This window comes from Scleropages formosus, chromosome 14, assembly GCF_900964775.1.
Source record: "Scleropages formosus chromosome 14, fSclFor1.1, whole genome shotgun sequence".
Taxonomy (NCBI): Eukaryota; Metazoa; Chordata; class Actinopteri; order Osteoglossiformes; family Osteoglossidae; genus Scleropages; species Scleropages formosus.
Genome location: NC_041819.1, coordinates 7620325 through 7681272, shown reverse-complemented (window position 1 = coordinate 7681272; position 60948 = coordinate 7620325). Strand labels below are relative to the sequence as shown.

Sequence of the window (60948 nt, the reverse complement as noted above, 5' to 3'; positions counted from 1 at the left end):
TCCACGTTGTCCCCTTGAAATAACAGTGATGTTATCTGAGACACCTAGTTAATGTTACCTCACCAGCAGGAATATCCTAACAGACTAATGTTAAATGTGTTTTTCTTATTATTGATTAATGATAATAATGATAATAATTGATATTGCTGGCTCATTGCTTGCATGTACATTTATTTACTTTGCAGACATTTCAGAATCAGAATCAGAACGAGCTTTATTGCCAAGTATGTTCACACATACAGGGAATTTGTCTTGGTGACAGAAACTTCCACAGCACAGACAGAATGACAGTGACAAGACAGGTGAGAAGATAGAGTATGTGAACAAGGAATAAAAAATATATAAAAATACAAAGTACCCAATATACAAGAATAGTCACTAGATACAAATGCAAGGGAGTGTGAGTAAGAGATATGATGTGATAAATACTTATAAATATAAATATAAATAGCGTTGTGTATTGCACTGGTTTACTCCCTGGGAGGATTTAGCTGCTCATGAGGTAGATGGCCTGAGGAAAGAAACTTTTCTTGTGCCTGGCTGTCCTGGTGCTCGGTGTTCTGTAGTGCCGGCCAGATGGCAAAGGTTCGAAGAGGAAGTGGCCTGGATGCGAGGGGTCTAGAATGATTTTGCTAGCCTTTTTACTGACTCTGGAAGAGTGCAGTTCTCCGAGAGCTGGGGGGGATGTGCCGATGATTCTTCCAGCAGTCCGAACTATCCGCTGCAATCTTCTGATGTCTGACTTCGTAGCTGAGCCGAACCAGACAGTTATAGAGGTGCAGAGGACAGACTCAGTAACTGCGGAGTAGAATTGCATCAGTAGCTCCTGTGGCAGGTTGAACTTCCTCAGCTGGCGAAGGAAGTACAACCTCTGCTGGGCCTTCTTCACAATTGATCTACAAAGCAACATACAGCTTGAGTACCTAAAGGTTCACTCAACAAAGACATAATTATCTGATACAAACATGATTATGAAAGCACAGCATGTTTGATTCATACTGTCATTCAAGTAACTGCCTACCCAAGTGAGAGTCATACTACAAATAGATAATAATGGTCTCAATTTATGAAGCTGTCAAAAGGAATCTGGAGAAAAACAGGTCCAAATGAGGAGGCCTTTAAGATTTTTCTGGGAGGAATTTGGCAGTTCTGAGGGTGAGAGGGAATTTGTTAATCAGTGTCAAAACCAAAAAGGGATAAACTTTTGATTTTATCCCGTTCTGACTGGGGCAAGGACGCAGAACGAAGGACGAAGCCTGGCAGAAGCGACAGAAACTAAATGACAGAGAGTATTGTGTTACGAGAGCCAGCACTGAAACAAACAAGCATCCATCTACTGTCCAACTTTTCTGCCACCTCTTCCAACAACTGGGAAACATTTCCAGTGTTTTATACTCTCACAAACTCATTCACGGTTGATAAATGCTTGTCTTTGACACAGTCTGACATGGAAGCCTGAGACGGGATGCCGAACCATGAAAGCTTAGCCATACACAGTCCCCGACGCATACATTCGCACACACAGTTGAAACACGTCTTTGGACTCTGAGACCAGAAGCCCTGAGAAAACCTATGTGAGCTGGGAGAGAACATGCAAAGTCTACAGTCTGGAAGGGGATCAAAAATATATCCACCCACAAAGCTCAGGCACTGCGAGGCACCAGCAGGACCCACTGTGCCATCATGCTGTCCTTAGCTCTTCATGTTTGACTTAGTTAACAATTGGTTTACATGTTTACCACATTGGTGGTAATGCTTGTCCTCCATAGCGATGGACACAGTTGCAATCTTCTCGGCGATATTAACACCGGTTGTTCTGGAAAATGTCAACTGCAGTTGGTGTGCTGTCTGACTGCAGAGACGGAAATGGAAATTTCTACTAGCAGATGGCAAGAGCACTGCTGGAATTCACACTGAGATGTATCTGCACCGCTTTTGAGTGGTCTTAAAACACGCAAGTGAAAAAAGGGACAACACTTGACTAATGCACACATGCAAAGAGTAGCCGTGTATTTAATGATACTGTCAACTGAAATATCGTTACTCACGGTTTTCTGAATGACTACATTTGGATGCGGGAGGGGTGGTGGAGCAGTGGGTTTGACCTGTACCTGCTCTCTGGGGGGGTCTGGGATTCAAGTCCCGCTTGGGGTGCCTTGCAATGGACTGGTGTCCTGTCCTGGGTGTGTCCCCTCCCCCTCCAGCCTCACGCCTGTTGTTGCTGGGTTAGGCTCTGGTTTGCCGCAACCCTGCTTCGGACAAGCAGTTTCAGACAGCGTGGGTGTGTGTTGGAGAAACACAACACCAAAGCAGTGGTGACAGTTTAAAAGGAATTTATCTACTACAAACCTGGTAGGCTCTGTTAAGAAAGTAACTAGGAAGGGCATGGGAGAGAGAACCTGTCTCATATCTACTGGTTGTTAGGGTTAATACCAAGACTAGTATCCAGTTCTCAGAGCATAAAGTTAAAAAACAAATATTTACGTAGTAAACTAAAATTCAATTTCGGAATTCCAACCATGGACAGCAACAGCTTGTCCCGAGCAGGGTTGCGGCGAACCAGAGCCTAACCCGGCAATGCAGGGCGCAAGGCCGAAGGGGGAGGGGACACACCCAGGACAGGATGGCAGTCCGTTGCAAGGCACCCCAAGCGGGACTCAAACCCCAGACTCCGCCACACAGCGGGCACCGGCTGAGTCCGCTGAGCCCACCACACCACCCGCGCTTAATTTTGGAATTCAAGTGTGCAACTTTTCACTCAATGTGTAAAAATTGTACATCTCATTCACTCCTCCAGTGTGTCCCCTTCACGTTGCAAGAGAGCAGTTGTAAAATAAGGAAAGGATAACAGCCATTCACCGCTCTCATTGTCACATCACAAAGTCTCATCCTATTATATTATCCTACTATTGTCTGTAAGAGTCGAACATTTGGCAGTCTTTTAAATGCTGACATTATGTGGTTTTGAACAATGTAAAAATGTAAAATATAAATGTATGGTTATTATAAGGCTGGCCCCTATCTCACATGACAATCTATCAGTGACCGAGTACCATGAAGTACCAGAGCTTGTGCCGTGGGTCTCCCAGATGCAATCATTCACAGAAAGTGTTAGAATACTGTGTTTAAAAAATGTGCAAGCGTACAATCTCCCTCATTCACGTGAACTTTTTCTTAAAAAAAGCCGTAGCTTTGCTGCATCATCCTCTGCCACCAAAGCCTCGTGTCCTTGGTGGCACCTCTGCTGACTTCCCGTCCTAAGAGAATTCAGTTCTTAGTCGATACAAGCGTCAGCATCTCTTATGGCTGGAGACCTTGATTGATTCCTTTTCCCACCTATGCTGTGCAGGTTTTGACTTGGTGTTTTCCGTGACTGCACCACGATGACTTCTGTCTGTCCCCAGCAAATAAAACAGAACCGCCACATTTTACAAAGTTCCATTAAATGTTCATTCTTGCGATGCACGTTTTAAATACCCCATTTAAACATTTGTCAGCTGTTTCAAATAATCCTCATGAAAATTGTGGCTGCTTTAGATAAATGTAGCAGCAGATCTTTTCAGGCGTGCGGCACAATCTGCGGTACAATTTTTTCTCTTTCTTAAGCTGAACTAGTACATAGTCTCTGCAAGGTCTTCAGAAATTTCTGTATAAAATATTTTGTCCAAGAGCACAATAAATGGCTGGTTCTTTTGTAGAATTACATTTGTGAGGTCATAGCTTTGCTTCAATAGCTGTTCATCATCCAGCAGCCACCCATAAATGCCAGCACAGAGTATTATTAAACATTACACCAACGCAAGGGCATTCAGCACTTCAACGTTAGTAGCTGAAAGAAAACTGCATGTCACAATTTAGCACGACTGATTCCTGAAAGCATATGAATGGAACATTTTTTTTTTTTTTTCAAATGTTTCGACATGCAGTGATTGTACAGCTTATGAATTGGAGCAAAAAGTGTGTAATGAATGGTGCTAAATCACATTATCCCTTCCTCTTTCACTCACAAATCTTCTTACGTGAATACAAATTCCTTTCCCCAGCCAGGGTAAGCTCATTGGGTAAATGGCGCCAGAATTGCCCGGGGGGTTTTGAAACCAGGCAGTCCATCTGAGTGAATATACCATCAACAGGGCGCCCTGTGCATCTTCTCCCTTGTTCAGTGACAAGAGGCCCTCCAGGTATGGAGAACACACTGAGCTCTGTCATCAGCAGGCCTCTTATCCATCTCTCTTTTGATGAGGTCACCATTAATGTCTTCAGGTAATGGATGCCCAAGCACACATTTTTATTTATTACAGTGTGTATAAATAACATTTTTAATCACTTTATCAGATCAGACACACTACTGCCTACTGATACACGTGTTGAAAAATGGCACAGATTTATACTCATATTAAAGTGATTCGGCTGTTGGGTTTACCATGTCTCCATTGCTGCTACGAGTCCCCCAGATCCTGAGGTGGGAGGTAACAAATTATATTTACATCATATGGTGAACTACAGCAACACCTCCCCACTGTCAGTTGACCTCTTCAGTATATTTCATTGGCTGTTGACGACTGTTAATCACAGATTTCCCCTGAACCAGTCGAGTCACTTCTACTGTGAACCGGTAGCAACACCTTCCCGCCGTCAGCCGTTTCATCGGCCATCACTGTGCTCTGCAGCAGGGTGAGTGCGTCGCTCCCGTGGGGCGTGTTCCAGTCCGGAGGGTGTACCGGCTACACATCCACCATAACACAGACACACACACAGACACACACACACACACACACACACACACACACACACTTTCTGAACCGCTTGTCCCATATGGGGTCACGGGGAGCCAGAGCCTAACTCAGCAAAACAGGGCGTAAGGCTGGAGGGGGCGGGGACACACCCAGGACGGGATGCCAGTCTGTCACAAGGCACCCCAAGTGGGACTCGAACCCCAGACCTACATCCACTATAACCCTAACCCTAAAACATGTCCTTGCTATACATCCACCGTCACTCTAAAAAGTGTCTGCTTAAGGATGTCAGTCTCAACATACATGAATTGAACATTCAGTCTCAATATCAAGGAAACATTTTGCAGCAAATTGTTGTCCTTCCCATTTAGCCAGATACAATAAACTAGCTGGGTAAGTTGTTTTCAGTGTAATGCTTGCTTTTCATGTCCCAAATAAACCATTACTTATCTACATAATGGAGGCGTGGACTCGAACCCCAGATCCACCAGAGAGCAGGACCTGGCTAAACCCGCTGCACTACTGTGCCCCCCTTAGGGATAAATGTATAGATTTTTTCTTAAGATTCCTGTGTTATGGTATTTTGCATTTACTTATTTGGCAGACACTTTTCTCCAAAGCCACTTCCAATGAGCTCTATGCAGTGTTATCAGCCCACACACCTTATTCACTGTGGTGACTTACACTGCTAGATACACTACTTACACTGGGTCACTCATCCATACATCAGTGGAACACACCGACACTCTCTCTGTCACTTACACACTGGATGAACCTGAACGGCATGTCTTTGGACTGTGGGAGGAAACCAGAGCACCCAGAGGAAACCTACACAGACACGGGGAGAACATGCGGACTCCACACACACTGAGCGGGAATCGAACCCATGTCCTCTCGTACCACCCAGGTGCTGTGAGAAAGCAGCGCTACTCGCTGTGCCCCCATGCCACCCATGGCATGTATACTGATTACTCTTACAAACTCTTATGTGGGTCACATCTGATGTTCCCTCTGTAAATACAGTATGTGGATAAAATTCCTCCACTTGAAAAATTTACATTTGATTTGCATGACAGTTGAAATGAACTTTGGAATATTTGACCTTTAAGGACAAGGTAGTTAGATAGAGTGCAGTATAGCATAAAATATATACAGTTTGTTTAGCTTTCCAGCAATTGCAATTTGGCCTTAAATCCACCAAGACTGTGGTGATATTCAATATTCTGCAGTTTGAGCCTTGAAAGGTTTGTGACCAAAGCGGTGGTTTAAATTCAAAAGCTAAGAGCTCAGTAGCCACACTTTTTCAAAGCACCGGACAGCATTAAATGAAAATGTTTACATGGAACTGCTTCGTCCTTGAGTGACATACCCAACAACCTTCAGCACTGCGGTGCAGAACGCAGGACAGGGAGGGAAGTCTATAAAAAGTGTTCTGATGACCTCGAGAAAGGAATTCTCCACAAGAACGAAGTCATTATAGTTTTTCATAGGTGGAACCAAAAAGGGCCGAAAATCTCTCAACAGCTGAGGTTGTCATCACGTCTCATTAGTCTGAACAACACCTCTTTTAAAGCATGTGACAATGAAAATGAAATGTAAACCCTCAAGAACGCAAGTCCCAGTGGTGCTTAGGGATTTGACCCGCCCTCAAATGGCTGCTTACTGATGGATCTTGAGGTGCAGCTCCAGTTGCCCATTCGAATGCCCAGTGTGAGAAGATCTTGCTGTGTGGTGTCAGTGAAGCATTTAGTCTTTGACTTTCTTTTTGTGTAGATTCTCTAAAGGAAACTCAGAGTTCTTGAGATCGTAAGGCTGTACAACTGTGGGATATCAATACGAGGACGAAAGCAAAAGCAAAAAAGTATTTTGAACATGAAGTGACACATTCAGCATTTATACCCAAAACTTAATTTGTATTTTTTTTTTAATCGGTGCATTTCTTGTCTTTTAATTAATTGAAAATCACTACCCCTCTCCGCATCTGTGAATGGGAGAATGTCACGGTTTTGAGAGAAAACCAGCACAAAACTCCTTTCCACCTGACCTGCATTCCAGGTTTTACATTTATTCATTCAGCTGATGCTTTTCTCCGAAGCGACTTACAATGTTAATCTACTTACAATGATTTACCCATCTGCACAGCTGGGTAATTTTACTAGTGCAGTTTAGGGTAAGTACCTTGTTCAAGGGTATTACAGCTGAAGGTGAGATTCAAACCCACAACCTTTGGGTTCAAAAGCAGCATCCCTAACCATAGCACTACCAGTTCTGGATTTGCATAAGCAGGTTGTGGTGTTTGTGAGGATAGGGGTTCCTCATTCACTTTTCACAATGAACCCGGAACCTGGAACCGTGCCCTCAATCCATTTCCCCAGCTCATGTCATTGACAGTTGGCCTCTCATAGTGAGTGGGCAGCAGGCAGTAGGGAAGGACCCCACTTGGGTTCTCTCAAGAAGCGCCCCCCAGCCAGGAGGCCAGTGAAGGTGGACAAAAGCCCTAGGATGAATTTACATTATTCGCTTAGCAGACACTTTTCTCCAAAGCGACTTACAATGGACACTATGTAGTGTTATGAGCCCACACACCTTTTTCACCAAGGTGACTTACACTGCTAGATACACTACTTACACTGTCTCACTCATCCATACATCAGGATGTATATTTCAGTTTATTTCTATTTTATTTTTATTTTATTTTCTTCTATTTATTTCTATTTCAGTATATTTCTATAATGAGTCACCGCACCAAACCACATTTAACTTTTACACTGAAGCCCATTTAGCTGTGAGGTCTGATGCAACAGGCTGCTGCGGAAAAGCAATCGAAAAACTATGTTTTTTGCTTTAAATGCTGTTCCCCATTTCAGAATTAGAAAATGAAGGCAGATTTTGAAGCTATTTTGAGCATCCAGAAATTGTGTTCTCCACTGTTTTGTTTAAAGAAAAAGCCCCAAGAAGGTGTTGGACAACACATGACAATACTTGAACATACGGATACGGGGTTCTTCATACGGGGTTCTTCGCCTGCAAGAACGGGGACGGAGTCTTGTATAAACAGACCAAAAACACACTGGCAAAGGAGATCAGAGTGGCTAAGAGAAACTACTCTGAAAAGCTGAAGAAACAGTTTTCAGCCAACGATCCTGCATCAGTGTGGAAAGGCCTGAAAGACATCACAAATTACAAGACACCACCCCCCAGCACCGTGTCAACTCAACAACTGGCCGACAATTTGAATGAGTTTTATTGCAGGTTTGATAAACCCTGTCTCACACCCCACACCCATTCAGACCCTCTCTCCACGAATCAATTAACACCTCCAGTAACCCCCACCTTCCCCTCTCCTGCACCTTTGATCTGCGAAGAGGAGGTGCGTCGGGTCTTCGTCAAACAGAAGACAAGGAAAGCACCAGGCCCAGACGGCGTCTCACCGGCCTGCCTAAAAACCTGTGCTGACCAGCTGGCCCCTATCTTCACAAAGATCTTCAACAGATCACTGGAGATGTGCGAAGTTCCTTCCTGCTTCAAACGCTCCACCATCATCCCCATCCCAAAGAAACCCAAGATCACAGGACTTAATGACTACAGACCTGTCGCCTTAACATCTGTGGTCATGAAGTCACTTGAAAAACTGGTGTTGGACTACCTGAAAGACATCACTGGACCCTTGCTGGACCCCCTGCAGTTTGCTTACCGAGCAAACAGGTCTGTGGATGATGCAGTCAACATGGGACTGCACTACATTCTGCAACATCTGGACAAACCAGGGACTTATGCGAGAATCCTGTTCGTGGACTTCAGCTCAGCCTTCGACACCATCATCCCACACCTCCTCCTGTCCAAATTAACCCAACTCTCTGTGCCCACCTCCATCTGTCAGTGGATCACCAACTTTCTGACAGACAGGCAGCAGATAGTGAGGCTGGGAAGATTCTCATCCAATACTCGCACAACCAGTACTGGCGCCCCCCAGGGATGTGTGCTCTCCCCACTGCTCTTCTCCCTGTACACCAACGACTGCACCGCAAAAGACCCCTCTGTCAAACTCCTGAAGTTTGCAGACGACACCACACTCATCGGCCTCATCCGGGATGGCGACGAGTCTGCTTACAGACAGGAGGTCCAAGAGCTGGCTGTCTGGTGCAGTCATAACAACCTGGAGCTGAACACGCTCAAAACAGTGGAGATGATCGTAGACTTCAGGAGAAACACCTCAGCATTATCCCCACTCACCATCATGAACAGCACTGTGGCAACAGTGGAGTCATTCAGGTTCCTGGGCACCACCATCTCACAGGACCTGAAGTGGGAGTTCCACATAGACTCCATTGTGAAGAAGGCCCAGCAGAGGTTGTACTTCCTTCGTCAGCTGAGGAAGTTCAACCTGCCACAGGAGCTACTGCTGCAGTTCTACTCTGCAGTCATTGAGTCCGTCCTCTGCACCTCTATAACTGTCTGGTTCGGCTCAGCTACGAAGTCAGACATCAGAAGACTGCAGCGGATAGTTCGGACTGCTGGAAGAATCATCGGCACATCCCCCCCAGCTCTCCAAGAACTGCACTCGTCCAGAGTCAGTAAAAGGGCGAGCAAAATCATTCTAGACCCCTCACATCCAGGCCACTTCCTCTTCGAACCCTTGCCATCTGGCCAGCGCTACAGAGCACTGTGCACCAGGACAGCCAGGCATAAGAAAAGTTTCTTTCCTCAGGCCATCTACCTCATGAACACCTAAATCCCCCCAGGGAGTAAACCAGTGCAATACACAACGCTATTTATATTTATATTTATAAGTATTTATCACATCATATCTCTTACTCACACTCCCTTGCATTTGTATCTAGTGACTATTTTTGTATATTGGGTACTTAATATTTTTAAATATTTTTTATTCCTTCTTCACATACTCTATCTTCTCACCTGTCTTGTCACTGTCATTCTGTCTGTGCTGTGGAAGTTCCTGTCACCAAGACAAATTCCTTGTATGTGTGAACATACTTGGCAATAAAGCTCGTTCTGATTCTGATTCTGATTCTGATTCATACCTCATACCTTCTTTTGAATATTCTTTGTGTGCTGACATTATCAGGATTGTTCTCAAAAACGAAAAAACAAATATACAGACAAAGAGGATAGAATGAAATGTCAGCAAGAAGATAAAGAAGCACTCGTACCTTGCATCGGGAATATCTTGGCCAGAATTAACACAATGCATCAAATTCAGAGCCAATTATTGGACCCTGTTTTTAGCTTACACTCTAAAATGCCTCATAAAAAGTAAACAAGTGCTGGATCAATATAGGCCAGAAGCAGCTTTCTGGGTTTTAATCCATCATTACATGTTTTACAGTTAAGATGTAAATTGGAACTTGGAATATTAAGAAATGCACATAATGCGAAATGTCTCCACCTTGTGGAAAGTTGCTGAAACTACAATGTGTTCTGTGATAAATGTGTGTGTGAAGTACAGTTTTTTTTATTCCAGGGTGCAGGTTTTTATTCCAGTCTTCTCCCAGGCAATGCTTCGGATTGCTTAATTGCCCACTGTGAAAGGATGAAAACTCACTGTTCAAGAAGTACAGATTTAATGGTCCAATGGTCACAACGTGTTCTGAAAATCAACCACATTTAATGACCCCCACCAAAAAAATGTCCCTTTGTGTTAAAGTTAGAATATACAAACATTACACAACAAAAAGTCCAACTCAGTCCTAAATTTCAAGATTTAAAGATTTGAAGAGGCGAAACCATGGTGTCCCGTATCTATTGGAAACCTGATAAATAGGGTTGCTTAAAGAAGAAGCCTTGAACTAACAACAACAACAATAGAAAAATAAGTGAATATTAACAGGAAAGTAACATCAAAGCGGATTAATTAGAATTAGATGAAAAGGTATAAGGTATTTTTAATTTAATAGCAATTATATGACTCCACATGCAAATCTCCTTTCATTTCTGCTTTTATCTGAATATATTGTGAGACTTGGATGAAAACGTGCATGCCACTCGCTAATAACATAATTTAGCAAATTACATTTTAAATGCATTAATTTAGCAAGTGCTTGTTGATACAAAGAGCATTTCACAGCTTTGTGGAGCTGAGAAAAGATGCAGGTGTAATGTGGGTGTCAGTGATGGGCAACAGTGATGACTGTAAAAATGGTTGTAACCCATACAATGGCCTGCAATATGTCCCCAGAGTGCCAGGAACAGTAGCCCAAATTCACACATACACTCATTGCCCAGTTAATGTCGTATGTGGTCACCGGTGGCATTCTTTGGACCACGTTCACTAACGTGCACTTTAGCGACCGCGCTCACGAGTACATTTTCATGAAAACTCACGTTCCCGAAACTGCGAGACCAACCAGTAATGTTAGCCTCTGAGAATTTCTTTACGACCACATCAACCTCCGCCGTACCAAAACTCTTGGTCTTCGTCAGGCTGTTAAATACTGCGGTCCCACCTGCAGCCGATAATCCAGGAGGTGGGCGTGTTTGCGCTCCAGTGTGCCACGATTGTTTTGGATTTTTTAAAATTAATTTTGCAGCTCTGGGGCTTACTTTTAAGGTGCACTGTATATTGCCAAATCCCACCTAGTTAAGTAACAGTACCAGCTATAGGACCTCATATGACTGGGCACACACACACACACATTTTCGGAACCGCTTGTCCCATACGGGGTCACGGGGAACCGGAGCCTACCCAGTAACACAGGGCGTAAGGCTGGAGGGGGAGGGGACACACCCAGGACGGGATGCCAGTCCATCGCAAGGCACCCCAAGTGGGGCTTGGACCCCAGACCCACTGGGGAGCAGGACTGTGGTCCAACCCACTGCACCACCGCACGTATGACTGGGCATTTAATCAAATTGTGCAGTTAGTGGACCAGTGTGGTAGAGCACCCTTTCTCAGAAATGTAACTATTTCTGAACTGGGGGGTGTGGTGGCGCAGTGGGTTGGCCTGGGTCCTGCTCTCCACTGGGTCTGGGGTTCGAGTCCCACTGGGGGTGCCTTGTGATGGACTGGCGTCCTGTCCTGGGTGTGTCTCCTACGCCCTGAGTTGCCAGGTTAGGCTCTGGTTCCCCGCGACCCCGTATGGGACAAGTGGTTCAGAAAGCGTGTGTGTATTTCTGAACCAAAATTCCTCAACATCAAAGCTCAGAGCACCTAATATCAAACTCAACCATTGCTTGTCTTAGTCTTTAATCATTCTTCTTAACCAGTTTTGTAAGATTTGTCAGTGATTCACTATTTTTAACCCATATTTATTTGAGCGCAATGCCTGTTGCAACTTAAAGTGCCGAACAGCTGATGTTACAAAGATTTACCCATATTTAAAGCAGGGTTTTTTCAGGGTAAGTCCCCAGTTCAAAGTAAGTCCCTTAATCTGCTACGGAGTGGGGTTCAAAACGGGAATTTACAGATTACAGTGTAACGGCGCTAATCTCCACGGTGCCCACTGGTTTTTCTCATACACTGGATCCTCCATTTACAAACACAACTGGGACTGGATATCATATCTGTTGGTCACTCAGTTTATTCCTAAATCCAACCACTATGTTCCGATCAGTAGCCTAATAGCAGAAAAAAATGCCCCTTGGGCCAAGTTCCATGAAAACGCTCAGATAAACTGCACTGGCTTCTTATAGCTGCCCAGATCAAATTCAAGACCCTGGTTACTGTCTACAAATGCATCAATAGAACTGTTCCCAGCTATTTACAGGTCTTGATCAACCGCTACATCCCAGCTAGACCCCTTTGCTCGTCTACTTCTGCTCGCTTGATGGTCCCTCGCACAAAGAGTAAAGCATGGAGGTTCTCGGTTCTGGCTTTGTTGTGGTGGAATGACCACCCCCTGTCACTCAAAACTGCTGAAACTCTGTTTACATTCAAGAAGGGTCTGAAAACTCACCTTTTCTGGACCCATTTTGCTCAAGATCTCTCCAACTCATGTATGGTGTAAATGTTCATGCACTGTAAATTAATGAGCATCCCCAGATAAGCCTTTATACAGCCACTACTCCGGCATTGTATGTGATTTTGTGTATATTATTATTATTATGGGGGTGCGGTGGCGCAGTGGGTTGGACCACAGTTCTGCTCTCTAGTGGGTCTAGGGTTCGAGTCCTGCTTGGGGTGCCTTGTGGTGGACTGGTGTCCCGTCCTGGGTGTGTCCCCTCCCCCTCTGGCCTTACGCCCTGTGTTACCGGGTAGGCTCTGGTTCCCTGTGACCCTGTATGGGACAAGTGGTTCTGAAGGTGTGTGTGTGTGTGTGTGTGTGTATTATTATTAGAAAAAAATTGGTAGGATGTTATCAGGATTCATCTATTCTGCGTTTTATGCACCTACTCGAGCGATGAAGATCAGTGCATCAAGTGGAAGGTAACAAACTAGGTTTGCTTAAGAATCACGTCTGCAGCCATGTCTCCTTGTCTTAATGTAATGCAAAAATTGTACTTTTGCTGAGATGTACTTTGTTTTGGAAAAAAGCGCCTGCTAAATAAATAAATGTAAATGTAATGTAAATAAAGCTATACACACACACACACACACACACACTTTCAGAACCGCTTGTCCCATACGAGGTCACGGGGAACCGGAGCCTACCCAGCAACAAAGGGCGTAAGGGCGGAGGGGGAGGGGGCACACCCAGGACGGAAAGTAAAAATTCTCTGTAAGTCTTTTCAGTATGCATTCCATTTTTCATCAGTTGTCCAGTGTAGGGTCACTGTGTTCCAAATTCTGAAGGGTTCATTTCATTGTCATTTTTCATTTGAAACAACATTAAAATTAAGTCTGCTTTTACATTACTGAAAATAATAAAAAAAAATCTCTTCAGCTTCCTATCCAATGAGGATTGTTGACTGATTTGTCCCATTAGAATGTGTAACATTTATGGACATCACACAACACACTGTATGCAGCTCCTGGCCCAGGCCAGGGTGATATACCCTAACCCTAACCTGAAACCTGTAGACCACTGCAGCTCCATGGCACCTGGTCTTTCAGCCTCTGCCATCAGTCCTCATCAGCTGTTACAGAATGCTATGGCTTGACTTGCATTTGTCCTGCCAAAGCCCTCACATGTCTCCGCTTGTTGTAACTCTTGGCTTCCTCTAGGTGCCCATACTGAATTTAACACCCTAGTTATGACCTACAGTAGTGCTAAAAGACAGTGACCCTGATACCTACAGAACCTGATCGCTCCCTACACCCCAACCAGACAGCTACACTCCTCCACCTGTGCCAGCTTAGTGGTCCCACACATGAGAGGTCCCCAACTGATAGACTTTAGGTTCTTTGTTTTGGCTTTGACGTGTTGGAATGATCTCTCTCTTTCGCTCAGAACTGCTGAATCCCTCTCAATGTTCAAGAGCAGTTTCAAAAAACATCTCTTTGGGATCCTCTTCTCACGCAATCTCTTAACTGCTCTGTAAACTAACATTGTATCCTGTGTCACGCTCAGCTTTCATCTACCAATAAATTCTATATGCAACTTGCCGTGTCATGTGTGCCAGAAAAAAAAGGTGGTATTAGAAAAACTGACTTCGACAATTGCATGTCTGCATCGTGAGCTCCGAGTTGTACGTTGCTTTGGAGAAAAGCATCTGCTAAATGAAAAAATGTAAATATAAGATGGTAACTGGAAGTAAAGTGTGATGTGCACTTCAATCACACCGAAGGTTAAGTTCTGGTGAGTATGAGGAAGGAAGATCTTTTTCAACATGTAGTAAATGGAGTATGGAGTAACAAAGGAGTATGTCTGCACAGCAATTGCAAACAACTCAAATAACTGAAAATAAAAATATGTAGTCTTCACAAACTCATACTTAATGCTGACTTTTAACTGATTTATTCCATAAATATGTAAATAATTTGTCAGGTTGTTCTAGACCATCTAATCTCAGTCAAGTTAGAGAGACGCTGCAGACACTGTGGAAGTGAGCTGAAAACAGACGTGAAGAAAATACAAATAAAAGCAAAGATCTTTAAAAAATCTGTAACAAATTTACATTTATTCACTTATTTAACAACAGCTTTTTTTCCAAAAGTAATGTACATAAGAGCAATGTATTAACTACTACTGACACTTTTGTCCAAAGTGACTTAAAATATTAGACACCCCAGTAAAGACCCTACCATCTTTCACCCATTTCTACACCAGAGCGAACGTAACACACTCACAGTGCACACACACTGTGGCAAATTCAGTTTAAACACTGAATTCTTATCAGCTGTGGGAGGAAACCAGAGCACCAGAAGGGAACCAACACAAACAAGGGGAAACATGCAAACTCCGCACACAGCCAGCCAGATTCAAAAAAACAGTAATACAGGGAAAATTTTACAGTATCCGTGTATCGTGATGTTGTTTCTCTTGCTTTATGCCTGTGTTAAAGTGCTCTGTGTCACTCTGCGTGAGAAGAATGCCCTAAAAATAAATTGAATTGAATTTTACAGAGGGACAGTACTATATTGCTGCACCCAAGCTGATTTACAATTTTAGACCCATTAACTCAGCTGAGTACTGTACTGTGGTAACTGAGGATAGGTATATGCATAAACAGTGGGACGCGACCCGAAAACCTTCACGCTACAAGGCCAGGCCAGGCCAGGCAAAGGCTCACGAGCGACTGCGCGCGCTCACATGTGATAGAGCTGCGAACGTTCGGCTCTGCGGAAACAGCTCCGAGTGCTGAATGTCGCGCAGTTTGGTCCGTCACGGCCGCCGTCCTCTTTCCGATTTGGCCTGCTGCGCGCGCTCCCCGTATGTAGTTATTTCCGTTAGCCAGTTGCTACAGCAAGTAAACAGTGGTTCCAGCGATACTAGATCGGCAGATCGTAAATCCGAGTGCCGGACACACCGTCTAAACATGTCTGAAAAAGGAGAAGTTGATTTGACGGGGGCCAAGCAAAATACCGGCGTGTGGCTCGTAAAGGTTTGTGTGTGGGGAAGTTAGCGGGAGTGTAGCGAGGAGTGTGTGTGACTGTGAGTACCGTAGCGTAGCGTACGTACGCGGTACGGTACGGTAGTGGTCCGACTCTACTTCCCACACGAGTTACACAACTAAACATGTATTAATACTATATATAATATTATTACCCTGTTTGTTCGCTTTCTCGTTTTACAACAGTCTGGCTCCTTGACCTAGTTAGCTTGTTAAAACCCGGTTTCCTACTCCTGCACACCTCGGCCCAAGTATGTTGCTTTAAGTGTCACAAATGTGACGTCTTTAAAAGCGTTTAAAGGAGAACTTGTGTGTGTGAGAGACTACGTCATACAGTTTCCCGGGCCAGAGCGCTACGGCTACAGCCGTTTCACTTGTCTTGTACGGAGGAAGGTCCTCCAGACCGGCTGCTGTGTGTCTTAACTCTTTCACCTGAACTGTTCCTCCATGTGACACATAGGTGATGGTTTAAAAAAAAGTGATTACGTGGATCACATACTGCCCATTGCAGTTGGCATCTATATATGATACTATCATGTCTTTCACTTTGTTCAGTCTACTGACAGCAGTCTTTTATTTTCTATTTAACCACCAGCTTCTCTCAGTGAACCAGTAATTACGGTCAGCATCCATTATTATTGATTTAGTGTTATCATAGTTCACAAGATTCCATAATGAATTATTTTTTCCCCACTTATCTCGGTGTTAAATTGTGAATATGATTAAGATTTGTTTATGTATTGTTTTAGAGTCTGAACTAATCATTATATTTTTGCTATTAGTTACATGAGATGTTAATTTTATTTTTGGAGTGTTAAACTTCAGTCTGCAGTTGGTTTTTGTGGCGCAGCGGGTTTGGCCACGGCCTGCTCTCTGGTGGGTTTGGGGTTTGAGTCCTGCTTGTGGTGCCTTGTGATGGACTGGCGTCCCGTCCAGGGTGTGTCCCCTCCCCCTCCAGGCTTGTGCCCTGTTTTGCTGGGTTAGGCTCCGGTTTGCTGTGACCCCACTGGGGAAAAGCAGTTTCAGACTCAGTGTGTGTGTTGGTTTTTGTCTTCGCGTTTCGATGTCTACTGAGGTTTTAATGTGTAAGGTGCGGACTGTACGGACATTGAGACGCTTTCACTAATGTCCTAATGCAGGTGCCAAAGTATCTTTCTCAGCAGTGGGCCAAAGCACAAGGAAGGGGCGAAGTTGGAAAACTAAGGATTAGCAAGTAAGAATGTTCTCTTGCCATGTTCACATACTATCCCAGAACAGCAATGTTTTGTGTGATTAACACTGAAATGTGATGATTATTAAAATGTTGTTTGTAGTTGTGTGGAATATTTGCATGAAAATGTTAAACCTTTTATGAGCACATATGAGCTGACATCATCTTAAGATTTTTTTTTTTTTTTCCTTTTCTAAAGGAATCAAGGAAAAGCAGAAGTAAGTCTTGGTGCATTAATTACTGGAATTTTTTTTGTATCTCAGTGGTTTCAGTCTATGTGCAGTCATTAATGCTTTAAAGCTCTGGAGATGTAAGACTTTCCTCTATGAATCTGGATGTGATAATCTTTGGTGGCACAGCGGTCAGTGAAATGTGCTCTCCAGGTGTCTTTCACTCTGAACGAGGAGCTCACAGTGATCGACAGTGTTGGGGACAAAGGGTCACAAGTGCACGTCCCCAGGGAGCACCCGTTCACCATGCAGATGGTAGGAGGACAGACGCTGGCCGTATTCACGGAGACCTCATCAGGTAAGGCCTGGGGAGGTGTCATCACTGCTAATGCCATGGCAGAATTATCCACCCTCACTTAAACTTTTCAAATCTAATTATATATTTTATATTTTCACAAATATATTTGAGGCAGCAGGTAGGATATTGGTTAGATCTGCTGCTTTGTACTCAAAAGACAAATGTCTGAATCTTGCCTCCTACTGTATTAGCCTTGAGCAAAGTACTCAGCCTTCATTGCTTCAGTAAACATTACACAGCTGAATAAGTGGGTGGACAGCTGAGAGCATAATAGTTAGAGCTGCTGCCTTTGGACCCAAAGGTTTCAGGTTCGAATCTTGCCTGCAGCTGTAGTACCCTTGAGCAAGGTAGTTACCCTAAATTGCTTTAGCAGAATTATGCAGCTGTACAAATGGGTAAATAATTGTAGGTATACTAACAGTGTAAGTGACTTTGGAGAAAAGCATCAGCTAAATGAATACATGTAATACATGTAAATTAATAACTGGTAAGTAGCTTAGCAATGATAGTTGCTTTGGAAAAAAATCATCAAGAAAATTAGTAAATTTCAAATATGCATCACTCTTTGTTTCACAACAATTAGAATTCCATAGTTGACTTTAAAAAATGGATTTTTTTTGGGAGCTAAAGGGGGTTTGTACAGTCTGTTCTAATCCAGTGGATCTAGGCATAATGCTAGAAAAAATGAGTTATAAGAATTACATGCAAGACAAACATGGCACAAATATATTTTTACACACATTCATTCTTTTACATAATGCAGTGAAAATGTGCACCGTTAGACCTGTGCACATAAAGAACACATTGAGCACCGCTATATGATCCGAACGTCTGAAGAGATAATTTCCATTAATGGTGTGATTTGTAAATACATTTGTAAATTGTACTTATATTTTGCCCTTGTGGCTTTGTCCTCATGGAGTTTTATAACCAGTTCTGGCAAATGGCAAATACTGATTAAGTAGTTGCTAAGCAACAGGTTTTGCCACTGACTGTGCCAATGAATAGATGCTTGCTAAGATGTGCAGTGCTATTAAAAGCTTTTCTGTGCTTTCTGGGGGACTTTTCTGAATTGAGACCTTTATGAATTAGACTAAGTTATGAATTAAACACTTCAGACACGAGGAAATGTTCCAGTTACAGAAGTGATACAGACTACTTAGGCTGCCAAGTCCCACACAGAAATACTCTCCCACAACACAGTATTTTTATGAATGTTTACAGTTTGCTCTTTTTTATATCAAGATGCCACATACAGGGTAGATTCCGAAGTCCATCATTATTGGTTTATGTTTGCCTGAGTGACTATAAGGAAAAATATCACCACTCAATGAATGTTAAATTTCTACATTCACAAGGGAAATGATAGAGATTGATGTTAAGTGTATGAATGCCAACAGTTGTATATGTTAACTGACCTTTGAATTTTTTAGAAACTCCAGTGGTAAGTACAGCGTGTGGTCCATCGGGGGTGCCCTTAGTGATTCAGTGTGGACCCACCTTCATATGCTGTGCGTTGATCTTTTTGCTTGCTGCTCTCTGCTGGAAATCCAAACTGGTTTCAAGGGGGACTAATCTGTGTGACACATTGCTTGTAGCCTTGCTTGTTGCCCTGGGCAACTCTGTGACTTGAGTGTTTTCGCGATTGTGATCTGTTGCAGAATCGCACAGAGTCAATTTTGAACATGCAGGAACGTGCGTGTCTTCTACAAACGTGTGCCAAACTATTGCAGGTTTTGGTTGTGATGAGGGTGTACTCCGTGTCCCAGAAAGCCTAATGTAAGCACTGTGTTTTTAATTTCCAACCTTTCCTACTTTGTTCCATGCAGGTGAGATTGTAGAGCTAACCTTGGGTTTTGAGAATACATTTTTATTCTGATTAGCACATGATTTAGTCCTGAAACACCAGGTAAGATGACTGATAATAATTAACAAATTCAAAGGTGAGGTTCAGTAAAAGTCATCATACCCTGTGACTGTAGAGGACCAGGAGTTGTAACTCTTAATATTAAATGTCTCAGGCTGTCATCGGTAGCTAGTTCAAGTTTTTTGTGAGGACAACAAGCTTAAATCCCCCCCCCCCCCCACCTTATACTGTATATACATATTAATAGGACAGCTTGGTGAATTTATCTCCTTCACTGATTCCCATAGTGTAATTGGAAGCCATTGTGCTTTTTCAATCATCTTGCCATACTGATCTGTAATGAACCAGATGGCTTTCTGATGGTTTCCCGTCTGACAGCAGCTTGCCTGAGTTGAGTAATCTGCGATCCCTCTAATTGTCAAAGCACCCATGTCCTGAGAATACTGGTGTGTGTGTGTGTGTGTGTGTGTGTGTGTGTGTGTGTGTCTCAGCTTTGCTTTTGAAATCACATCTTTGTTCCTTTGATTTTCCTACAGCGTTCCCTTATTATTAGGTTGTATCTGGTATCTAAAATTAAGAGGCTGAGCTGAATTAATGTGGTCTGTAATCGAGAGAAATGGGTCCATTCGCTCCCTCAAGCTTATTAACGTGGTAGTGCTGTTTACCTGGCTGCTGACCTCTGTCCAGCTTGCTTTTTGTAGTTCCTTTGCACAAAAGATGCACTTACGTGTTGTGCGTGAAAAGAATGGCTAGAAAATATTTTGACCCATGGAAAAATGTTTAATATGTTTTAATTCATGTTTGAACAGAGGGTGACACTAATGTAATAAAAGTCTTAAAGGCTGAGCTATTGGTCTCAGTTGAATTGTTACCCAAAGCAATAGAGAGGTATTATCTAAATATACACCGATCAGCCAAAGCATTAAAACCATCTACCTTCTATGTGTAGGTCCCCCTCGTGCTGCCAAAACGGCTCTGACCTGTTGAAGCATGGATTCCACAAGACCTCTAAAGGTGTCCTGTGGTAACTGGCACCAAGACATTAGCAGCGGGTCCTTTAAATTCCGTAAGTTGCGAGGTGGGGCCCCCATGGATCAGACTTGTCTTTCCAGCACATCCCACAGGTGCTTGATCAGATTGAGATGTGGGGAATTTGGAGGCCAAGTCAATGCATTGAACTCTTGGACATGTTCCTCAAACCATTCCTGAACAATTTTTGCAGTGTGGCAGGACACCTTAGCCTGAGGCCACTGCTATCAGGGAATGCCGTTGCCATGAAGGGGTGTACGTGGTCTGCAGCAATCTTTAGGGAGATGGTACGTGTCAAAGTAACATCCACATGAATGTCAGGACCCAAGGTTTCCCAGCAGAACATTGTCCAAAGTATCACACTGTCTCTGCCAGCTTGCCTTCTTCCCATAGTGCATCCTACTGCCATATCTTTCCCAGGTAAACGGCGCACGTGCACCCGGCCATCCGTATGATCTAAAAGAAAACATGATTCATCAGACCAGGCCACCTTCTACCATTACTTCATAGTCCATTTTTGACACTCGCATGCCCATTGTAGGTGGTTTCCAGGGTAGATGGGGTCAACCTGGGCACTCTGACTCGTCTGCAGCTATGCAGTCCCATACGTAGCAAGCTGCGATGCGCTGTGTGTTCTGACACCTGTCTATCATGGCCAGCGTTATGGTTTTCAGCAATTTGTGCTACAGTAGCTCATCTTTGGGATCAGACCAGACGGACTAGCCTTCTCTCCCCACGCGCATCAGTGAGCTTTTAGTGCCCATGACCTTGTTACAGTTCACCGGTTGTCCTTCCTTGGACCACTTTTGGTAGGTACTAACCACGGCATACCAGGAACACCGCACCAGACCTGCCATTTTGGAGATTCTCTGACCCAGTTGTCTAGCCATCACAATTTAGCCTTTATCAAAGTCGCTCAGATCCTTGCACTTGCCCATTTTTATCTCTTCCAACACATCAAATTCAAGAACTGGCTAAGATATTCCAACCCTTGACAGGTGCCATTGTAACAAAATAATCATTGTTATTCACTTCACCTGTCAGTGCTTTTAATGTTATGGCTGATCAGTGTATATGACACACAAAGACTTTAAGAATACGGTACCAGTCAAACGTTTCAGTACACATGGGCAGCCTGGGCAATACTTGTATAGGATGCTCTGGGCAGAAGAGTGAATGCAAAGCAATCCAGTGTCCTGCTGTTTTGGGATCTGCTTCAGAAGATCTGGGAAAATATGATGGCTGATTTTTTTTGGATCAAATTTGTTAACAAAACACAATGTCTAGCATCTATACTCAAACTTTTCACTGGTACTATATGTTTGATGGTCTTGTTCATGGGTAGTGTTTTGGATCAGTTACTTTGTCCTGTGCAGATCTCTTGATGAAAAGAAGGACTTTCTGGGATTTTGGCTTCTGTGTTCTCCGCATGCTGTCCTAAATGAGGTTGCGGGTGCTTGCTTTGTGCTGTAGCACATAGCGCGGTCCACCATATTGCTAGCGTTGCTTGGCTAATGGAGTGCCGGAGGGCAGAGCAGAACGAAGCCTGCGTGAGCTGCAAGCTGGTCAGCAATTGTCCATTGACGGCGGCACATTCTCCTTCCTTAGGGCAGTCAGAAGAGAGGTCTGACAGCAGTGTTCCAGGTGAGTCGTCCTCCTATCCCTTCCTTCCTCTCTCCCTCTCCCTTCATCCTTCTGTCACCAAGAGCTCTGACTTGGGCTGGAGACATCCCACGTGTTTCTTGATGGATCAGCTTCCTCAGACGCGTTGGTGTTTAATGAGGTTGAAATGTGATCCCCCTCATCCCCACTCATTTTGGGTTTGTAATGACTCAGTTGAGGTGACTAACAGTTGACACAGCTTGGAGTCTCATTAGCACCAGTCCAGTTTACTCCCACTTCAACCACTTTTTGCCTGAGGATTACACCTTCTTTGGTTAATGAGATCCTCTCGGTCTGTCTGTCACACTCAGTCACCGGGACAGAAGTACAATGGCAGCCTTGGAGTAACTGTTTAGGGTGATTAATGACTTTATGAAGATGTTGGTGTCGTATCTGAACCAGACAGGAGTACTATAAACTTATACTAATTAGCAGCACATAGTCATTACATGTAAAAATCTGGCCCCTGACTAATATTGTTTTATTATGTGGATTGAAAACATCTTTGTGTGGCTTTGATGTTTTATTTTACCCAGAATAAGTGAGCTTGAACAGACCGTCACATGACACATTTCCTTTTAGTGTCACTGGTGGGTTTCCGAATGCGTGATCATGTTTAATATCTTCTGTCATTTGCACACATTTGTTCCTTGCACTTTCTGTTAATGAGGGTGCTGTGTAGAAATTTACAGTTCCTGCTGAACTTATAAACTAAAACGAGTTGAGAAACATGACACTGTGCAAAGTCCTTCTGTTATCACAGTAGTGTGGTTTCTATAGCTACTAACCCTTTCAGTGAGGACAGTGCAGTTTCTATAGCTACTGAGCTTTTCATTATAAGCTCTACAGCAGAGTTATAATAAATTTCAATGAACACAGTACAGTCTTTGTACCTCCTAAATGGAAGAACGTTATGAAAATGTGTATATGGAAGTAACATAGCATTGCAGACGTGGATACTTGCATGTTTAATCATTTTTTCATATAGCATCGCTGTCTGATATTGGAGATAAGTGGTATACAGGTCTTTAGTGGTTATCCATTAGTAATTAATTAGGTTATTGCTAATTGGCTGCACTCTATAAATACAATCACTGCAGTCCCAATACATGGTGTCAATTTTATTTTTTTTATCCTGACTCACAAACCCATAATTTACAAATACTGATCACTTCACAACTACAAATGAGACAGCAGACATACACCATGAGACACATGATTATATGTATGCAGTATTCCACTGTAACTTAGTCTTCCTTTTGAACATCACCATTGAATATCGAGTAAATGGCATGGCGATTGAAAGCGTTTTTAGTACTAATAACAAGCAAGACGTTTCTCTACCACATAGCAATTCAATTTTCATTTTATGCTATTGAATGCTTTAGTGATACTTCTACTGGCCAAAAATTAGGTTAAAAAAGCAAAGCCCGTCTGCCTGAAAGATACATACCTACCTCTGTTGTGGATACAGGTGAAATTTGATAAAAGTGACAATCAAATCTAAGCCCTGGCTAGAGATGCACAAAACTGACAAAGTATCTGGCTCTAGTCCCAAAAGCTGCGAGTTAATGTTCAGAAAGGAAGTACTGTGAAAAGTATTGTCTTCTACAAATGCCCTGTTGATCGCAGACACCACTGAGGAACATAAGCCCCCAACCCACCCCCAGGCTCACTTGACAAAGTGCAAAGCCTCACACTGCACCGCAGAGCCATGGCTGCTGTCCAGGCTGGTGAGGAGACGGTAGCCCCCTCTGAGTGCCAGCATCATTATCTCCAGTTTCAGACTCTCTGGAGTGCACACAAAGGTGCTGTCCTTCATTATGATCAGCCTGGAGCCCGTTTCCGACTTGATGAAGTGGCGAAACTGAATGGTGTTGGGCGAGACTTCAAACTCCTTGGGGAAGCCATCCAGCCGGCTCTTGGAGACCTGCACCAGCCGCCCTTTTACCGCCTCGATCAGGTTGGGGTCACTGCAATAGACCTTGAGGCCTTGAGAGCGCTCATGGGTGTCGGTCACCTCTAGGAACGCGGGCTCCTGCCGAGCAGCCTGCTGCTGCTCCCATTCCCGCACAGCCTGGACCAGCGCTCCTAAATGGTAGAACTCTGCTTCCCGCCGCAGTAGCCCCGCCTCTTTGAAGTCATTGGGCAGCAGCAGCTCCCCTAGCCGCAGGAAGTTCAGGACGTGGCGAAAGACGTGGCCGTCCCGGTCAATGAAGGTGTTCCCCATTGAGTCCACATGCTGCACGGGCTTCTTCCCGTTGGCGATCTCTTCCAGCAGGGAGCCCTGGTGTTTGGCCAGAGTCTGCCTCAAGGCAGCGTACAAGTGGCCTCCCACATTCAGGGTTATGGTGCTGGACGACGACCTCTTAATGCTCTTGCTGGGCTGCAGCAGGTCGGGATTGAGGTGCTTCACTTGGTTCTCCATCCTTGTGAGGTTCCAGTGTGCGGTGCGCCTGACTCGCAGCCTCCCACACTGCCATGTGAGCGAGCGAGCGAGCGGGCAAGCAAGTGAGCGAGCAGGGGAGCGGCAGAGCTCTGCTGGCCTTGAGAGGGAACAGCGAAGACTGCCAGTAGCGTGGGAGCCTTACAGAGGCGCTCTACCGATGGTGGGGGGGCAGGGTGGGCTTCGCGAAAGGGAGAGCTTCATGGGAGGGATACTCGTTTGCCCTCTGTACTGAAGGCAGGATTTAAACGCCTTGTGGCACTGTTAATCTTATGCCTTCTGTTCACTCAGAGAAGAGCAGAGGAAACACTAATTGAATTATTTGGGTGGAGTGAAAATGGAGACATTTGTTAGCAGTGATTATACTGTACACAGTGGGATAGCATCGTAGGATCTGTATACCTTCATCCTGTAAGCTAAAACTCTTAACTCTTGCTTAATGCAGTATGTTACATCTTCCCTTTAGGACATCAATACAAGAAAATGTCCTTTTTCCTGAAGATTGGTGTAAAAATGAGTGTGAAAACTAATTACAGCCTGGCAGTAGTCGCTGTTTTCCCTAGAGCTGACTGGCTGTCGGCCCGTCTCAAAGGGAAATGGCCTTTACGGTGAGCATCAAACCTTGTTACGCAGAACTGTTGGGCTTAAGATTGGCTTGTTTAAAGCTGGTTAACAGGTACTTGGCTGGTGAACTTGGATTCTAACTGTAGATGAGTAAGAAGAACAGGTGAAATTTGGGATTGGGAGTTGGATTCAGTAGAAATCATCAGTTAAATGTCTAATCAAAAGTGGGAGTATTTTGAGGATGTTGATCATTTAACACAGTATGTAACAAAAGGTATTCTGCTTGCAATTTAACAGCATAGTTGGTGCTGGTGCCTCACAGCTTCTGAGCTGTGAGCTCGATCGTCGGTTTGAATCTGGCTCACTGTGAAATTTTCATGTCATCTGCATATCAGTTTTCCTCTCAAAGTGCAAAGATATGCAGAACAATGCGATAGTAAACCACTTCTGTACTGTACTTTAGTGTGATACCCATACAAACAGTTACCAAGAGTTTACTTTGACTTGATGTCACTTACCATACCCTATCTTGCATGCGCTTTACAACCTGTAATGTGTTACTGCAGTTATGTCCAATAATAAAGTAAGGCTTAATATCCAAGTACAAGTTTTTGCTTTGAAACAGTCTCTCTGTGATGCAAAGTAACGTTGTCACATGTATTTAAAGGCTAAGGTTAGGTTACTGCACTGACTTTATTCTTGTTTATCCAAGAAGGTCCTTTACCCCTTTCCCAATTACAGGGAAAATATCGTATGGTACCTGAAATCCTCTGATTCCATTGAAATTCTGGTAAACAGAGATTTTGCATGTTTCAGGAGTCTTTTGTACAACTACCTCTGCTCAGGATGAGAATATTAAGTAATGCTCTTGGTTGTTTTCTAGCTGTACAAGAACGATGGATATGTATTTATCTTGTGTTGATTATGAAACAGTCAATATCTCATTAGTGCTAACCATTGATGTTAAAGGCAAAACATCATTGACGGTCCATAATATACGTGGGTTGTGCCACGCATGCAAAAATGTGTGACATTTCAAAATTGATGAGGAGGTGACAGAATATGAAGAAAACACTGAGGATCGGGTAGCATTGCCTTTTGGTTGTGCTGTCCAGATGTGCAATGCTGAGAGGCAGCTGGTGATGGTTTGGGTGGGGTGGCAGCAGGGTGGGTGGAGAGCCACTGGAGGAGTTGTGTTAAGTCTGGATAGGGGTGATGGATGGCCATGCAACTAGTACATACCGTGAGAGTTGTCTTCTTTGATTAAGGTCACGCAATTGCCCAAATGGAGTGCTCTCAGTGTAATTCCGAGACAAGCGAGGGCCTCAATTATTGGCGGGGGCTGTATTCGGCTGATTACTGTCGTGAAATGCACATGTAGGCGTGTTCATGGCATTGTTCCAGAAGAGTTGAAGTACTCATCAAATAGTTTTCTCCAATTATTACAAGAGAGTAATTGCTGTGAAGGATTTTTCTCGTAGAGAGTTTGCACCCTACAACAAAGTGTGTGGAAAATTATTTATTTGTTGAGAAAAATAAACATGACTGATTCCAGAACAGTTGTGCTATCGGTACCGTGTCTGACTGTTTGGAGATTTGGCTTTCAAAGGCCCTTTATGTGTACTGTTGCTCAGGGTTTGTATAAAGAGCCAACAAATGGTGCATGTTTTATGTGGACAAATGAAGGCTTTTGTGTGCCTTGTGTAAGTAGCAGCAGGGGGTGGGAGTGAAAATGACTCACGCATTGTAGTGGTCCGGCAGAGTGCCAAGTTGTTCTTGAAATGCAGTGCTGTTTTTTTTTCCTTTTAGCAAGTTAGAGTGGATTTTCTAGCAAACATTTTTGCAACATTTGGCGCTGTGATACATTTAGAGCCCTTTCTGTCTGACGACAATCAACAAGTGACTAGCTGGACAGAAGAGTTAAAGCTGGAACGTAAGCCTCCCTCAATGAAGACGATGTGTATGAATGCACGGGTGAAAGGTCCGTGCACTCCACTGGAGTGACAACGAGCGATTGATGGTCTCTTTCTTCTGAAGATAAGATCGCCCTGGAGGGAGTGGTGGTCCAGCGTGCCGAATGCAGACCTGCAGTCAGCGACAGCTACATGAGATTAAAGAGGTTGGTATTGTCGGATTGCGTGGCAGCTGCCCTCATCTTAGCCAGTCTTCCACCCACACGTAATTGCCATTTCAAAATGTCATTTAATTTAGCACAGTGGAAATTATATGGTTCTTTTCGTACTTCGCTGTCATATATCCATTATGACGCCAAGAGAAAGAGCGATGACTGTTCCCAGTGTTGTGGACTGAAGCCTTTCTGACTCTGATTGTGCCTCCAAACGAGGGGCTGTCTGAGGCTGTCTTTCTGCCCTTCTCTGCCGAATGCAGGCTGCAGATTGAGGAGTCCTCCAAGCCGATGCGTCTGTCGCAGCAGCTGGACAAGGCTGTTACAACCAACTACAAGCCTGTAGCCAACCACGCCTACAATGTAAGTTCCTCACGTGCACCTGCATTTGAATGTGCCGCTCTGTGGGTATGGCGCGTGATGGACCCAGCTGTGTTTGTGGTGCATTGCACAGGTAGAGTATGAGAGAAGGAAGAAGGAAGAAGGCAAGCGAGCACGAGGAGACAAGCAGCAAGTGCTGGACATGCTGTTCTCTGCATTTGAGAAGCACCAGTATTACAATATCAAGGACCTGGTTGACATTACCAAGCAACCTGTGGTGAGTGGCTTTGGCGCACACAAACCAGTTCGCACCAGCTCGATGCGTGTGGCGTATGGAGTCGCACCTTTGTTTTTGGTCTATGAGTTGAATTATCGCGTAGCTTATGTGGAGTTCCAGTCAAAAGTTTTAGCACTTACTGGAAACTCCAACCCATTCAGCAGTCAGTTAAGTTTGATGAGTGCAGCAGTTTCCAAAGATGTAGGACTCTTTTGTGTGGTTTTGCTTTCACTCTTCTGTCCGGTTCATCCCATACAAGTACTGCCCAGGTTGCACAGGTGTACTCACTTTTCACTGATACTGTATGTGCAACAAACCTTACTTGAAAGCATGTACTACATAATTAATTTGTACTGTACCTATTTATGAAATTTTGTAACACTACAACAGACAACACTTTTTGTTTCTGTTCCAGTCAGTAATGGCTGTAATGATTTAAAATACAAAATGAGCCTTTTTTGCTGTATTGGTAATGTCTGATTTAAGTAAAAGGAAGTAAGGTTATTTTCTTTCAGGTTTCCTTTAACGGCAAGTCTAGGTGAGGGGAAATGGTCTTTGAAGCAAAAAGGAAGTGAGATCTGGCATTCTGAGGAGGGAACTTGTGATTTTCAAATGTCGTAGACCTTGTATCACACATTGGTAATTTGCATTAAGTTTGAGTTAAGATTTTTTTTTTTCTTTTTTACATCCTTTTTTCACTGTAGACCTTCTTGAAGGAGATCCTGCGTGACATTGGTATCTATAACATCAAGGGCACCCATAAGAACACCTGGGAACTGAGGCCAGAGTACCGCCATTATCAGGGGGAGGCGGAAAAGAGTGACTAGCGGGTATATCATGCATCTGTCTAGAGCTGTGCCCTTGTGTTTTGTATTCAGCTCAAGGACTACTCAAAGGGAACTTTGACTTTCTTGTCCTGGAACCTTTTTCAAACATTGAACTTGACTTTCAGATTTTTTGGAACAAGAACTTGTTTTCCTGATTTCTTAATAGCAGAATACTGTGAGTTGTTATGAAAATGTACCAATTGTTTTCCATATTTTTAGAAAATCATAAACATTAAATCAGTATTAAGTTGAATGGCTTTATACAGATATGCAGGTTCTGTCATTTAATATCTTGACACCATAATGAGGATCCCACAGTAATGTGATGCATTGATTGGTAGTGTAGTGTTGCTTTAGAAAAGATTTTGTAAATATTGTAAAATAAAAAAAAAAAACTGAAAAACATGTGCTCTTCTGTTAAAGTAGCAGAAAGATATTGAAAACTGTAATGCAGTGTCAACTTTCCCAGTGTTACTTCTATTTTTAACATCTGGTTCATTTAATCCTTGAGTGGGGAGAGTAAACTCCTTGTATCTTAGTATAGATGCTCTGCACTGTGTGGTGTAGTAAATCAGTGCTTCCATGTAGCGAAAATGATTGCCGGACAAAATATTAAGACATTTTGAAAGGTAAGAGTTCAAAGATAGCTGCATTTGTTCTCAGGAGAAGCCTCACACAGATAAGCCAACCACTCAGTTCTGACTCTACAATGTTAAGATACAAGAGTAATGTTATTTAATGATTATTTTGGAAAATGTCCACACGTTTTCTTCCTTTGATTGACTGGCATTCTAGAAAGCCCACTTTTCCAGCAAGCAGTTGTGAAGAAATCATCCTCCCACTCACTGTTGGAGTGGTATGTTTTGGGCTTTTTACAGCCTGGTCCTGCACTAATAAATAAATGTGCTAATGATTTGGTTTACGCTGCTGACGTTAACGGCTTCTTGCTGTTTCATTGCCGCCAACTTGGCCTGGGTGAGTGTGGTAAGTACACAGTTGACCTGTGGAGTGCTTCTCTTGAGTGACTCACTCTTCAGGGGCTGTACTTTGGTTCTCCAAAGAGATGATAGTTACTATAGTAACAGTTGCTATGGAAATGCTGGGATGCCACTACATCAGAACAGCTGTCAGCGGTAAGTGGGGGGGCCTTATTATAGTCAAATAGTTATAAATTGCATATAGTCCACTTAGCCAAACTATATCCTGCACACCCTGATTGGGGTGTGGAGTCTAAAAAGGCATATTGTACAGGCTAAATCTGGTACTGGTAAAATTAAATTAGGGGTTGTCATATTCCCCAGCAGAAATGCTTATAAATGTGTTGCACCTGTTCAGAGTGAAAGTGCCTTCTCATTTCATCTTACATCAGCTTGTTAATATAGCTAACATTTATTTTTAGACTCAGGTTCTTGTCTCCTTTACTCTTATTGGTTTTCTTCAGAGGAGTAATCAACAGAAACTGCAGTCAGTGCTAGGAACTATCAGTTCTAAATGCTGGAAGATGCACAACTCCAGTGTGATGCTATTTACAGCCATTGTAGAAGTCACAAAATGTACATTTGTCCATTTCCAGTTAAATGACATTTCACTGCCTGAATTGGATCCCCCTGCCCCATTCACTTTTTGGCTTAGCAATAACCCATGTCAAGAACATATTGAAGCACTTTTTGAAAGTCAGGAAATATGCAACATGTTAAAATTCATGTTTATTTTACATCATGGTATAATCTTTCTTTGCAGGGGCACTGTAGTTGATAAAATCCTAAATCCCTTTTTTCAGAAGCATTACATCTGATTCAGCTATAAAGAAAACAGTGATGTGTCAGGGTTTCAGCTGAAGCACACAGCAACTTGTCCTTGGAGGACAATTCCTTTCCACAAGTCTCCCCCTGTACTAATTCAGACTTACAATGGTTGTGCTACATAGAGACCTGCCAGAAATTGTTTCATCACTGGATAGCCATTCAAAATAACTCCACTCCAAACAAAGGGCCAATGAAATCCACTTGACCTTTGAGTTGCACTGATGAGAAGCAGCAAGCAGCAGAGATGAAATTCTACCACATCCTCAAACATCACTGTAAAAAAAAGAAAGTATTCATGTTTGTACACTTTCAAAATTAAGTGAAATCTGCAGTTTCTTCTGCATGAGACTCACAAATACAGCAGACCTGGCAGCCAATTTTAACAGGATGTTTTCCTCAGGTCAATCCATCCTGCCACTTGACAGTCAGAAAGCACAAAGAATTTTATCTTGCATCCGAGTGCAAACCCAAAAGCCAAGGCAATCCGCTTCAGGTCTATCAGTGGATGCCTGGGATAGTGAAGACTGCCCATTAAGTGTAAAGCTTAATGTGGTTTTCCTACCAGCGTAAAGGAAACTTACACATTTCTCAATCTCCAGACCATCTTTGAAGAAGATCATGTATGGGGTAACACCATCCTCACGGTAATCTAGCAAGCCTACCATACCCTCTGGGTTCATGGACTCGCCTGTGAAAAACTAAGAAAAGAAAAGAGTTATATTCTCATTCCAACCCACACAGACAGGCAAGTCATAAGGTCCCATATTACCTGGTAGTTTTTCATGTTTGCCATGATCTTTTTGATTACTTCTTGTGCACCAGTCATGAAGGGCTTGACTCTCTCTGGGTGGCACTCTTCCAACTTGGCTTTTAATCTGTCAAGACCACAAAAAAAAAAAAAAAAAAAAAACAGTAAAGAGCCTAGACATCTGACAAAAATAGCATAAAGTGCTTAAATGTTCTAAAGCTGAACTATTGTTTGCGCAACTGCAGACAAAGACTGCTCTTAAACCAAGCTGAGAAATGGGACACTCACAACTTCATATACTCTTTAATGTAGGCTTTGTAGCTCTCTTTCGTGAAACTTGTTTCCTGCAGTTTGTGGTTTAGGATGATGTCTATCCCCTTAACTGTGCTGGACTCGCAACCTTCGTCCTGGGCCTCGGCAGATGCGTTGCCGCCGATGAGGGAGTCGTCAATGTTTTCTTCTCTGGTGACCATCTGAGTGAACACAAGGATGGGACAAAACACTTTTTCCACCTTCATCCATGTGAACTAGATTATATCTGCTTCCTTGCACTCATGGTAATCAGGCTGAAATCCAACTTCCGGTACAGAACCCTTCATCAAAACACAACCTGCATCATACAAATTCCCCAGCTATATAAACTGGTAAATCAGTCCTTCAGCATAGAAACCTGACACTATAACTTGAGTTATGTTAACTTTGGGATTTGCAGAATGTTCACTGCACAAAGCCCTATCACTGCTGGGCATCACAGGGGAGGTGAAGAGGAAGGCCATCAGATCAGCTACTGAAGCTGCAGAGAGCACAACTAGGCAGCTCTGGATTAAGAGAGCAGATCTGTGGTTAGTTGCTGCTGGGACGCAAGTCACGACTTGATCAACCCCACCTGGGTTGCCTGGGCGAGCGTGTCTGATGTTGAAAGACCCGAAACACCCAATGACTCCAGATTACATCACAGATGATGTGTCCCAGGCATTCTGCGGAAGTGATCTTGTAACTGGATGTGTTAACTAATAAATTTTAATCTCACATCAATAGGAATACACAAAAACACAACTAGAGCATTCTAAATGTTACCGAAACGTGGAACTCAGTACCAAAGCTCCTTGACCTACAACTTTTCAACTTTATGATGGTGAGGTGGATGTAGACATTCAGTAGAAACCATACTTGAAATTTTGAATTTTGATCCACCCCCCAGACAAGCGATATGCGGTGCGATACCTTCATAATGCCGGGCAGCGGCAGTAATCTGCATCTCCTAGTCTACTACGCAATTTTTATACAGATTGCCCCTGTATCTACGTTGTATTTTGCACATCCATAATGTCACAGAAACACCTATCTGTGTCTCCTGATACTGGAGGGAAGAAGAAGAGAGGGCAATTACTCCTGAGGAGATACTCAGGACTGACCAGCATTAAGGCAGCAAGCCTATAATAACCATTGCACCTATCCTAGGCTATGATGTTTGATGTATTAAATGCATTTTTCAACATACGATGGGTTTTACTGAACGTAACCCCACTGTAAGTTGGGGGCCACCTGTATATATGAGCAGTAATCATAGAATTGATGTGACTCCCAAACATCCCACAGAAACAGGATGGCGCAATGGTCAAAAGCACAACTCAACACCTCATACCACACTGCCAATTAAAACACTAGTAGGGTTTACTTGTTAACACTCCTTACCTTTCCCTCAATTTCATACAACATTCCATTTTCACGCTCGGTGATTTTGTAGATATCCGAGAACATCTCGTCTCCTGTTCGAAATAAAGAATAAGGTGAATAAGAAGGGTTAATTTAATCACCAAAACCAACAGAAATGTTGGAACTATGTACACAGTGAGTGGAAACAACCTGCACGTTCATGAAGTGAATTCACTCCTCGTTATTCCAGCAGGCTGCAGTGCCAGTTACTTGTTAGTTCGCCATGTCATAGTATATAGGGCATAGATTCGTAAAATCTCCCTCGTAGATCCTCATTAAACAAACCATTCACTCAGCAACCATCCCAGAACAGCACAGCAGTGCGTGTCCGTGAAGAGTAGAGGAAACTTTTGGACAGAGAACGAAGCGAAACAAGGCAAGCCACGTCCGGGAACCGGCCCGAGGCGGAGGCTCCATCATGGGGGAAGGCCTCAGCCAATACAGAGACAGAAAAGACTCGAAAACGCTCCGCAAACGATCCGTAATCACGAAAATGGTCCGCGTAACAGAGCGAAAGACAGCATGCGGGCCGAGAAGAGCGGTTCTCACCGGAGATTATGTCCTTGTAGATGATCATCCTGTCGGATTGGCCGCGCCGCACGGACGGATCAAGCGCTCTGCTAAAAAGGAGAGTCTCGTGCTTTCCTCCCCGCTTAGATAGCAGCCCTCGCGGTGACGTGTCGTCGCAGTGATGTCATCACAGTGCGCCGCTATTTCTTATACAGCGCCTCCGCCGTGCGGAGCTGTTAAGCAGTACGAGACTGAGGAATAAAAAGAATAAAGACAGCTTTTGTTCTGTGTTACCGCTCTTGGACATAAGTAGACAATAAATAGGTTATCATATCGAAACTATTATATGGGCAATTTTCCCTTAAAGAACAGAAAACATAATTTTTTTTTGTGGACGGGGAGCTCTCTCGCCAATTGAATTTGTGGCACTCAAAACCATATTAAACATGATTATTCGATCCTAGTGTGATGAAAGATATTTAGATCGTAAAATAATGTTAGATAGTGAGCAAAGCCGGTGCTTCGCAAATCTTAAACTGCTTCGTAGGTGTGGGGGGTTAGGTTCACACGTTTCTGCCCATGTTTTCAGCCCCCAGACTTGGCGCAGCATTTCCCTTCATTAGCACAGCACGTCCGTGGGCGTTATTAGTCGAACTGCACGCGGCGGCACTTCCGCTATGTGGTAGCACAGTAGCGACATGTGTGTGAGGGTCAACAGTTAGCGTCAAAAAAGTTTTTTTTTTTTTTTTTTTCCCCCCTTCCCTTTTCCTCGTATATTATGGTTATAGCATTTCAAAGTTCAGTTAGGATTTTAGTTATATTTTGTTAGATCTGTATGTCATGGTTTTTAGCTCTGAAACCTTTTTTTTACTAGTTGGTTATCATTAGGTGGCAACTTAGTCATTAATGTAGGGGGAGTGCAGGAATGATTAAATGTTTAAATTTAGAGAGCTAAAACTTAAACATCCACCAGCTCCAGATTTCATAGAACAGTTTTCACACGTTATGGGTTATAAAAACTGGGGCAGATGGTTGTGTGGTGGTTAGAGCTGCTGCCTGTGGACCCAAACTGGTTGCGGGTTTGACTCCCACTTTCATTGTAGTATCTTGAACAAGGTACTTACCCTGAATTTGCTCCATTAAAAATTACCCAGCTCTCCAAATAACTGTCGGTAGATTAACACTGTAATTTGCTTTGGAGGAAATCATGAGTCAAATGAATAAATGTAAAAAATCATTTTTAATAATCCAGAATTGTGTCAGTGTCTTTCAACTCTGTTTAAAAAAAACATATATAAAAACATGGTCATAAATATTATACTTAAGTAACATAAAGTGCAACATTTCATCATTTATCATGTGAAGACAAACGTGTTCAAAGGCGGTCCCCTGCAGTCAGTGTGCCCAGTGCTGCGGTCTGTCTCTACAGGGCCAGCGTGTGTTCTCTGCCCCTCTGTTGCTTGAGCAGTCGTATGGAACAGCCTGGCCTGCGGATGGAGCCCTCCAGGTGCCTGCCATCAATCATGACACAGCAGTCCAATCCACAGCGCGGTAAGAATGCTCTGGAGCTCATATTGTGCCAGCCAGCCATGATGACCAATACTGGAGCTGGCCATCTATATGAGATGTGATATCCCGCAGTGAACTATCCCAATTTTGAAGGTCAATGTTTTGAATCACAGATGTGCTGCCTCCTAATTGTACCTCAATGTGGCATCAGCTGTGTGACACATACAATAAAGGGAGCTGTTTGTGCACAACTTTGTTTAATATTAAACATTTTTTTTCTTCCATAATTCAGCTCCATCTTCAATGGTGTTGCTTTGAATTATTTTACTGAAATGATCTGCTTGTATTTAACCTTAGGTGAAGTTCATAACGTTTTATTCATTTTGGCTCCAGCTCCAACAAGAACCTGGGGAAAGCAGGCTTCAGTATTAGTGATAATTTGAGATTTCACAGATGTTCACTTGGCTATACATAAATATCAAACTATAGTAATAATCATTACTCTTACTTTAAAAATTGCAGATTTTTTTATTAGTCTGTGCAAGGTATAGATAGTGTGTGCCCTACTTTCACCTCACTGCTGGTTTGATTTTATTCCACTAGATGGCAAAGCTGAACAACAAGCAGCAGAATTCTTGTTTTTGTTCTCATGCAGTAGAACTTTTCAAGGCTTCTCAAAATTTAAAGAGATCACCAACAGTGCCATCCTCATCTCGGTAAACAACAGCTGCCATTAAAATGTGCACTCAGAGTTTTTGGTTTATGGACTTGACATGTATGTGATAATGTACTCACTCTGTGGGTGCTGTGCATCCTTTTGTAACACTGATTTTTATTTCAAAGGGTGCTCTTTTAATTACATCACTTAAGTCTAATTTGTGCTATAAAATACCCAAAATATGGTAATGTACTATATAACAATGTTCACATTTTATGACACCACGTTGCATCATATTTTTGGTATAATATTCTTTATTACTGGGCAGCACTGTGGCACAATGGATAATACTGATGTCTCACTGCTTCTTAGTTGTCCATATGAGGGATTGAATCTCTCACACTGCGTGGAGTTTTCATGTTCTCTTGTTTCTAAAGGTTTCCTCCCACACTTTAAAGATATGTGTTTTAGGTGAACTAGTAAATCTAAATACCCTTTTTTTTTTTGTGTGTGTGTGTGTGTGTGTGAGAAAGAGGGTTGTTGCATAATTGCCTTGTAATCAGCTAGCGTCCTGTCAACAGTGTATTCAATCTTGAGCCCTGTGTTTCCAGGACAGGCTCTTAACCACTGTGACTGCATGAGGACAAGGTTTTTGAAAATGGGTGGATAATAAATGGATCCTGAATTAGTTTTTTTTTTTCTTTTTCTGCAAGTAGAGGCTTCATCCAGTAGATTCAGGGTCCAGCCAGTTAACTTCAACTTGCAGCAGAGGATTATTCCAGGTATAACCTCAGTCTGTCTGTCAGTTTGTTAACCTGCATAATATGTATCCATACATTCAGAATCACAACAGGACCACCAGCCCTAATAAACACACATTTCGGCACATAAGTCCAGATTCCAGCCAAATCCAGTTCCTGCCCAGCCACTCTCCTAAAGTGCTATATCTCTAAAATAATCCAAATTTTTATTTGGATTTTTTTTTTTTAACACTACCCACAAAGTCTTTATTTGGATGCACACTTCAGGTGAACACAGGTTGGTGTAATTTGCAGACATGTCCACCATGAAACCAGAAACTTACACCTCAAAGGTTTCGGTGTTGGCTAAACACGCAATAATGCAGTTATATTATAATAATAGCCATAACCTAAGGACTTCTTTGAAATACATTTTATTTTTTTCATTTTATTGTTTGACAGTGTAGTTATAATTAAAGTTCAGTTTTCTGGTAACTATTAGAGGAAACTGAACATAATTAGAAGGGCTGTTGTTAATAAACTTAAACACATTGAATGTTCATTTCTTACAGCAAACTTATCCTATTGCAAGTCACTATCACTAAAGCAAGCGATATGTGATGAGTTTTACATTTTTGCAGTTTGTGATTGTTTTATATGACACTGTGGTACATGTTTATTCACAATAAAACTTTAAACAGCTCTTAAATAGCTTTATGAAAATAAAATCATAGTCAAGCATTCTGTTTCACAGGTTCCACTAACTAAAGAAAATTAAGCAAAATTATCACAAGAAAAAATAAATTGCTGAGCTATCTCAGATAAAACATTGACACGTTTTGTAAAGCACCAGTTTCTCTATGTCAGTTGAATTACATGAGATTACACAAATTTTGAGGTTTTCTAAGACTACAAATGCCAGCACGAGTGTTTCCGCTTCTCTTTGATTACGTCTTTTACCAGTATGTTTGTTGCATAATGCCTCTGTATCAGTGAATGTAGCTCAACAGCATAAAGCGAATGAACATTTTGCTTGGTGCAAGTGTCTGCTTTAAAAATTTAATTTACCACTTCTGAGGCAATTGGTGGATGTGTCAACCCTGGTCCCAGACAACAGGCTATATAGTCAAATTTAAACAGTGTCTTCTGCTTTAGACTTTATCTTTCACTATTTGAAGTGTGGGTGGCTGGTGGCATCCTAGTTGGAGCAGCTGTCTTTGTCTTCAAAGGTTGCTGGTTTGATTCCCCCCCATTTGGCTGTAGTACCCTTGAGCAAGGTGCTTGCCCTGCAATTGCTCTAGTACCTTTACGTGGTGGTGTCCTGGGTACCTAGCTGCAGACCAGTGGCGGACTGGTGTCCTGTCTAGGATGTGCCCCTTTCAGCCTTGTGTCCACTGTCTTTGGGATAGGCTTGTCATGACCCTGCTAGGGGAGTACTCCAGCGTATTTATCATTTCTGTTTCCGGACTGCTTTTATTTTGTTTACTTTCAGTATTAGTAGCTGTAGTAGTAATCAGAAAGTTATTTTTTTCATATAATTGATGTGGTCAGTCTGTAGTGGAGAATCAGACAGACTAGTCAACAGTAATAACTGACCAACTGTTCTCTGACATCTACGTTTACCCTTAATAATTTAACAGAGGCTTTTGTCCAAAGTACTATGCAATTCAAGTAGATTGTGTTTAGATACAGATGTATGATTACCAAAGTGCAGTTTTTTTTTTTTTCCCTTTTTTTCCCCCCTGACACACTGGCCACAAGAAGCCAATGGAGAGAGAAAGGATGAGCGATACATGGGAATCTGTAATCTATTTACTCTGACAGTGGAGTAAATAAAAATATTTACTTTAAGCTTACACAGATTGCACACTGCTGTGACAACTGTGGGTTTTCCATGTGCTGTGTCATCACCGTCTCAAAATTAAACAAATTAAAATGCATCCATGCATTTTGTGGGAAGATGCATGATAAATGGATTCCCAAGGGGGCCAGTAACGGGAAATGCTGTTTCCTTTCAACTAATCTTATTCCCATTACTACAAGCATTACGCTTGATGAGATTGTGGTAAACCAGGTCAAAGAGCTTCCCTCTGGAACTAGGTATAATGGGAGAATGTCAATTTTAAACTTTCATGGTTGAAATAGTGACATAAAGATGCACTAAGATGCAATGCTGTAAAAATAATTAGTTGCCACAGGGCACATTTTATTGAAGCAGATCTGTTGTCTTTTTATAACTTTTCATGTTGCTGTAATCTCGCATCACATGGATTTGGGGCTAAGGGCAGTCATTTTTCCCTTTCTTTCCTCATGAGAAAATTCTTCTTTCTTGACACCTGGTCATTCTGATCCACCTTCAATAGACACACAGTAATGTCAGAGTGGATAAACCTGTTTGAGTGAAAGTAAGTATAAATACATTTGATGACAGTGTTGAAAGCTAGATGTGTAGTGCAAGATGTCATGTTGTTAAAGTAACACTGTGGACAGTGTTGTATTCAAGAGAATCAGGATAAGATTTAATAAATCTATACACTTTCTTTTACAGTGTATGAAAGGGAGAAATGTAAAAATGTTGGCAACCTAGGTTACATTTTAATGCAGAATACATGTACTGTAGCACTACTTTTACAGTCATTGCAATCTTATCTCTGTAAAGTGGAGAAGTTTAAACATCAGACAAATGCAGCGTCGCAGACTGAACATTATGCTAATCACACGCAGGGAAGGGACCACGTAATTGTGGCTCAAGTATCACAGTAAAGCTAATTAACTTAATACAGAGTGTGTTAAATTTACCATCAAGATCGCCTTCAAGTGTGGTGAAATTCTATGCCCCATTACTCTGGCCAGAGATTTAAAAAAAACCACTTTGATCTCTTCATTAAAATGGGACCATCTTGGCGATAAACATATGCAGCGAAAGAAAGAAGTGTCTGGAGTACAAATCCTGCAGAAGGTATATACTGGGCTTCTGCTAGCATGTGAAATTGACGTTAAGGTGTGTTGTCAACTATTGGATGTTTATACCCAGTTTGGACAGGTGAACAGCAGTTTACAGAGCACTGTAATACTGCACGTGAGTCCAAACCTCCTGCACCATTCAGCAAGTAACTCGACACGTCACACACTGGAAGTCATGCGGTGTCTGGTATGGTGGTTGATTGTCAGAGCAGCCACAGGGTTTAGACCAAGTGGCATTCCGGACTGGTCTGCACTGCTGCAGTGATACCCAGGACAGCCTCCTTATGCTCAACAAATTGATTTTTAAGAGTTCTGGGGAAAAACATCTCCACCATGGCTAGTGGGAGGCTACCTGCAAGCATGCCGTACACAGAAGACCCACCAAAAAGACAGATTACATTGTGTAGTCCCCTGTATACTGTGGAGTGCAGCACCGTGGGTTTGGATGGGGCGAAGAAGGACGCAGAGGAAGCGTTCATCTTGAATGGTGTATTTGACCACCAGCACACAACAAATTAATGCTCTTGGGCCGAAGACCCCGTTTCCTCCAGGACCTGTGCTTTTTTTTTCCCCCCTTCGGAACACAACGGATCACCAGTCCACCAAGGGTGTCTGGTTCGACACACTGTCCAACTCAACAGGAATAAGTGTCTCCATTCATCATTTCTGGTAATTAAAATCTTTATTCAATAAGTAAGTTAATCCTAAAAACCACCATGCAAATCACACATAAAATTTAGAATAAAACAAAAATCAATAAAACCAGCTAAGAAAGACCACATGGCAGAACCTTTAACGCTAAAAATAAATCCCAAGGCTTAAAACCATATGTAATAAATAAATAACAGGAAACTTACCTGGTAACATTCACTGCTCAAGAGGGGCCATCCCCTTACCTGTTCTCAGGGTGTTACTGTACACTTTACCTACCTTTTTTGGACAATAGGTATGATCTATCCTTATTGTAGTAGGATAGGTGAACAATAAGATACATTACAGAATTAGTAACTCAACATACACCCATTCCAGGCAATTTTCCTAACCTACTTAATGCACCTCCCAACACATTCGCAAGCACGGTCACCCCATCATTTCCCCCAGAAGTGTCCCCAGTGGTTGCACACTTACATTCCACATTTTTCCCATAATGCAACTATTAACATCAAGCGCATTCCCCGCTCAAACACCAGTAATGTGGATCGTTACAACACTCTTTCTGTGCAAATTTATTGTAGTTTTAGAGGGAACAGATGAGTGGATTCTCAGCCTTGAATTGTGCTTACACTTTCATCGCACTGTATGCCTCTCCACCTCAATTCTCGTCCACTGATTCTGGTTTGACAGCCTTCCAGATCTAAACTGACTGCCTACTGCATTGTCACACTATATCTTAATTTCACTTTGAAACCAAATCAGCCTGCTGAATTATTTTTTTCTGAATTAAACGCAACATTAGAGTGAAGAAACACTCTTTTAGACATTTTTAGACATGGTTTTTTTAAGACAAATTACACTGGAACTTGCTTTTTTTGTTATATGTATAAGAGGTGTGATCAAGAAGTTCTAAGGCTTACCAATTGTTTTAAAGAATAATTTCTATACAGAATTTTTATGTGCTATCCTCTTCGCCAGATATGCATTTGTCCCAACATTTCTGCTGCTTTCAAGAGCAGCACTGGAAGTCTGTCATGAATACGTTAGGCCTTCACATTGTTATGGATGAAAGTCATCAGATCTCCTTCCTGTTTGTAGAAGACAAAAAAATTACAAGGGATGAGATGAGGTGAATGATGAAAGTGAATTATCACAGAAACTTTTTTTCATTTTCAATGGTATGAAAATTGTTGATGGTGATCGTAAAATTGCAACACTCCTTCACAAACGGCTGGTGGGAATTTTTGGGAGGGAAAAAATTCAATTAAAATTAAAAATGTAATACAGTAAACGTAAAGAGTGAGACATATTCAGATATGTGTACGTATTTGAAAGAAGTAGTGTCTTAAACCTTTTAGATCACACCTCATGTGTGGTTACCTTTGAACGTAAAGCGCACTTGGTTTTGGGATGTCTCTTTTGTCACAGGACGTGCGAAGGGTTGAAAACCTCACAAAGCAACGCTGACTGCCTTACTTCCAGCATGTGAAGCATATTAAATTCTGTACCGCAGAACAGAAGCACAACTTACACGCATCTGTTTTACCAACAGGACATCAAGTCGAAGCTCTTACTGCCGAAAGGCAGAAAAACCCATTCTGGCTCCTTAATGGAAATCTGCAGCATCCCATAATGCCTTCATAGCCTGCTTACAGGTGGGGTAATTAAGCAAGTTAATATTATGCATTCAGCAGCTTTGTAAGCTTTTTTTAGTGGAAATATATTGTTTATGAAGTTCTGTTGCTTTCAGTACTTCATGTACCCTTGGTATTCTTTTCCCCCTCTCCCTGTCTTTTTGTCTGATGTAAAGCAGTGCTCCTTTGTCAGTTCGTCTTCATTACCGTGACCCGTTTAAGTCTGACTGAGGATTTTTCCTCTCTGTAAGCGTATGCTCTCTGTGATGCTCATCGCTTTTAGAGAGTACAGTGCTGAGATGTGATTGCCTCGAATTTTACTGTGTTACCATGCCTGGCAAATCAAAAGAAAGACGTTCCTCAATATATTCTGTGATATGCGTTTTATTATGTGAAGACTGGTATAAATTCATAAAAAAGTGCTGTTTTCTGTGGGTTGTCCGTATCTGGAAGCTGCGAAGCCAGAAGACAATTGCAGGAGAAAAGGACTTGTGTGTTATAGCATCACTATCTCTCCTGTTAAGTGTGAATTTGTGTTTACATCCCCGAAAGCCTAGGGCAATAAAATTTTGCTTGAAAAATGTGTTGTTTTCTCCTTTCAAGTGAGTAAAAGAGAGATAACGCAGATTTACATTGTCTAGACTATATCTATATCTCTTGTCGAGGGCACGGTGGCGCAGCAGCTTTGGATGGGTCCTGCTCTCTGATGGATCTGGGGTTCGAGTCCTGCTTGGAGTGCCTTGCGATGGACTGGCATCCCATCCTGGGTGTGTCCCCTCCCTCTTCAGCCTTGTGCCCTGTGTTGCCGGGTTAGGCTGCGGCTCATCGGAACCCCGTTGGGACAAGATGTTTCAGCCTGTGTGTGTATCCCTGTACCAAAACAATTTTACAATTCTGCACACCACTGTATACTGCAATGACACCACACAGTGATTTTTATCCAAATTTTTACGACAAAACCAGTGACCCACAACTTCCCCAGTGCTGCCTCTATCTATCAAACCGTGTAACGCTCTACTTTCTGGCTGAACAGAGATGCAGTTTTTCTTACTGGGCTTTAACCAACAACCTTTCAGTTACAGCCCTGTGTCCTTAACGAAGAGATGTGAGGGATCAAATGTGCTTTTCAGAGTATATGCAACTCAACACATGCAGAATAAAGTGTAAGACAGAGGACAATGACAAAGGAACACAATGAAATGTTACTGCCAAGCCATCCCATTTCATCACTGTTGCTCTTAATGTGCTATACTGGCGCTTTATTGCCCCAAATAACCAGAAGCAGTATTTAATGTGTTTTTGGTACACAAGCAAAGCAGCAATAAAGTTTATAGATTAGAAGACGCTTTTCTATGTAGATGTGAAAAGTTCATGGAACATGTGCTTCACCCCAAGCAAAAACCCTTATGACTTGCATCAGCCATGTGCTTGCATACCTCCTGCAACTGATCTGGCGAAGATTCTGAAAGGCAGGGATTCTTGTTTTTATGCACTTCCAGTCTCCAACAGCTGGCTTTTTGTTCCTGATTATGAGCCTAATTGTCAGCACAATTATCGAGAAGCGTGGTGATGAGATGAGGGGAAAATAACGTTTTGACAGCTAAGCTCTATCACACTCTTCCTGTGGGAAAAGTCAGATTCTTTCAGTCAAAAAGCAATCCCATTCGACTGGGTTCTCAACCATGCTGAAAGAATTCAAGTGCCAAAAAAGCATTGCTTTCCTTGTTCAGTATTTGAAAACATGATTGTTAAAATCCTGACTAATTATTTGGGTTGTGACCTGTAATCAGTTGTTGCTGACAGTTGCTGTCTTGGCAGACAGAGTCCACTCAATGATTTATTGCTTTTGGGGCAAGTGGAGCATGATCATTCCAGTGAGCTGGGCTGTCAAACATTTCTTACATATAGTTTGAAACATTTTAAAAATCTGTTTTAAACCAGCAGCTGTGTATGAGAGTCCAATTACAGTATCTTTGCTCTTGCTGGGTCATTTTCTATATGAGTGCAGGAAACATTCATACCGAAGACTGCACCTCTGTCCTTGCCCAGGGCTGGAGACCCACCTTTCCAGTCAGTGGTTTTCTGAGCGAGGAAAGAACCCAGGGAGCGTGCTGCAAATGGGTCCACGGGGGGTTCTGTGGTGTGAGTCTAAAGTATCACTACTCATGCATGGATAACACAGAACTGGAAGTCTGGGGCATCCCACCCCAACCTTACGGTGACAGTTTATTCCCACTTCACAGGTCAGCCTGTAACTGCTCACAAAAAGCACAGTGACTGCGGCTTCTCTGACTGTGGCTTGAGCCTTTTGAAGCCGGTGACCGTAAGATGAAGCCACCGGACCCTGAAACTGGTCATCTCCCCGACATACAAGCAGGTGCCTGCTTTTCTATTTTTCGAAATGGATCACCGACTTAGTGTTAGTGCTTCCTGGGCTGTGTATTGAAATTTGTCTTGGTCTGTGTAGAGTTTGCATGTTTGTGTGGGTCTCATCTGGGTGCTCTGGTTTCTTCCCACAGTCCAAAGACATGTGTTATTACAGCAGGAGGTTGGATTGGAACTTGGGTCCTCTGGCTCCAGAGGCACATTGAACAGACGGTTACTGATAATGAATAATTTTATTTCACTTTAGAGAAATTCTAAATGAATAAATGTAAATGTGAATATCCATGTAAATAGATAGATGGATCTTTAGGGTACGATATAAAACATTCCTGGGTACTAACTACAATTTTTAAACATAGTTCTTAGTTTTATGGCAGTAGAAAAGGACTACACTTATACAAATGACTTTTTTTTGCAATGTTTGGTAATGTTTTTTTTATATATTTGCCAGTAAAAGGGTTAACAGAGCTTAGCTCATAAGTAATCCATTTAGCTATTTTAATTAATGATGTAATTTCTGAATCTTAATTAATGGAAACATCAGTTCCAATGAAGCACTAATGAACGCTCTGTGGAATGCTGCATGCAAAATGAAAACGTAAATAATATAGACAATCTCCAAGGCATGAATTAAATTTGATTTCGCATTTTTAATATGCTAAATATGCATATTAAGAAAAATGAAACTCTATGAAAACAACGAGCCAACGGAATCTGAAATGTGAATCCAGCGAACACAGAGGCAGTTTCAGTCAAGAAAAGCAAAGAAATCAAAGCACAAAGTACCACACTAACACTAGCAGAAGTGCTGTTCAATGTCCAGGGTAAATATTTTTTTTTGTTGTAAACCTCCATGTTCATTCCTCTGAACAAAAATACTATCTATAGTGTAAATGCCCTCTTGATATGCTTGGGAAACCTTTCATGGAGTACTCAGATTTTTCTGTCACCAACCTTGAAGGAGTCTACTTTGGTTTTGAGACAGGTGGGAACTCTGCAAGTTTACACTAATGCTCAGGATAGTGACCTCTTTCTTAAACCATTCTTTGTTCCTAGAGATTAATGATCTGACCATAGCTGTTACTCTGAAATCTGGCTACTCTGGAGAAAAATTATTTGGCAGTATTTAGCTCTTAGAGATACCGAAAACGTATCCAGTAAATGTATAGAATGTGAGAAAAAAAAAAATCCTTTATCTGAACCTACAGCCATTGTCTTCAGAATATGACCTGCCTTTGAAAAAAAAAAAATGTATGTAACTACATTTACTTTAAAGAAAACTACAGAATATAAACTTCTAATATGTTTTACTTATAAACAGAACACTGCTGGGAAACTAAAGAAAATGTTTCCTTGATAAACACAAACCTGAAGGACAATGGCAGTGCATGTGATTGCAAATACAGAAAAAATATTCTACATATGATAGGGCTACCTGAAGTAAAGCATAATTTAATGCCAACTAAACCATAATTCCTTGAAAAAAAATGACATTCAGAGCAGTTTATTCCAAGTGCAATTCATGGATTCACATTTACATAGGTCCATAGCACATACACAACAGGGCTGCGATAATACAAGCAATTTGATTTAAGACATTACAGTCCTCCCTAGTTTTGCTGTCATTTATACTTGTTTTATCATTTTCATTTATGAGCAGTAGTATATTATTGTGTTTCTAGCCTTTCAGACTGCATGCCTTGACACCTTAAAAATGTCCTGAAATTTCATATCTATTTAAATTGTTTTTTTTTTGAAAACAATAAAAAAAATTAAATGTTTAATTGTTTCTAGTCATTGTGGGAAACCTTTTATTGAGATTATCAGCTTTTTGAGGCACTGACTTTGTCCAAGGCAGCTATACATTGAGAGGCCCTATAGGTGCAGCGGGATTCAAACCAGCAACCTTCGAGTGCAGGGCGACAGCTCTAAACATTACAGTATTTTTGACCCCGACTACCTCACCGTTTAATGCAGCATGACATTATAAAATCACATCTGAACACTTGCTCTTGACGCCTGAACTAGTGCGGCAGAATAAAGTTGAAAGGCTTTTCAAACAAAGCAAGAGAGGAGCGCAAACAGAAAGGCAAACAAACAATGAATCTCAGTCAGTTCTTGAAAAACAAGAAACAAAAGCTCGACAGCACACTAAGGAGATACAGTTTGGCTGGTTTTATTATTAACTCTCCGCTTGTGCCCCCTACGACGTCGCTGTCACTCTCCACGTGCCGCTCGCGCGCTGCGGGTCGGGACGCCGTCAGCCGTCCTGCGCGCGCATTCACTTTGATGCAGGCGCGCCCCAGATGCAAGAGTGAATAATTCAGGCGCGCGGCGGCGGCGGCGGCGCGTTCACGACGGATCTGGGACGAGCGGCAGCCGGTGCGCAGCTCTGCGGAGGAAAGAAACGTTAAAGAACGAGCGACGTGCAGCAAACGAAGTGATGGAAGGTGGAAAAGAGACGGTTCTGTAGCCACTTTTCCGGCGCTTGGCGGAGGACTCTTGATGAATGTTGCTTCTCTTAAGGATGATCGTGATGTGCCAGAAAAACGTCAGATTTTCTTGTCAATAGTAAATCGTGCTAAATTTAGGGAGCGATGCGAGGGGTAGAGACAGAATGGGTGTATTTCTTCACTTGTGGTCTGTGAGGTCCTTGAGCGTGTGAAGCACTGGGCCAGTGCTTTGTATTTTTTTCCTTGTGTGGAAGTTCTGCTGAAGTTCTGTCACTCTTTTAATTCTAGAGTCAAAAAATGTCGATCCTTTCTTTCAGCACCTAAGCCTTAGCGCTGAAATGTGCCGGCAAAGCGGCTCTCGTAGCGAAGCGACCTATGGGACTTGTGACCCTATAATGAATCAAGAAACACGTCACTAATCATGCAAATTGCTTTACTCTGGTGTGGCGCTAAAGGTGTTTATCAATCTTTCCCCCCAAATCAGAACATACTTAATTAAAGAGAAAACATCAAACGTCTTAAATATTTAATAATTTTTCTGCAGAAAAATATTGTAAAGACCTGCGTTACTGGGAGTTTGAGCGGGAAAATGGGTTTATTGTAAATAGTTGGATTGTGGGTAAAATGTGAATTAGTTGTTCAACCGCCATGGGGACTCACAGGGAGTATAAGGTGGTGAGTGTCTGTTGGCTTATGTTTTAAGGGAGTGAAGAATTGAGAAGTTTTAAGTAGTCTGAGAAGGTTGATTTGATGGGTAGGTCCTTGAGGAAAATGGGTTTCAGCTCTGGAGTATTATTTTTGTGTGTTTGCACTTATGTCTTTTACTGTGTTCCAATAAATGTTAATGCACATTATTCTGGGTGTTTTTATTTTTTTTTTTCCTTCTCTAAACCCAGATTGCAGTGCACTACAATACATTTCACAATGTTGTATGACCGTTTAGTATCAAAGTGAGCTGAACACATTAGCAGCGACAGGCACATCTGGTTGTCATGAGATATATACCTGAACAACATGATCTTCAAAACATTTAATAAACCCCAAATGTACTATAATTTTTGAAAAATATAGAAACACCCTTATCCATACCTTAATTTTGAGGTAAATGCATCTCTGTAATCTGAGACGAAAGGGGTCATATAGGAACATCCCGTAAGATGGACCGTTTTAAGTTCGAGGGCAGGACCATTTTGTTTGCCCCTGTCCAGGTGAAATAGTGCCGGCCCGTGACAGTTCTTCAGAAAGATGGTGCAAAGGAGGGAAAGCACACAGTTAAGAGATTCCCAGACAAAAGGGATCACTAATGAACGCTAATTAGCCATTTTCCCAGCAACCAGCAGGATCATGCCGTTCCCGTGTCTGCTGAGAAGGGAACGAGTGCAGGTGTGCACAGTACACACCTCTGCAATCAGCGAGTGTGTGTGTCACAGCTCCTAATTACACAACTGCACAGGGACTGGAATACCTGGAACAGCTGGTGTGTGTGTGCGCATGCCTGTTTCCCCAACTGCTGCCAACACCTCTGTAGGATTCAGTCTTAAGGACAAAGGAATGCGGCGACTGTGAGACTGTGCATTTGACGATAAACGCCGATATCTCACTGTCCCGCTGTCTGTGAAAGGACACCGAAGCAGGGACGGTCGCTTGCTTTTCTTAAATACTGTTCGGCAGCCCTCTTCATGGAATCCATCAAAGTGGACAGTTTCTTCCATTTCCTTTACCAGGGTCTACATTTACATTTATTCCTTTAGCATACGTTTTTGTAAAAAGCAATACACATCTCAGAGAACTACAGAAAAAGTGCAATACATTTACAGAAGGAGTGACTTGGATGCAGACACTTAAGATTCTTGCATACAATCCAATTGTCACATTCCAGTTTGAACCAGTATACATCACACAAGTAGCTGCATATCAATATATGCATATATTTCAATTATAAAACAAATTGCTTAATAATTTTTAAGAACAACTACACCATGACACTTATGCCTGTCACTTGGGTGGCACTGTACCCAATCCCCAGCCTTCATCTTGCTGGAATCCAAAAGATGGTTCTACATTGCCATTTAGGGCTGGGCCCTATCGGGTTACGTCTATTGCCCGGTCCCCAGGCGTTTGTTGGTAAACACCACCCCAGGCTGGCTCCAGGGATTCTACCCGGTAACCCTGCTCCAGGCTGGAAGCACATCTCTTTGGATTGTGGGAGGGAACTGAAGCACAGTTCATGCAAGCATGCGGACTTTACAAAGACTGAGCTGGGTTTGAACCCATATCTGACACATAGCCCAGAAGTTGCAAGGCACCAGTTCAACCCTATTTTTGGGTGCAAAATCAAAAAGACTAGTATTTAGCAGGGACATGAACAGAACAAAAGCCTGCATGCCATGGATACCCCATCACACAACTTCATTTGCCCCAGTGACTATTACATGTACAGCTGCACAGGTATTCCCCATCCTCCTTCCTTCAAGGAGGTAGTTTTACATTGTTTTAATGCTGTTTCATCAGCCCTTTCAACACAGCTCTTGTCTCATGTGAATCCCGGTATGCTGACTGAAGAGAAGACACTTGCAATTTATCTTCAATTAAGAGTATAATTACCATTTAACAGGTGCAGATGGCCCTCGACAAGGGCGGTGTTGATATTCCTTCATGTCCCACAGCAAGGGTGAGACATGCAGGGTGGTGCATGTGAGATGAGACCCAACCAAGATGGGCAGGGGGTTATGTGCCACACTCACCCGGTGGTCTTCTGGGATAAGGGAGGGAGTCTTAGGGGCAGATTTTAAGCCTTATGTCTACTGCTAGGATCTCAGGCCGAATGGACAGTTTGAGTAGTAATTAAATTAATTTCCCAAACAGGGGTGTCATGTATTCCTATGAAATCTTCACTGACATTAATGAACTAATTGCAAAAGAGTAGTTAATAATTAATAATTCAGACCACACACGTGTCCACTGCAAAAGTTATACAAAGCCCTGCAGTACTTGCAACCTAGAAACACTTGCATCCTGGTGTAGTCACAAAATTGAGCCTCTTCTGAGTGTCCCAGAGTCCCAGGCAAGGACTTGTCCTACAAATGTCTCCTTCTTGCTTTACCAGTTCCAATTCCCCATGCAAATAAAACTCATCTATCACAGCAGAGTAATGGGATGGTGGCTCTTGTGTTGAACCCTGGGGCTGCAGTTCACCAAGCACAAGCTAAGTATGGTTTCCCAATCCGATTGTTGCAACTATACAACGCAAGACACACTGCCGCTGAAAAGCTGAAACCACCTGTAGATAAATGGTTTGCGTTTTACATTAAAAAATATTCAAAATTTTAGTAAAATACTCTTAGTGTCAGTTCTTTAGTCGTGATTATACTATTTCAGTGAAAATGCTGTAAAGATTTAATGTAATACAGAATAAAGTTTTGTCACATGACTTCTATTCATTGCTTCACGGATCCTTTTATCCAAAGAAACGTTAAGTATTTTACGCATTTATGCAGCTGGGTAATATTTATTTATTCTTCAGAATGGCATAAAACAAGAAAATACATGCTGGTAGAGGGCTGAAAATTTTGTCATAAAACAGATAAAGAGAAAGGAATTAAACTGATCAAATGAAGCACTGAATCCATTTTCACTAAATAATTGAATATAATTTGACACATTAAGTCTGATTGCAATAAACTGTATGTAATAGTCTTTGTGTTATTCAATTATTGCATCTGGATATTTATTATATTTTGGTGGCGTGTGTTTGGCACAGCTGAAAATCTGGATAGTATAATTTGGCAAAACAGATGTGCGGCGCAGGGTGGTATGGGCCCTGAGGCAGCTCAGTGGGGGTGGTAATCTCTCATTACATACAATCCCTAGTTGCCCCTCAGGGGTCACATTCTTCCCAGGGGCGGATGAAGCGGAGGCACTCAGTCGATATATTACCTTCCCGTTCCCGGACCAGGCCATCCCTTGGAGAACCTATCCATCACGCTCAAGATGCTGCACTGTAAATCTCCTTGATGTACACAAGATTATACTATGAGTAAAACAATAATTTAGGCTCATTGTTTGTCTTCTGTGTCTGTGGATGTACATCGCACGCTACTTGATAACAGTTATTTTCCTAAATGGCTTCTTAAACCTGCACTGATTCTATATTAGACGTTATTTTAAAGTATTTATCTGAAAGTGAGCCATTCTGGAAATTTGTGTCGCTTTCAAGTATTTTAAATGTTCAAGTAAGGACGTGAACCCAAAATTTAAAGTGTACAGGTTTAGGTCCGACTTCCATCTCCATTGCACTGCCCTTCAGTCTATTTTCCCTGAACTGCACCAAAAAGATTTGAAAATCACATAATGTATTCCTTTCCTCTGAATTATATTGTTAACTTTTGTGTGACTAGTCAGCAGTTTTAATTCTAATTGAATTCCACAGACACTAATCAGACAACAGCAGGAATGTTATGTATTAATAATTTGCCAGCTAATTAAAAAAGACGCAATATTACAAGAAATCACGTGTTTATTTACCACTTCACAAGTTAAACTGAAAAAAAGTTAACAGCCATACCTAAGATTAAAAAAAATTAGTTTAGCATGGTGGCCAATTAATAGGCTATTATGGTTTTTCGGCAGATTTGACACATCATTTTCAAATGAATTTGCATCCCAATAAGAGCCTGTCTGTGGCATCATACTTAAAATGTCTTGTTTGATTGTCTTGCTTAGTTACAAAGCTGTCAGTAAACGTTTTCTGGCCCGAGGCCATTTGGAGAGCAGGGGGAAGGAGATGAATGCTTTAGAGGGAATTATCCATATGCACACTCTGCTGCAGATATAAATGTAGTCTGTCTCATTATTGCTCCGTGAAGACAGTCAGTGTGCTTGGGGCAAGACTGATCACCGCCCTGCTTCTTACCATTACAAGAACATTTAGCAGCAGCCCCTGTTGCCAGCCTCGTTGATCAGACAAAAGATCTCTGTGATACCCGTATCCAAAAGAGCGCCCGAGGACCCGCAGCGCGTTCCTCAGAGAGTCCTGCATCCCTCCATCCCTCTGTCCCTCCACTGGTCCCAAAGTCACCTGTCTGCCTCCTACCACCTTCACCCTGCCGCCCATTTGCTATTTGTATGAGGAGATACTCTCTCTTTGTTTACTGTATCTGCACCCACATGTTTTCACACAAGAATTGTAGCCTTTTAAAAAAAATCTATTTATTCTCCCCTTTGGAAATTTAAGGAAGTTTCAAAAAAAGTTCAGTCTGAGCTTTATTTATAATATGTACAGATACTTAAAAGAAGAAAGAGTGGCAACATTGTTCCGAAACATATACAGGGATGCTTAAAAGTATGTGAACCCCTTGTGTCCCTTAGTTCTACCACAAAATGGTTTTTTAATCAGAAGCAGTCTTTCTCATCCGACATAATATGTGTGTAATTATGAATTTCACATGTTGGATTAGAGGAGTAGTAGGAAAACAGAAGTAATGCAGGTGGAAAAATCAGTGAACCCCACGTTGCATTGGTTAAACCAAGTAGGTCAGTAGAATTAGGTGTGTAAATCATAGCAATTCATTCGTTTTATAATTTTAAGATTTAAAATGTATAAGTTTAATATTTTTTACAAGAATGATGACCATCCCTATGGGGTTTACATATTGTGAAGAAGCACTGTCTATACAAATACCCAGTGTTGCGGTTTATTATAAAGAAATATATACAGTATACTGTATGTAACACTGGCTAACTAAACACTGTCGTTTTTGTCACTTATTGCTCTATAATGAGCAAAGATCACGGAGGTGCAATAATTCCGAATTCTGATAGTTACTTATGAAAGTATAATTGTTTGTTGCTGTTCTTATATCATCATCATTATCATCTTCATCATTATTATTAGTATTATTATAACTGAAAGTCAGGGCTAAGCGATAGCAGTTCAGTGAATATTTTCCTTCAATAAAATGTGTTCCGAAAGTATAATTAAAGAAAGTCAATGAAAATTATTTGTCTGTGTCACGTATTCTAACAGCAGACAGAGCGCGTTTCTCCCCGCAAGCGCACGATCACTGTGATCTAGAACACGAGCTCCCGAGCGCCCCCCGGAGGCGACGCGCTCCACTGCACCAGCAGCGGCGGCAGCAGCAGCAGCGGCAGGGACCCTGATGACGTCACGCGCGAGCTGTCTCGCGGCTGTCATGGCCAGCCGGCGGAGTCGCCGCAGCGAGTCGTTCGGTAGCAAAGCAGCGCCGCAGCTCGTGCACGTAGCGCCGCCGCGACTCGTGTTCGCGCGCTTCCGGGAGTCGCCGCAGTGTCAGTCGCGTGCTTGAAATATTAAGAGAGAGAGTTCGGGTTGTTGCGCGGTTCGGTGCGTTTCCGCCGCGCGCGCGCCGCCCTCTGACACACACTGTGTCTGTCTGCAGAATCGAGAGAATGGCTTCCCTGTTCAAGAAGAAGACGGTAGACGGTGAGTGACAATTAATAGCATTTACGCTTAGTGAGTTAGTCGCAGAACCGTTAGTAACCGTAACGGCGTTACCGTGTCACCTGCTTAGGGGCTCTCCTTCCTTTTTGTGACAGCAGGGACCCCCCACTTCGTCGCGTAGCTGTTGACACGACTCGGACGCTAAGACAAGAGAGTCCGAGGCCGCCCATCATCATCATCATCATCAACATCATCATCATCATCGCCCCCGCGCCTCCTTCTCCCTCCTCCGTCCGTCCTGCTGAACACTGTAAATTTAATAAATTACATGTACAGTAATAAACGGAGCGCACTTTTGCTTACAACAATTAATATCTCTAATTGTTTCAAAGTGCTCTTTTTCCTTCGGCGTGTCACGTTAGGTAGCAGTGTGTTGAGATCATAACATAAGGAGACACACTCTTATTTAAATTTTTAGCTCTTATATTCAAATTTAAGTTAAGAGTTTTGAAAGATGACCGTGACAATGTTTTTTTAATTATAAACATGTTTTAAACTAGTTTTTAACCACACTCTTTATGATTATTATTATTTACAGCAACAAGAATAAATATGTGCTTATGACTATAATACTATGCTATATATAATACAATAATGACTATAATGACATTTGGTTTGGAAAGTTTTAAAAAATGTAAAGAAATGCACACTTTTAATAGTTACACACAAATGTGTCAGTTACATGGGAAAAAAAAAAAAAGAAAATCCAGAACCTTCAGGACAGCGTGTCCGTGTTTTTAGCTCGTACTCCTTTCCAGATGTTTGCGACGCTGAGACACACAGTCCGTCTTACAGCAGTGGCCCAAGTGCAGCATCCTGCGGGGGTCGTCTCACCGGACCGTCGGCCTCGCGCGCTCTCGGCTCATTCAGCCGATTCCGAGTGGCTTGAAAGCTCCATAAATGAGTGGATGAAAAGAAGTGCAGCTGCACGTTATGCATAACGGCTTATGAATATCGCCAGATACATGAATGCACAAACCATGAGTCTGAAGTGTTTTGAAAAACACCGAACCACTGGATGTGGGTCCCACTTTATATAGACGATACCACCGGTTCTGCTGTTGTATCATAAAGCACCACATGTTCAGTACTTTCACAAGTCAAGTTAAGTGTTTTATATATATATATATGTATAAATTAAATGGATTCTTCAAAGAATATGATGTAACAATGAACAGGTTCTCAATAATGAACAGGTACTCACAGCTGGGACCCATGTTTACTACCTGAGGAGATGGCTGGGCTCCCCCGTATTCCACGCTCGGCTCTTGGTTACGGGGCGATCTTCTCTAGGCATGAGAAAGTGATCGCTCCTGCTCCCCGTCACATGGCACGCTTGGGATATTTTGTCGAATTTTGTCGAGGACGTCCCTCCCTCTGTAATACGTTAACGAGCGCGTCATCTTCTACGCAAGTACGCTACGTCCAGCGCGTGCGCATTGGTTATTGGGGTCGGCTCGATGAGCCTGCGAAGCGGAGGGGATCACACGCTTTGAAACCGCGGTCCGTTTTTGATTCCGCCGATTATTATTAGATTACCGAAAAATGTTCAACGCTGTTCAGTCGAGGCTACGTCCGCTTGCATTTGTATTCGAATTTACAATTTACGGAGAACATTTTCCTTTAAGTACGGCAGCCTAATGGATGATGGAGGTTTGAGAAGGTCACACACGCGCGCACGTTCTTGGCAGCGTGTGGTGGGACTTCTCCCCCTTCCTTTTCCTCCCGAAGAGGAAAGTCCGCTTTTTTGCTAACTTCACGACAAGTTCAGGAATTAATGGAAGTAAATTAACAGATGAAATTAGCGGTGGCAGTAATTGATAGCAGACTGCAAGGCAGAAGTGAAGGCACCTGGCAGTGGGGTGGCCCGGGAGCTCTGACCGCTACGAGGTGGAGGCAGCGGGCTGCCGCGGGGGTCCGGATGCTGGGAGGAGAGCCTGCTGCCACCTCCACCTGTTTGCAATGTCATTGCTGTTCCTGAGGGTCCGGACGCCAGCGGATTGTGGGCTGATTGCAGTGCAGGGAAGCGTGTCCCCCATCTCCACCCCTCAGCTCCCGGACTAGGACGGGACTGCTTCTGCTGAAGGGTATACCCGCATCTGATCTCCATCATCTACATGGAAATGTGTTAGGTGGAGCCCTTGTGCATGGCCTCAGGGCGAACCTGACTGCTTTTCTCTTCGTTCTCCCCAAATCTCATAAAAAAGCAGCAGACCATTTCTTTTGTGCACCGTGGTAATAGTTGGCTCTCTTTACTGACAGCAGTCTATCTTCGCACCATCTATCTCATGGAGAGCTTTTGTAGCTCTTGTCATGTAAGGCAATGTGGATCTGTGCTCCCAAATACGGTGCAGACCAACTCATCGCTGGGTCACGTCCTCTTTGAGTGCGGGGACCGTCGAGTGAACGCGGGTACTTCTGAGCGTCGAAGCAAGTCACCTGACGGGGATGGACAGGGTAACCTGTGAGCCGAAGGTGGTTTGGATCTTCTGACCTCAGTTTGAAACCCTACCTCCCGGGCATGATGCCATCCACTAGTGGCTCATTACTTTTCCTTTGAAAGAGGTACACATCCACTAGGCACAGAACCCTGCATGATGTCAAACGGTTTGTTCTATACCCACTTCGAACGGCTGTCAGGGCACTTTATAAAAGAGGTCATCGCCATCGCTCTGAATTGTTGGATGTGCAAAACAGCTGCGCGCTGAAATGAAATATGGAAAATACTTGAAATGAAGAACGTTTTAAATGCGAGGAAGACAATGCGATCGGCCCGTAATAAGCATGTTCTTCATTCTCTGTGGCGGAGTCTGACGTTGAGTTTCCCGGCTAATCGAAGCCGAAGAGAAGAAAAAAACCTCTCCGACTCAATCAGGTAACCGGGCGTATTAGTACCAGCACTAATCCCTCTGCTCCCGACACAGATATCATAAAGGAGCAGAACAAAGAGCTGAGAAGCACACAGAGACAGATCACGAGGGATCGAGCCATGCTGGAGAAACAGGAGAAGCAAATGGTGAGTGAGCGGGAGCGCTGGGTACGAGCGGGACTGCTGGGGGCCGGGGGAAGGGGGGAGCGCGACTCCTCGCTGTGCAGGTGATCTCCCGTCATCGGCACAGGCAGAGCTCCCTATCGCTGCTCTGTCCCGCTGCTTCCTCTGGAGCACAGTCATCCCTCTGCACATCATCTCCGTACCCGATACCTCCAGCATGGGAAAAACGGGAGGAAGTTATTTGCGCGCGTGTGTGTGTCTGAAGGTCTCCGAGTACAGGGACAGGGTAGGTGGATTTCCCAACAGAGTTCGTTTTGCTAATTAAAAATCGAAAGAGCCGTCTTTTATAGTTTGGAACAATGACTATAATTACCTCACAGGGGGATTGTCTTTTCAGTCGTCTTCTTCACCTTATAAATTTAATTATATTCCTGCTGGGAACTCGGCAAAAATCAACATAAATGACCTATATTGGAAGAGTTTAGCATAAGAACAGCTAAAGCAAGCAGTAAAATTTCCTTCTGAACTCGTGTTGTCTCCTGCCTGTCCCCGTGGAAGGGTTGCGTCCGTCGCTTCCTTCACTCCCCGTCTATCTGTTGGTCCGAGGTAATTTAGTGGTCCTGAAGCAATAGCCGTTCTGACGCTCACACCGCTGCCGGTTAACGGAATACATCTTCTGCGTTGGAGCGATTAAAAGATAATTATGACGGTGGTCTTAAAAGAATTCGTTATTATATAGATGCAAATTGCAGGCAGTTTTTGCTAATTGCTAAGATTAAATGCTTATTCATAGCGCATGAATGTGACTCTTGCTTTCACATCTACGTTTTAAAAATGTGTAAATAATCTTGTTTGCCCAAGCTTGTGACAGTTTTTTCTCGTGCCAAGTTTAGGCTGTAATAAAAGCATCATTCCCTAGTGATGAAAAGGCTTCCGTGGCACGTCTTGCACGGATGTAAAAGTAGACAAGACGTATGATGCTGAAACACAGTTTGCCCATAAGGCCTCATCAGTTTTCATAACATCCTCATGAACATGGGAATGTCGCAAGGGCCCTGTCACTGCCTGTACGGAGCTTTATGGGCGTAACGCCCGATCTATCACATTTTCTTCAGTCTTCCAGTTGACGGCGCGGGCCAGGTAGCCGACGTGCCAGTAAATCACAATCAAAGATCTCGATTTTATGCCCAATATCTCCGTCTTTGTTCCAAACAATGCCGTTCTGAATTACGGTGACTGATTATGCTCCGGACTGCCTTGTCACAGCGAGTGACACAGAGAGCAAATCACGTCTCTCCTTCTTTTGAGTGGTTTAAAGAGGAAGACTACTAGTAACTTCCATCTATGTGCCCCGAGAGGCAGCGTGTGCCTCTCCTTCTGCTGCCTGACCCATTCGCAGTCCCGCTTTGCGCGTTACGTGTCCATCCTGTGGCCAGAGTGTCTGCTCAGCTGCTCTTCACCTGGAGTTTCCTGCTGGCTTTTGACTGGAGCCTTTTCACGAGCGCTCGCACGCTTGCTTTAAATCTATCAAAAATCCATTAAACGCTTTTGCAAACCGGCGTGTGTCACACGCTCGAAATGCCAGGATCAGAATTTTTTTGTTTGTTTCTGTTCGGTTGCCAGAACAGTTTGCTACATAAAAAAACCATGTTAGTTAAAGCACTGCTGGAAGTCGTTCTTTCGGAAATTTGTGCAGTTACTCTGCAATTTTGACGAACTCGGCTTCAAACAAGGGAAGAGAAAAATGAAGGGAATTTGCCTGTTAACCTGTAAGAAATGGTTAACCATGGTACAGTGCGAAGTGGACCTGAGGGGTTGAAATGCACTTTAAGGTTGTACTTTAATGCAGGCAAAATCAGATTATATGCATTGTATGTTGCCTGTAGTGTCTGAGTGCTTTAATGGAATCAATTTCCATTCATTATGAAGGGTGAATATCAATCCTGTGTAGAATGACTGTCAGGCCTTTCTGAGGAATGCTCGTAAATACACAGCTAGTCTGTCAGCGGAATGTGCTTTGTGACTTTTGTGCTGGTGCTTTGTATGTGCTTCATGTTAAAAGGATGCTACTGAGATCATAGGGGATGAGATCTAACATGATGGACTAGTGAAGGTGACACAGTGCTGTAGCTCCAGGGAATTTGTAAGACGGCCACAAGGTTGTTGGTATCTGTCTGCTGTCCATCTCGTGTCCCTCATTTTGCGGTCAAAGTAGAAATGCTGTGTTCACATGAGATGAGCATCGCTATACACGCACAGCTCAGAACACTTTTGGCTCCTTCACAAATGCATGGAAGACCAAGCTTCTTGGGTTATGCAATGTTTTTGGATGTCCCTAACCCCAGGTGTATTGTTGTGCCATTGTGCTTTGTTCTGAACTTCAATACACCGAACTGAACTGAGCAGGACCTGTGTTCTCACAGGAGCTGGAGATCAAGAAAATGGCCAAGACGGGAAATAGGGAAGCCTGCAAGATCCTGGCCAAGCAGCTGGTCCAGCTCAGGAAGCAGAAGAACCGTACCTATGCCGTCAGCTCCAAGGTCACGTCCATGTCTACGCAGACAAAGGTGATGAACTCTCAGATGAAGATGGCAGGAGCCATGTCTTCCACGGCCAAAGTAAGAGATCCATCCACTGCACTGTTTATAAGGTTTTACCACATTTGCGCTGTCCTCCTGATTTAGGCTTCTTGTAAAACCAGTGCTGTTTAAACCTCCCGAGACTCATAAGAGGGGATTTCGGATGTATTGTCAGGATTTCTGTGAAGTCGTCCCAGTCCCACCCCCCGAACATGGGATTATTCAAGAGCGATTTTCAATATGTCCTCTGTAAGGTGCGGTAGGGCTCAGCATGGTATCATGTACAGTTTGAAAAAGTGTCCTCTAGAGGGGACGAAACGAATGGCTGGCTCTCAGGGGGTTAACGGCTATCCACTTCTAAAGAATATTGAAGCAGGGGGTAATTAGTGTGTGGCTGGAATGAGTTTACGTGCGACGTCTTTGTTAGAGCAGTTTGCGTCTACTGGGAAGAGTCTGGCTTGAGGACGTCTTTTCTGTCCTCCGTGGATCTCTCTTTACAGCCGTACTCCCCACGAAGACACTGACAGCCTGCTTCTCTCTGTCAGTCCCACTCCGGTATTATCTGTACTATGACTGAGAGGCACTTTGCTGTTGCTCCCTCCAGCTTCCCTGCTCCCACAGTTAAATGCACAATAGTGTAGCCATGCTGTATTTGATCAAGACCCAGATATTTTGGTCTACCGGGCTGTTGACATGGTAAATGGGACTCCTTTTTACTGTCACATTTAGTACCGAGTTGAAAGAAAGTCAGAGATTGGAAACACTCTGTATACATCAATAAGACGGATATGAGTTAGAGACGTGGCCCACTTTACAAATGAGATTTTGGGATCGTTGCTGATGCAAAAAAAAATATCACATTGCATCATTGCCGCTTAAAGTCATACAATTGCAGGGACCGTCTGTGTCCGTGTGTAATTGCCTGCATCTGACGTGTAATTCATTTCTTATTTCACTTTGTCAGAAAATTGATTTTAAGTTCTTATAGGAATCCATTCATTGAGGTCAACTCTCAAGAAGGTATTATTTAATTTATGAGTCGGTGAAGAAATAGGAATTATTTAGAACGGAAACGTGCTTTCTTCTGACTGTTTATCAGTTTGAGTTATAATGTATTATGTAAGAAGAAAGGATGTCATCTAATATTGATACAAATATTATTCTGAGTGTTAATTTCAGAAATGGAAGGGCTGTGATGAGAAGTTGAGAAAATAACCTCTATGTGCTATAGTGCACCGGGTGGCCAGAAACAGGGAGTACTGCACCGTTACCTGATGGGTTCCCCACGTAAGAGGAGATGCCGACTACAAATATGAGCTGGGGCTGTACGCTGTTTCACCCCTGGCTCTCTCGAGGCCTTAACTAGGTCACATTTTGCACGACTGCATCGGGAAGCAGCCGTTTTCGCCTCGTCTCGGGTGATGCACCCTAGGAGCTGTTGTCAGTCTGGAACGACTGAGGCGGTTCTCCGGGCGGGGGGTCTCTGGTAACGTCGAGACACAAGCAGTTGGTGTCTGTAAACCCTCTTCTGATGCAGCCTCTAAATAATTCTCTGTGCTCAGATGCAGCGTGTTTATTTTGACGGGTATACGCGTGCGTGAACGCTGTACGCAATGGGGTTTTCACAGAGGCTACGCCTGCGATTCTGCCTTCGTTCCGCTGCTGGCTTCGGGGTCTCATTTTGTCGACTGTACATGAAAGAGACAGATTTTGCCTGTGTGCTCTGCAATGTGCCGGAGGGAGGTAAACAAGAGATGCGCCCCTTTCTTAGAGTTACGTTCGCAGCGTACAGCCCAACGTAAGGGTCATCGCGTTGAGCGCCGCCTCCGGAGCGGGAGGCTTGCGTTGCGATTTCGTACGGACCCGCCTTACGCGCGAAGCCCGACCTCGTTAACCTTTCTTCCAGACCATGCAGGCGGTCAATAAGAAGATGGACCCGCAGAAGACCTTGCAGACGATGCAGGAGTTCCAGAAGGAGAACTTTCGGATGGAGATGACGGAGGAATTGAGTAAGATGGGATGATTTTTAACGGAGGATTTTGAAACTGGCTCTTCAAACGGGCACCGACAAACAAACATCTGCTGTAGCATAACGTCGGCGCTAAGGGCTAATGTGCTTCAAAGTGCTTCCCGCCTCTAGAAGCTCTTCTGTGCTCCCCCCCATACTGAAACTTTTCCGCGTGGGGGGAAGAAAACATACATGGATAATAATAACTTATATTACTGGTTATAGAACTGGGCTGGCTATAAAACAGGAACGTGTGACTGCTGGGAGCTTGGGACTGGCTCCCAAAGGACTCTCCTTTGTTCTAGCTCGTGCGTTCATGTGTTTTAATGAGCAGTTTATTACCCTGTCTTCAGTCAACAACACCTTGGATGAGATCTTCGATGAATCCGGCGATGAGGAGGAGTCTCAGGACATCGTGAACCAGGTGCTGGATGAGATCGGCATTGAGATTTCAGGAAAGGTGAGTAAGTACATGTGCCTTCGTCGTCGTCGTGAGCATCGCGATCGTCATCGTTGCAGACAGATTTTCCGTTTGCCACCGGCTGTCTGCGGGGAGCTGGTATCATGTTGTGT

At 43.0% G+C, this 60948-nt stretch overlaps 4 protein-coding genes and 1 non-coding gene across 6 annotated transcripts in view; 2 read left to right on the top strand and 3 right to left on the bottom strand.

The window, feature by feature from the left end:
• The first annotated feature begins 15493 nt into the window (after nucleotides 1–15493).
• On the top strand, nucleotides 15494–30141 carry gtf2f2b (general transcription factor IIF, polypeptide 2b). Of its 2 annotated transcripts, XM_018729367.2 has the most exons (9): nucleotides 15494–15677; nucleotides 16826–16899; nucleotides 17096–17114; nucleotides 17280–17424; nucleotides 21929–21964; nucleotides 27030–27111; nucleotides 27381–27480; nucleotides 27572–27715; nucleotides 28420–30141. In XM_018729367.2, the coding sequence occupies exons 1-9, from the start codon at nucleotides 15612–15614 to the stop codon at nucleotides 28540–28542; spliced, it is 789 nt and encodes a 262-aa protein (XP_018584883.1). In that variant the 5' UTR covers nucleotides 15494–15611; the 3' UTR covers nucleotides 28543–30141. The 2 variants fall into 2 exon arrangements, with proteins under 2 accessions (XP_018584883.1, XP_018584884.1); XM_018729368.2 differs by lacking the exon at nucleotides 21929–21964.
• LOC108920457 (BTB/POZ domain-containing protein KCTD4-like) lies at nucleotides 22178–24836 on the bottom strand. The gene is made up of 2 exons (XM_018729218.2): nucleotides 24800–24836; nucleotides 22178–24568 (listed from the first exon to the last, which is right to left on the bottom strand). The coding sequence occupies exons 1-2, from the start codon at nucleotides 24834–24836 to the stop codon at nucleotides 23655–23657; spliced, it is 951 nt and encodes a 316-aa protein (XP_018584734.1). The 3' UTR covers nucleotides 22178–23654.
• An 83-nt stretch (nucleotides 30142–30224) lies between the features above and the next one.
• LOC108920549 (translationally-controlled tumor protein homolog) lies at nucleotides 30225–33467 on the bottom strand. Its single transcript, XM_018729369.1, has 6 exons — nucleotides 33361–33467; nucleotides 32791–32864; nucleotides 31384–31568; nucleotides 31117–31222; nucleotides 30929–31045; nucleotides 30225–30620 (listed from the first exon to the last, which is right to left on the bottom strand). Exons 1-6 carry the CDS (start codon nucleotides 33386–33388, stop codon nucleotides 30618–30620), a joined length of 513 nt encoding a protein of 170 aa, XP_018584885.1. The 5' UTR covers nucleotides 33389–33467; the 3' UTR covers nucleotides 30225–30617.
• Nucleotides 30733–30858, bottom strand: LOC114912246 (small nucleolar RNA SNORA31). The gene has a single exon (XR_003798174.1). It is a non-coding gene; the product is annotated as a small nucleolar RNA SNORA31 (small nucleolar RNA).
• Nucleotides 33468–52579: 19112 nt separating the features above from the next.
• Nucleotides 52580–60948, top strand: part of LOC108920441 (charged multivesicular body protein 2b-like) — a 10241-nt gene continuing 1872 nt past the window's right edge. The window contains exons 1-5 of the mRNA XM_018729194.2: nucleotides 52580–52778; nucleotides 55721–55812; nucleotides 58212–58406; nucleotides 60274–60376; nucleotides 60729–60835. Coding sequence (XP_018584710.1) covers nucleotides 52745–52778; nucleotides 55721–55812; nucleotides 58212–58406; nucleotides 60274–60376; nucleotides 60729–60835 — 531 coding nt within the window. The 5' untranslated portion in view covers nucleotides 52580–52744. The remainder of the gene's footprint in view (nucleotides 52779–55720; nucleotides 55813–58211; nucleotides 58407–60273; nucleotides 60377–60728; nucleotides 60836–60948) is intronic.

Bases quoted from the DNA above. Each gene is read 5' to 3' on its own strand.
- LOC108920457 (XM_018729218.2), bottom strand. From the start codon at position 24,836: ATGAAGGTATACAGATCCTACGATGCTATCCCACTGT. The intron at 24,569-24,799 runs GTACAGTATAAT...CGCCTCTGTAAG, and splicing joins CTACGATGCTATCCCACTGT to GCTCCCACGCTACTGGCAGT.
- gtf2f2b (XM_018729367.2), top strand. From the start codon at position 15,612: ATGTCTGAAAAAGGAGAAGTTGATTTGACGGGGGCCAAGCAAAATACC. The intron at 15,678-16,825 runs GTTTGTGTGTGG...GTCCTAATGCAG, and splicing joins CCGGCGTGTGGCTCGTAAAG to GTGCCAAAGTATCTTTCTCA. The intron at 27,716-28,419 runs GTGAGTGGCTTT...TTTTCACTGTAG, and splicing joins ACATTACCAAGCAACCTGTG to ACCTTCTTGAAGGAGATCCT.
- LOC108920549 (XM_018729369.1), bottom strand. From the start codon at position 33,388: ATGATCATCTACAAGGACATAATCTCCG. The intron at 31,569-32,790 runs GTAAGGAGTGTT...GTGTTCACTCAG, and splicing joins TGTATGAAATTGAGGGAAAG to ATGGTCACCAGAGAAGAAAA. The intron at 31,046-31,116 runs GTAATATGGGAC...TTCTTTTCTTAG, and splicing joins CAAACATGAAAAACTACCAG to TTTTTCACAGGCGAGTCCAT.